Below are 72,089 nucleotides of genomic sequence, written 5' to 3' on the forward strand. Positions count from 1 at the left end.
TGCAGTGAACTTCTTTTAATGTTGTTACTCGTATTTCTCGTATTTCTGGAAATATTTCTGTTTATTTCAATAAATGTTTCAATGTGTATTGAAATAAAAAAAAAAATTTTGTTAAAAACAAAGGAAATAGTTACAAACAAATATTTACTTTACATATCATATACTGCCATCAACTTAAACACAATAATTCAGCACTTGCACGGTCAATTTACCTTCCGGTCAATTTTCATTCCGGTAAGTCTGTTTTCGGTTAGTTTGTTCGCGGTCAATTTACATTACGGTGAGTTTGTTTGCGGTCAATTTACGCCACGTTCAGTTGTCCCCGGTGAGTTTGTTCGCGGTCATTTTCCCGCGGTCATATGTCATGGAACCGTTTTGAACAACTAGTTTAGCATTTAGAAAGATTTTGTTGAAATGTTTTTTGCAAATCAAGTTTAGTTTGTTTTTATTTTTAGCTTGTTACTGAAGTGGTGACTTAACAGAGAATATAAAAGTATATATTAAGAGCTAGTGTACATATCTACTTCACATTGATGACAATGTCTTCTAAGCTGCTCCATCTTGAAGATTGCTTAGAGGATAGCCCTCAGGTATATACTTTACATATACATCTTTAAATTATAAAATTATGATATATTATAAATTCAGCATATTTGAAACTATAATTAAAAATTTATAGTTGGTGTGTTATTGGCATCATATGATTTCTTATTCATTATTGTTTAGTATTTTACGATAACAAAGAGTGTAGAAGAATCACTTGTCATAAAACACTACTTAGTGATGCTCTCTTGGTCTCTCAATGAGTTGCCGTTAAACACATAACTTGTCGGTTATATATGTCCACACCTTAGTTGAGACGAAATTAAAATTACTAGATCTGAAAGAGTCTGGATATTTATCTAAGATTAGGTCGGGGAGTTTAGACTCAGCACGTGATGATGTGAATTGATATGTTGAACATGAAAGGGGTGCCATAAAGCACATTTTATGTAAGAAGTAAGACTCACTTAATTCATTTTTTGCATTATAAATCAATGTGTCGCTCTAGGACTATCAGTTATACTCTCACCTAATAAAATGTAGGTTTACTTAGAAACTGCAACATTTTTGCTATTGAACGTTTGACTTAACACAAGAACGACCAAGCGCATCAATTAATATATTTCAAATATTCGATTTCTTGTATCTCTGCCGGGCATCACCTTTTTCTGCTGAGAATTTTTGACAATTATTTATTTCTTACAATGCTCAGTTGGTCTGACTTTTGAGAGTTTTACGATTAAAACGACAAATTTACTCATATATCTACGTAGAATGACCAAGTACGTCAATTGTCTCTCACAGCTTAAAATTTCACATTGAGTCTACGGAAGGTGTGATTGCAGTCTACAGAATCATTACAACGTGAAAAAATGGAACAACGTAATAATCAGCATTGTCTGAGGTGTAATTGAGCTTTGTGAGGTAATACCAAGATTGGGATAATATCCATCCAGCGTCCTACTTCACTGCGCAACCTTAAAGTGCCGTAACAGAACAATGGATTTGTACAACACCTGCTGACGTACAGCTTGTGGGAAATGCGCGATAAAAACTTGCCCAAACTCTGCTGATTGGATGTAACCAATAACTTGCTTATCTTTGTGAACTGTTGCAGTTATTATTTTGCAAACAACAACATTTTTTATATTTTTTCTCCTTCAAGCTGATGCATGAAATTTGTGGTTTATGCCTGCCAGGTTGCGTTTTTAATTGTGTGCTTTCTTCCGAATAAAGTATAGCATGGTGTGTGGTTGTTTTTAAAGTACAACAAGTGACATTTAATGCCATTTCTACTTCAAGGTAGTTTTTCTCACTAAATAAAATGAACGAATTGTATATTTTGTGTGTTATGCGTCAATTGATACACTTAGTCGTTCTAGGTAGTTGAAAGCCTGGTCGTTCTAGTGTTAATTTATATCATCAATGGTTTACACATGTTCCTTGTGTCATTTACGGGTAGATCCCTTACCTCATGCTACATAGTTGTAAACATCTGCCTCTGGGAAGGGATTAGCAAGAGACCATGTTAGACTTTTGTGAACAAATGCCATGAAGCCATGTTTCCTGTTTAATATTGCCCTAGTTAGTGGGTAAGGCTAAGAACTGGGGAAAGGGGAAAAACTTATCTCTTCGTTATACAGACGTTTTAGAAAATGGGTTTTATGGCATTCTAACGTTGGAATTGAAGCAATTGATTTTAACCAGCAAAACAAATTTAAGCAGTGGCCCCATAAATTATTTTAATTGCCAAGGGTGGTGTTGCAATATCTCAACTGTATAATCATGGGCTGTATTCGCCTCTGTTTGTGGGTTTGCATTGCACAACAAGCAGCTATTATGTGTTTTAAAATAAATCAAAATCCTGAGTTTGTTTGAGTTTCTTCTAAATTTAATAAACGACATAAGCATTTTAAAATACTAATTAATTTGTCAGTCTCGTCAATTTCTCTTTTGCTTTATGCAGGGTAATGTTTGTAGTATTCTGGTCCTGCCTACCATATGAAAATAAAATAAAACACTTTCCATCCGATATGGCTGTTGAAATCATAAGTTTGACCACAGGAATGTTTGTTTTAAACGAATAATTTTGTTTTAAAAAGCAAATGTTTTGCATAACGTATGCTATATGTGTTGCGTTTGTCCTTTGTACAAGCAACGTTGTGGACTCGCGGCAAAGCGAAAAAATACATTGAAAATGAAAGAGAAAAACGTGTCACAAGCACTCTTGAAGCTTGATGAAACAAAGGTGGATGATGAACGTTACCACGTCGGCAATGATAAATGATGAATGTGGCGTTGCCAAAATATAAAATTTGCTTTGTGATTTAACATTTACATGTTATGGTAAAAATATAGGTAAATAAAAATAAACGATCAGATTTGTTGAATTTTTTGTGCTTTATCTGGATTTACTTGTGACAATGGACAAAATTTCAGGGTGGATATTGTTTGTGTTGTCCTTTTGGTTAGCTCCGTCTCTTGTCTTGGTGCTAGAGGCATTGTTTCATCTTGGTGTAATCGGCATTTATTTGCATGCTGTATGCTGACGACATCTAATCAAGGTTTACCAGCTGTTGTTCACTACCAGCTAGTCCATCAGTTTCGTTAGCATACCTTGGATTTGTGATTGTCCTTCCACCAATGCTGATTGTTCCTTGGAATTCCAGGGCGTCTGTTATGGTGTTGCAGAGCATTCTTCTTTGCTTCTTTGCTCCAGATACTGATGTAAGTTATTTCCATCAAAGTAAATTACGTTTGAGACAATTGAATTGTCTAAAAAATTGTGCATTCACTCCATAATTTTTCTGGAATTAAAATTGAGAATAGAGCCAGCCCGTGTAGGTTTAGGGGGTGACTGAGGCCTGGAACTTAGTGTTTGTCCAACTTGCATAATGAACATGGAACAGCATGCAAGCCACGAAAGGTACTACATCTAACCACACTCATTTACAGCCTCATTTGCCATGTATTGAAAATAACAACACTGACTGGCTATTTGGTGATGATGTAAAGTTCCCAAAAAACAATATCTTTTCCGAATTATGAAGGTTTTGTGAGCCTAAATGTTTTTATGTTGTGTAAGGAATACATGAACCTATTGTAATTGTGTGAATGTGTGTGTCCGTTTATTATTACCTGTTTGCATAATTTGGGAGTGTGTCAGAACTTTTTCATTATTATCTAGGAATGTTGATTTAGCGAAATTTTACTGTATTATTGATAAAACCAAAAGAAATGTTGTGGCTAGAATTCCTTAAGAATTCCTGAGAAGTACTAATTGTGACAGCAGCACACTTGGGTGCTTCGTTAGTGGAATGATGAATGCATTAGTGATGCCAATAACATTGTGTGTAAATTGTTTTATGTATTGAATTTACAAAATATAAATAAAAGTAGAGTGATCATGTAGGTCGTGCTGAATCAGTTATGAGCAACATGATGTTTGTTTAATCACTTCGTATATTTTATGCATTTAGACACGTGCTTTGGTTGGTGTTTATGAGCAGGATTTAGATGTTTTTTTGAACTACTTACAAGAATTAAATCAAGCTAGCCAAAATGTCGCAAAAGCACAGGTTGGTCAAACTGGATATACATAAAAAGCTTAAAGTAATTGCAGTAACTTGTGGAAATATATAACGTTTGGCTGTATGAAGCTGCAATGTCATATAAACATCTCTTGATAGAGCTACAGATTGCTTACGTTGAATTAATTTTTTGTTGATATTGACAGAATGAACTTGCTGTTTCAACCCAGTTTCTCATACAGAAAATAAAGGATATTGAAACTACTGTGAGTAACCTTTAATTGTTTTAAAGATTAGATTATATTTCTCTCCTAGATGTCTCTATATCAGAGTTGGCAACGCAAGGGCTGCTTTGAGTGTTGAATTTTAACAGGCGGGCCAGGTTAAAACAATGTATGATGTCATAATTAATTTGAGTTTCTAGTTGATCCGATGCCTGTATTCTTCAAGTTAAAACAAGTATTCATTGGTAAGTATTGCAATGTAGTAACACAACCTGATGACAATCGATTTTTTCTGCTTGTTTTTTTCAAGCGTAGTATTAATGCATCAAATATCATCAAGAATTGTTTTCTTTACAGTAGAACTGGCTTCGTTTAATTCATCAATTTTCCCAATTTGTCATATTCTTGTTGGTTTCACACAGAATTGTGTACTTTAAAAGTAAAGAATATTAAATAAATGAACGTTGGGATCTACTATTCCAGAAGATTCTTAATACTTTACTCGCCTATTAATCATTTGTGGCAGGTGTGACCAAAACAAAACTATTCAACATCGGATTCCATGAAATTTCCTAACACTTTCAACAAATAATGATAAGCAATCAATAAGCTACACTTAGATACATGTTTTACAATGCGAATTTGTTACATATGAATACAATTGGTTTTCGAAAATGCATCTGGAGTAAAAATTATTTTTAATTGCTAAACGTGGCAAAACGAGCTCCATTTTTTTAGACACTCCTTCTTCATTGTTAAGCAAGAGCGTTTACAAGCGACGTTCTTTTCAAAACGAGTGATCTGAAAAGAGCGACTTCCTTGCTCTGCCTATGGCTTTTACTGAGTATGGGCCTAGGCTGAAACTGACATTTTGCTTTGGTTCAAAAATAAGAAAATTGGTAGGAAAAAATCATTCAAAAATTTAAGTGTTTACTGTGAAAGTTATAAATGCAAGTCTTTGCTCAAAATACTGCAGCAGCGTCTTGCAAGAAGAGTGGCTTCCTTGCAAGAAGTTGGGTCCTTGAAGCAGCTTGCAGGAGTCTGTGAGAAAAACGTTATTAAATCTTTTTCAGGCGATGGTATATGAAAGATACTCTTTAAAACTTATGCAGTAAATCCTTATTGCTTGATATTAAAAATCTATTCCAATTTGCTGGATTATGACATATTAAATCCTGCATTTTAGCAGGATTTAATTAATAACATTTTAGCTTGCAGAAAAGTCTTTGCTTTTATAATGAACCGCGAATCATTAAAAACATGAAAAGGGTTTATCATTTTATGTAAAAATTTGGTAACCACTGTGCTAATACTCATGCAAATAACAATATACTTTGGAAACAAACAAGCTAAGCTCATGGTTTGAAAGTATGATGTTGAGAATTCATGTTTTATCGTTATCGCATAGTCAATTTACCAAGCCTTTTTATGCAATTAAACGAATTATGCGTTTATCGGAAAGTGCAAATTCCACTTATTTTCTTAGTTGACGTGTGAAGCTAGTCACGTGTAACGACGTCAACACGCACGCACACGCAATTCACTAACATTTATTGTGTGTTGCAATCATGAATTCATTCAAACAAAACAAAATACTCTGACATTTATTGTTTAATCAAGAAAAATACTGCGGGATTGTTGTTTATTTAATTTTATTTTGCATGCTTTCTTGCATTTGTGTTTCTAAATCTAAACGAACAAATGTGGCTATGTCTGCCCCTTCAAACTGTAGTCGTCGGCGAATTGTATCAAGTGCATGCAGAACTTCTTTATTTTTTGGTGCAGTCGCAGCGATTGCATCAGCAGAGCTTTCTTCGTTGATGTCGTCTTTTTGTCTTTCTCTCGTCTTTTGCTGTGTGCTGCTGTGCTTTTCATTGTTTCGTAACAAAGCGCAGTTCAAGTCACAAAGCTCATTCATTGCGTGTGCGCACAGCGCTCCCAGTGCGCGTTGTTTTCAATTTTACCTTTTAAAAACTTTTGAATAATCGAATAAATCACCTTCATTTTTATTCAATTAAGCGGATTATGCAATAAACCATTATGCGATAAACCGAAGCATTATCTTTACGAATGATAGGCTATGCTTTGGGATTTGCGCTCTTTATGCGATAAAACGGATTATGCGATTATCCAGAATGCAATTAACCGGATTCGACTGTATATGCACTATTACTCAACTATATAAAACAACTTACAGTATTGCAATACATGGAGGAACAATATGTAGTAATGGCAACCATTTAGCATGAACAAAGTGATTTTGGCAAATTTCATCTAAATTTTGGCAAATGTTGGTGTTGGTATAGTGTTGGAAAACCAGTAGTAATAACACCATTCTAGGAAACAAGAGTGTTAGCATCGTTAACATGTAACTAGGAATATGTACATTTTAGAATATCCTTGAGAACCGAATCCAAAACTATTAGATTCTTATTTTTGGAACTGATATTATTCTGACTACAATCATTGCCAACAGAGGTTTGATTTACCTCGTATAATCTTTTCGAAGACAATTGTTATACACCGTTTTACTCAACGTGATGGTTACTACTCTACACAAATGCTTAAATTAATTATTATAAATTTAAAAGTATTTAACCGTGATTAATGCATCAAATTGCTGGGAAGGAAAAAAAGTAACAAGTGTATGTGTGACGGCCTTTGCGCTTGAATAAGTTTGTGATAAGAGTAATGAATGCAAACGCAATGGTCATTGTTGAAAAAAGCAATCAAAGAAGATTTGAACATCTTGAAACGACTTATTTTTAAAAACACACTTGTATAAATTGGCATGAAAGTGCACTTTTAATTACGCCTTGCTATTTGCATGGTGATGCCATGATTCACTGCAATGTTTTGACAAGAAAAAAATTAAAGCCTGTGTAGCTCGGCTTTCAATTACCAAACTACTCGAATTAACATGAAGAACTTGTAAAAGGTTCTTAGCTGACAAAACAAAACCACTCGCCAATACTACAAAGCCGTCATTGTATCAGATTGAGTGATATTGAAATGCAGTAATGATATTAGAAGCCGATCTTTTTCGAAGTTGCTTTATAAGATTCAAAATCATTCTAGAATGGTAAAATATTCTACTTTGCATATCACTACTTGTAACAGAATCTTTTCTTTTTGTTTTTAACGAAGACAATACCATATCATCGCTTAACCGCATGCATATAGGATATAATGAACTTCCTTTGCTGCCAAAGATATGGAGTTTCACCGTACACCGCGGTGTTATAAATGGTAGAAACAAGTGAACTAAACAAATAATAGGAAGTGTGGGCAGCTATTATAATGGATGTTAAATTAAAAAATGCAATCTTATATTCACGGGTGCCAAACTTGGGCGGACAGCGTCGATTTTTCAACCCTGGCATTATAGTTCCTCTCAAATAATATCAGTTTTACTTACTCGTAATCAACATGAATTTCTTAAATTTATTGTTGCTATACGTTTGAAGAAGAGTTTGTACTGTACTGAAGAGTGACAACTCCAGTCTGGTCACTTCGATTAGGATTTCCTCATAGCTTGTTCATCCTGATAGCAGATAGGACAAGCTTTGTGGACTAAATATTTTAATCAATGCAATCCAAAACTAATGGACTTTCTGCACTATCCCATTCACTTGTTACACGTTACTTAATAAACATTATTGCATAACACGCAATACAATACAATATCCATTATTACAACAATGCAATTTATTTTTAAATGAACTCTATATTCAACATGTCATACAATCAGATGACCAGTGGAAAAAAATAAGGAAATAAAATTTTCAACTGTACAATTTTCCAAAACGGAATTTTACTAATCACAAAATTTTGCTACGTCTGCTTCAGTACGGAATTCTACAAGTACAAGTATGCCAAGATAAGGCTAAGTTTTCAAACGCCTTTCAAATAAATTTACAAGTCTTCATTTAAATTTTTTTAGGCATGGACAATGCGATCAAGATGAGCTCTGTTAAACGCAATGAAGTAGAAAGCTCAGGCAGGCAAACGTCTAGTAAGTCAGAACAGGTCTACTTCGCTCAGAATAGACCAGCAGAAAACGACAATGAAGTTAGTTTGTCGCATGAGAAAGAAGACATTTCAAGTATCCAGTTCGGCTGACAGGATAGAAAGATTGGAAGCACATCAAAGGCGCCGCCAAGAAACACAACGAAAGTTACCTTCAAGAGCTCTGTCTTGACGCAAAGCTGAACTATGCCCGAAAAAGTCACGTTGGCGCTTTAGCTAATTAAAAAGCACAATAAAATCTCAAGCGAAATGGGGTAGCACTTGAGACAATATTTGACAGTATAAGATGTCTTGCTTAGGAAAGTCTAACTCTGAGAGGACATGACAATGGCAAGTCGAACTTAGTGCAAACGCTTGTGTCACTCTGGTTTGAAAGATCAGCAAAACCGAAATGGAGAAGCCATGATGTACAAAATAAATTTTGCAAATGACAACAGATGCAGTAATCTGAGGTGTCGTAAGTCGTAACCGATATTAATAAAGCAAAATTTTTTAGTATAATTGCAGATTAATCTACCAATGTTTCAAATCAGGAACAGGTTTCCATTTGTGTTCGATATGTTGATGAGAATTTATGTGTCCAAAAACATATTTTACGGCTTTATACAACCGACAGAACAGATGCTCTCACCTTATTGAACGTTATTAAGAGCTGCATTACGTCAGTTGGACTCGACTTGAAAAATTGTCGAGAGCAAACATATGATGGTGCAGCTAACGTGCATGGTCGTCTCACCGGTGTGCAGCCATGGTTTAAGCAGATTAATCTGGCACTGACATATAATTACTGTGCAGGTCCTCAAATAAATCTTGTTGTACAAGATGCTTTCAACACACAATGTCGTGGCCTGAGTGTTTTTGACCCATTTTCGCAATCTTAGCATAAATCTACGTAGTATCTTGTCTGGTTTTGGCGACGAACAGTGTGCGAAGCAGTTTTTCGAAAAATATGAATCAGAATCAAGAGACTTGGGCCTTGAACTCCCAAGTTTTCCTCGCTGATCAGGTTTGTGAAGCCTTGCGCTTTAGCAGGCAGGAAATGCTTCTGCAAATGACTTAATATGCGTCTCTCTACGTGAAAGTTTTCAAGGAATCTGCACTGAAGAAAAGGTACCCCATGATGATTTGGCATCAGCTTCAGCGGTTGAAAGTGCATTTCTCCAGCCAAGCAAACCTATTTCTACTTCCATTGCAGAGCTGCATGGCAACGATTTGGACACAAATCATCTTAATCTTGAAATGCAACAACTTAGAATAGTTGCTGTGGCAAAGTTATTTGGGCTAGTTTTTGTGAATGACTTTTGTGAGTTTTTTAAGTCCCATGCATGCTATAAAGTTTATTTTCAAATGTTCTGACCTTGCTACACATTTATCTGTCATTACCATGTACTGCCTGTGAAACAGAACGATCTTTCAGTACCTTATGTCGCCTGAAAACTTATTTGCATATGACCATGTCTCAGAAACGGCTTAATCATGGTTGCATTTTAAACATGTTAAAAGAACGAACTGACAACCTTGACTTAAATTTTGTAATGAATGAGTAGATTGATCGCAGTTCCTTTCACCATATACTTTAAAGAAAACGTCCCACGTCTGGTATAATACTCTATTGCCTTCTGCGTCCAAAGTGAAAAGTACATTGACTGTACTTCTGGTCGATCAATATACCAGTAATTTGGTAATTACAAACAAAAATGACTAGTCAAAAGACTAGTTACTAGACTACAAAGAAAAATGACTAGTTACTCCAAGTCTAAAGATATGTGACATTAATCGCTTGCAATTTTACTTGACATTTCTAGATTAAAAAAGATCAACAGTTTGCTAAAATTAGTATTAAGGATTAATTAACATGTATTTTTGAAAACATATTTGTTAAACTTTCGAAATTATCATGTGAGAAGTACCAAATACCGGGACCGATTGAAATTTCTTGAAAAAGGGAATTTGGTACTTTTTGGTACCAGTATTGGTACTGAAAATGTACCGCAGTACAGTAATTCGATACTATAGTACCGCAGTACTGTCCACCTATGCGTATAGTAGAATAAGGAACATGCACACAGCGACCCGCAGGCAGAAAAAATTGGCAAAGTACTGGCTGGCTGTTGTCGCAAATAACACTCATTAGAAGTATATTTTATCTTATTATATGTTTTTACAGCAATCTTTGACAGCCATACAGGGAATTCCCAATCATCTGAACCCATTAACTTTTCAGCCCTACATTTTGTAAACTTCGGCGCCTATGCATATTCTGTAAGTGCACAATAGGCATTCATGCCTATTGCATACATACTTTACAAACAAAATACTATGCATACATACTTTACAAGCAAAAGATTGTGTGAGCACCGTGTTTATTTGGTGCGTTGCCAGCCAACCTGTTGATAGCTGAAAGACACTTGAGATCAGGGGTTCTTAAAGTTTTTGGCACACGCCCCCCTTGACGGTACCTAAAAATTTTGCGCCCCCCTCATTGCAAAATAAAAAAGCATTAAACAAAACAACAATTTATTTTCAATTAACTTTCATTAATGAGAAGGATGTAGTTGTTTTTGGGAAACCAAACGATTAATTCGAGGCTTTGTGGAAGATAATGCACATCTTAGGTCGGCTGCACAGTCAAGTTTGTTCCTAGGTTTTGTCTTTATATTCATGAAGATGACGCTGCAAACGACTTGGTCTCAAAACGTCGTTGCTTAGCTTTTCTAAGCATATCGCGCATTGCGGTACGACTTTTTTGTTCACTGTGGTATCTATATCTATACAGCCATACGTCAGATAATTTTGGTCATACTTTCTCTTTTTTCTACTCAATACAATTAGTTTAATTACTAAAATATCTGTTTATTAAATCAATACTAAATTTAAGTTTTACTTCATTTTACGGTTTTAATATTGGCTGACGTTGGTTTTACCCTATTTAAACCGGGTGCGCGACATTAGTATTTTTGGTTCCACGACAATTAACCGTGGAAAATTTACCGCGAACAAACTCACCGGGGACAACTGACCGTGACGTAAATTTACCTAGAACCAACTGACCTCAAATCATATTATCACTTAAATCATATAATTTGAATAAACAACAATGCTAATTTGCGTAAAAAATAAAAATAAAATGCGTAGCGGTTGATTTGTGTCGCCGGCCAATTTGTTGCCGGTTAGTTGACCACAACCAATTATCGCCGGTGAATTTGTTCACGGTCAATTGACGTGATACAAGTATTTTTATTATGTGTGGCCGACACTGCACACAAATTTTCAATCGTTAATGACTCGAAAATTATACGTCGTAAACTGATCAGATATTTACAGGTTAGTAGCAAAAACATCTGGTTTCCTGTATACATCATAATTGTAAAACTAAAGAAAATGCATTTAATGTAAATTAAGTATTTCTACAAGTGATACATTTGTAAAAGTTTTTCTTGTTACCCCGCCCCCCGTTGTGAGAAAAAAAAGGTCACCGCAAAAAGAGAAGACAAGAGAAAAGTTAGTCGAGCTAGGAGTGCATGAATCAGTAAACGAAAACGATACGCTTCAATGTGGAGAAACACCAAATATTATGACGTAACAATTGACGTATTTTGGAATGCAAATTTCAAAAATACAATTGCCATCGTGACACACTTTAAAATTTTAGTAAAAATGAACCTATAGTGAAAGTCAAGAAAGCATGTTTAGACATAGCTCATATACAGCTTATCATCTCTCGCGTCCCCCTTACGAATATTACACGCCCCCCTGTTTAAGAACCACTGCTTGAGATAGATATGCATTCACACCTTTTTTGTTCCTATTGCAATGTCCTATGTGATAGTTTCTGAAAAATAATTTCATGTTGCCACCTCCTTTTATTACCTATGTCAAGCATTTGCGTAATCTTTTTAGAAATCATCATAAACACAAACAAAAAACTGCTATGCATGACGACTATCACAAGACATATTTTCTTTCAATTGTGATTGTGTTGTAAGATTTGCCTCTTCACTTTATTTCACCACTTTTGCAGGAACATAAAGTGAAACAGTTCGGCCTAGTTAATTGATAAACAAATACTGCTTTATGCATTTCATTGGTTAAAATGAAATTGTGGGTTAACAGTAGAGATGTACTGATGACAATGTTAAACATCGGAAAATTGATGTATCGGCCACTTCACTGATTCATTGATATCGTTTCTTTTTAGCCTTTAAGAACCTTTGCTGTAGGTTTGTTATCGATGCAGTTCATGGACGCTGCATTCTCACATAAGTTTCTTGAATGGTGACAAAACTTTCAAAAGTTTGTCAATGTTTTCCCACTATTGTTGGCTAGGCACTTCGATGCTCACATTGGCAGAGTAAGTACACTCGGTTTAAAGGCTGTATAAAACCTACATCTTCAACAATAGAGTATAGCTGAAGATTGACGGCAATCATCTCTGCAATTTTCTTATGAACTTTATCAGTTCTTGGATCATCAATGGGCCAAGGTTTTTTTCGCAGTTATTTTTTCCAAGTTTAGTTGTTCAAGGCACGAGAGAGCTGGTTGTGAGGGTCCTTTTTTGCATTTGTGTGACTGTGAGTCAGTTTCTTGTACAGAATTTGCTTACACATCTTTATGAAGCGCTTCCAAATGCCCAATCGAGTCTGTAGTGTTGAAGGAATTATTTCCAACTTCACCCCTGAACAACAGTTTTCGCAAAATTTGCACTTTACCATTCTATTATTTTGGGCACAAAAATTCCCAGACTTAACTATTTTCGAGACCATACCTGTTTCACTTGAAAAATTTTCCTCAATACCAACCTCAAGATCATATGACGACTGCAAACAAAAAACTGCTGTCTTGTCATCTACTGAACTGAAAATGGACTGCAAACTGAAAACAGATTGTAGACTCAGAGCAGCCGTCATTCTAAACATGTGTTATTATTCCAGAATACAGTTTTTTTTTTCGGTTCTGCTTTGGCAACCTGTAAGAAATTTTAAAACACAGCAACCTGTTAAAAATTAACCGGTAACCGCTAATTTTTTTCTAAATTTCCAGAAACATAAATTTTTTAGATATGGCTGAAGAATTTTAAAATACTGTTTCAGTCTTCAAAAACAACTTAACAAAGGACTGTGCATATAAACATGGCATAAAACAATGCATATAAACCGGGTTTACAACTGCAAAAGTGGCAACTTACCTGTCAAGGTTTGGAAAAACATAAAAATATATTACATTACCCAGCTTTCAAGGAAAGTACCACATTACCTTAAATGTTGCTTATCAGCCGATGTTGAGAAGGACCAATGTGTTGGCAGCCGTAACATCAATAAAAACCGACATCGGTACATCTCTAGTTAACGGTCGCACAATATTTGATCACCACAAATGTACTACATTAACACTTAAGTTAACACTTATCTACTGAATTAATAATAATATGTTATTAACTATTTTAGTAAATTAACTTTTATTATTCACAAATAGTGCTGTCTGCACATGTACTATTATATTTTGTCCAGGCAATTAAAAATAGGCTTGTTGTCCAACAAAACCACTGCATGTTACCTGCAATGAAGTGGTAGTTAATTAACAGAATTTGTTTGTTGTGACTTAAACTTTAATTCGAAATGTTGTTGAAAGCATTTAAATTATAATTCGTGGAATACACTGACCATCACGCTAGAAGTGTTTTTTTACTATGTGTTTGTTGTATTTTTGTAAGTATTTACATTATAATTTGAAAAGTGGCATTTTGTTGTAGAGATTTGCTGTTGCTTCAGAAGATGACTTGGTGGAGTCAACAATTCAGAAATTTGAATCCACTTTGAATCAAGTGAGATTGTGAATTTTGTGCTAATTCAGCTGATGCTTGTTAAATATCTTATCATCTTGCATTTGAAAGCATGTGTGGTTAGTTTGAGTTATTTTAAATTAAGATTTACAGTAAACCTCACATCTAGTTTGCAAATTGGGTCCAGCTATATTTATCACTGCCCAGCAACGCATTTGAGAAACAAAATCACATGGTTACATATAGGATATGTCATATCAGCCATCACATGTAAACACACAACTGACTTTGCACTAAATTAATCAGGATGCATGTCTGTCCTGATGCCAAATTTGTGATGTTGGAACATAGCTTGTAGACTTTGATGAATTATTAAAATATTGAGTTACAAGTACATAATGTCTACAAGTAATGTCACATATAACAATGTCACATTCTTTTATGTTACACTATAGCTCAAGGCTAGTTATTTTTTACTTCATCATACATTGCTTATACTTACACACTTTGTTATATTAGATTAAATGTGTATTATTTTTGTTTGACCATTAATTACTAGCAATGCTATGGTACCTGGTATCATATTCTTTAACTTCAGACAGAGAGTCTTCGCATGATTTAAATTCAGCTATTATTTCTCATTGCTGAAGTATAGGCAACCTAACTTGTCTTTGTGCAAGTTCTCATTGTACACACATTGTATATTTGTTTAATTGCATCATACTGCCCAAATTTGAAATAGTTCACCAGGGTCACTGAAGAAGACCAACCGTCATTAATGCCTTGTCAAAGGGCATTACAATAGTAGTGTCACTGCGTATCGAACTGGGCCGAAGGATTATTGTGAGTCCAGTGCTACTTCGCTTTAACCGAGGTGTAACACCAGACAAACACTGCCTTCAGAACAACTACTCAGGCATGAAAAATGACATTGTTTGAATGTTTGCCAGGTGCATTATCTGATTCCAGTGGCAAGGAAAATTACTAGTAGCATTATTTCCATAACGGAAAATGAGTATAAACGGTATTGGGAATGACTTGGACGACAGCCAAAAACGTAAGCCACAGAATAGTCAAAAATTCGGTCTTGACCACAACCATAAGATAGCTGGCATAAAACTAATTGAACCTTGCTTAGCACGATCATTAACTTATTATTGTGTTAAAATTAGCACAGATAGGAATTGTTAACTCATAATTAGTTAGATGGATGTAGTAATGTGGCGAGCAAGGAGCACGTTATCATGTAGAACTGTCCTGGAGCCATTATTTGTGTTGTGACGCGGTGCACAGGTTAGCTAATGGCATACAGATACTGCAATTGAATCTGCTGTGACATTTCTTTGTTTTTGTATGTTTCTCACTGTGATTTTGAAGAGCACCATGGCATTACGTAGTACAAAGTTTAAAAGATATTTCAATCAAGAAAAGTATTGAACTTATTAAACAACCAACTTATTAAACACTTATAAAACACTTACTGTGTCAACCGATGCATTAAAACACGTAAAGATGTCGTGTCTGTTGATTTTAACAACCATCCCACTAACCGGGTCATTTGACAACAGCCGCATGGATTGTCGACTTAGTGGGTTCTACGGTATTTGTAAATTGGTAAATGTGCTGTCAGATACATTGGCATCAAGGTAGAAGTTTTGAAATCAGTGCACCTGTAGGCATGTGTAAACCAAGCAGCAATGGCCATAATGTGTGCTGCTTGCATTGAATGATTAAACATATTGATGTACTACTGCAATTTTCGAAAGTTTTTGCACCTAGGCTTAACTTGATATTGTGTGAATGTGAAGTTTTTACAGATTTGTTTTTTACAGATTTCTAGCATCAATACTATTCTTTATACTCAGCTGTCGGAAAATATGGAATATCACTGCTCTAGGTAAGACGATCATATACTACCATTTGTGATATTCTTATGCTGAAAATAAACATTACCTGTTACTAATCACCTATACCCGTGGAGACATTATCCATTTAAAATGCGTTAGTTAGCCTACCATACCCAACACAAACTTCAATCATCAATTGTATTGTTATTACATTGTGACGTCATAAGGATCACTACATATTATTAAAAATTCTTATGCACCAGTATATTTACTGACAACTACTGTGCAATTTAAGGCTCAGCTTGTTATACTTGCTTGTTTTGTATCTCGTAATACAGGAAATTCAGGTAAATTTATGTGTGACATTTTATATGGTTTTAACAGCTTTTTAAGCTTTAATTGTTTGTTTTGACAATTTTAAAATAATAACAAGCCTACCCAGGTTGACCTCACATGCACACCAAGCCGGAACACCAATTTACTTTTCGTATATTGACGTCTTGCATGTGACATTCGTCACAATCGCTGTTTCCGCTTCAAATTTCAATAAATGTTTACAACAGCTTTTTAAACATTGAGTAATGATTGTTTTGAAGTGTCTGTGACTTCAGCTGTTTGGCTCAGAGCTGACTAGGAAGATTTACCATTTCTAGAACATCCGCATTAATATTTCGATCCGTATTGAAGTTGGTTGGCCAACTATCAGTTTTTCTTGGTGGAAGAGGCATTTTCACCAAAAGTTACTGTTTTTAACGAACGTAAAGGATCTTAATATGCAATTCAAAATATCCAGACACTAGTTTCAATGAAAAATCTGTAAATCTAAAAAAGACAAATCAGCTAAGTCTGGTCAAATTTTATTTTAACCCTATCTAAACTGGGTGATCGACATTACTATTTTAAAACTAGAAGGACGGGGCGCGTCAATTGACGCATTTTCAACCTAAGTGCATCTATAACTTTTAAGTAGTGCATCGCACAACCGTGATATTCCCTGACTTTTCCTACATTAGTGTTAGGTAACTAACCCATGAATATGAAGTTTTTATTTTACCGGTAGAGATAATTAACGTGGTCACTACCTAGAAGGACGGGGTGCGTCAATTGACGCATTGTTACTTCACAGTACAAAAATCAGTTCTCGCAATAGAGAGCTTTGTTTTCTTTCTGCTGATAATTAATTACAGGTTGATCGAATTAAATCACAGCTGATAGCACAGTCTAGGCGTGACAAACGTGTCGACAAACTATGCAAGTCGACTTTTCTGCAAAACAGAGTAGTTTCGTCACAAGCGCAGCCTAATATCGGAATTTTTGGAGTTTATCGAAGCGTAAGTGTAGTAAGAGTTTCTTAGTTAGATAAATTAGATGAATTAGATCAATTCGTCGGCTTGGTGGTTGCTCGTGGCGTGATAGGAGGGCGCAACTTCCCTGTGAAGAGTTTGTGGGGTAGGTCGTGGGGATGTCTGATGTTTTCCCAAACCATGGCAAGAGACAGGTTTCTGGAGCTCATACGATTCCTTCGCTTCGATCTGAAGACGGAAAGGTGTAGGAATCTATTGCACGATAAATTTGCACTCGCTTCACAACTTTGGAACAGTTTTATATCAAACTGCCAAAAAGCATTCATTCCACAGTGAAACATAACTGTGGATGAGCAACTATTGCCGTGTAAGGCACGCTGCAAGTTCATCCAATAAATGGCCAATAAACCAGACAAGTTTGGTCTAAAGTTCTGGCTGGCAGTTGACGTTGAAAACAAATATTTATTCAACGGTTTTCCTTACATTGGAAAAGATGACGCAAGGAACCCCCACGTGAGTATGCCCACCGACGTTGTACTGAAACTCATGGCTCCGCTTTTTCAAGGAGGTTACAACGTCACTTGCGATAATTTTTTCACCTCACTTGACCTGGCGTTGCGACTTGCGGAAAAGAAGTGCAGCCTCGTAGGAACAATCTGCCAGAACAGGAGAGAAGTCCCAGGAATGTGCAAGAAGAAAAAGGAGTTTCGTGAAACAGAAGTGTTTAGGCATGACGGCTTGTAATTTCAATGCGATTGCTTTTGTTAATTAAAATGCATAAAGCGGACATGCAATAGAAGTAGTTTTTTCAGAGCAACAGCACAGTTTTCTCAACAAAAAACGTTAGATTTGCGCCGTTTTGACCTTTTGCGTCAATTGACGCACTCCGTCCTTCTAAGTATACGAAAATTGCCGTCTTTCTAGTGTTAAGTTACACTGCACACGAATTTTCAATCGACAATTGCTCAAACTATACATCGTAAACTGATCGGACTTTTACAGTTTAGTAGCAAAAACATCTGGCTTCCTATATACAACATAATTGTAAAACTAAAGAAAATACATTTAGTTTAAATTAAGTATTTCTACAAGTTTCTTCATTTCTAGAAGTTTTTCTTTGTTACGCTGCCCTCCTGCTCTGCTTAATTGCCTAGCAAACCAGCTTACCGCGAGAAGAGAACACAAGAGAACGGTTAGTCGAGTTAGTTGTGCGTGAATGATTAAACGAAGACGATACACTCATGGCTCAATGCGCTCATGGTGACAGCAGAGAGCAGTATCATGAAAATATGACAACATTTCAAAGATTACAAAATCGAACTTTGTAAAACAAACATGGACAGATAGCAGAACATATTTTTGGAAAAGTCTCCAAATTTCAAGTTTTTACTGCAAACAGTGCAACTGTATGCCACGTTTTGTTGTGACTGTGTGCAGGGTCGACCCTACATAGTGTAGATAGGGTTAAGCTAAAAAACTATGATGTTTAATAACCTTCAAAGCATGAAGACCACCTGTTTCAGAATGAAGTTCTGATAAAATAACTAGACACGTGCATGCAAACATGCATGCTAGATAAAATTACGCATGAGCATGCGCGCGAAATGAGACACTTGCATGCAAACATCTATGTGAAACACGGACGTGCATTAGCAAACCTGAACAATAGTTTTGATTATGTTCGCACTCGTGTATAAGTCGCAGCAACAGTTTTGGAGGGAAATTGTCCCAAATTTTTTTCTACTTACACATGAATAAAAACGATAGTATCTTTAGGTACGTTGCCAACCCCTGTGTGATTATTTTATAGTTGTGTCACTGATTGTGTAACCAACGGCTTTGTTATAAATTTAACATATACTAGTGATACAGATTGCACTTTTGTAACATAAAAATATTTATACAGGGCAAAAGATTATGCAAGAAACATGGTACACATTTCCTTATTCTCATTTACCTTTGCATGTGCTTGGTTATTATGAAATTGTTTTATATCACACAGGTATTTTACTGTGAAAGTTAAAGATAGCACTATTGTTGGAATCTCATTTTGCTTATTGTGTTGAAAATAAAACCATTAGTTTTTAAACAATGTTCCATAGCAATTTGGTTAAATTATATTACGTCTAAGAAAGCTGGCCTAAAGTTAGCACATTGTTTGTTATCGGTACCATAAATTAGTATTTTTTCCTGAGTGTGTCTTGCTTATTAAAAATCTAATTTAGACCTATACATTGTAAAACAATCTAATCTTCCATTTTTTTTATTTTACAACTTCCCCCATATTGCTGTTTTGGTCAGAATGTCCTTCAAAAACTTCACAGCACCTCCAAAGGACGGTACCATGAACTTCAGGAAACACCAGTTTATAGCATGGTGTTTCCTGAACACATTCGATAAAATCTGTTTAGTTATGTTTTATATACCAATATTACTTTACATACATTCTACCGGAGCAATGAATTGCGACTTTAAACAACACTCTAATGTGCAGAGTTTCACACTATTGGACCAGGGTCCTCTATTTTAGTTTCAGAATAGTTTTTGCACCCAAAAAGTTCATTATGATTCCAACTCACAAAACCATGTTTTGTTAGAAGAAACTACATAGCTCTTGAAAATCTTGAGTTTATACTGCCAAAATTGCTCCTTAATGCCCTGTGGTAGTCTCTAAAATGTTGCATTGTTTGTGCTTTTTTATCGTCATATGCATCTTGCGATTGAATATTTCATATGACTATACGTCAATGTTATTGGTTTGACATAGTGAAACTGTTTGTATGATGGAACGAATAGACAGTGAAATATGGCTTATTTTACAATTTAATGCTATCGTTAATGTGAAGTGAATGTGTTGAAAATAAAACCATTAGTTTTTAAGTAATGTTCCATAGCAATTTGGTTAAATTCTATTACGTCTAAGAAAGCTGGCCTATTTTACAATATGGCTTATAATAATGCCAATAATGCAATGCATAATGCATAAGCATATGGCCAATAATGCAAATAATGTGGCAAACGATTATAAAAGTTTAAGTAAATAAATAAACAGGGTGGTAAGAAGAGGAAATACTGGTTGCAATGCTGCAAACATGATAAAACTAGTTCCTCAGTTGTTAGAAAAACACTCAGTAACTGTATCGGTTGACATGTTTTTGCATTGAAAAATGAACAAAAATCAACTAAATTTGTAATCAACTAGATCTTCATATCTTTTAACGGAACTTTTTAGTTGAAAGAAAGTTGTTCCCACACATTCCCATGAGTAGCTTTGATAAGTTGTTCGTTTGGCCGCTGGTAAAAATGGGTTTTGTTTTCTGTACACGTGTGGAATGACTGGCTGACGACTTTGACTTCTTTATTTGCTGATGGATGTAAAATTTCTGACTAATAGAAAATTATAGGGCCTGGCATATCCCGGTGTATTCTGAGAGATTTGTAAAAACTGAACAGATCTTGGCCATGGTCATTTGTTGAAGCACATATTCATATTCTTGTTGAAGCCCATTTATGTACAGAATTATGACGGTAACTTTTTTCTCTATTGAAGGGTAATTGTGTTTGCATATATTGAGAGTTCGTGCCATGAACGTGACGTTTAGCTTGACATAGATACTAACAGTAGCTAAATCCCTGGCGTCACAGATTCTGTAGGTCTTTCTGATTCTGACAGTTCAGTGTAAGTTGGGCGAGTTTGACGGTGCAATTCAAGAAAAGGTTCCGGTTCCTTTTTAGCATCATTTTGTGAGATTTGGTATTCAAGTAACTTTTGTGGTTTGAAGATTTAACTTGGACTTCTCTTTGTTAAATGTAAAGCCTGCAAGCTGGGCAGCATTAAGTGAGGCGCTCAGATTTTCATCATGCCCTTAGAGTGTGGCTCCGAAAACAGTCTGGTTGAGATAGGCATAAACTTTCTGAAGTTTATACTGCGAAATGAAGTCGTCCATTACTCTTTGAAATGCAGAAACCTTCTTAGTGAAACTAAATGGCAATCTTTTGTATTGATACAAATCAGCTGAAGTTTCAAATGTGGTAAAAGGCTGTTTTTCGGGGAAAAAGAGGCACTTGGTGATATGCCAATCGAAGGTCAAGAATACTTAAGAACTTGTTTTGTCCAACATTTCTTCACACAATCTCACAATTTCTTCAATCCACGGTAGCAGGCAGTCATTAAGGACAAATAATCATGGTACGGCACAAAATTTTTGTTGGTTTTGAACCACAAGGGATTGGACTCGCCACTGCGATTTTGATGGCTCGATTATATGTCTTCAGACAGCTGTCTTCGGCTTCGGATTCAATGAAAGCTCTGTTTTCTTTCGTTTAATACCTGGAACGGCAAGCCACCAGCTTGTAATTATCATGCAGGAAGTTGAACAAGATTGTACGTTGAATGCAGAAAGTGACAACGCAGGGCTTGATGGCAGAAACAACAAGACGGTTCTCTGATCCTTCAAAATTATAAGTAACTGAGAAATGTCCGTCAACATATCTTTCCCTGAGAATCCGTAAACCTCCACAACAAAAACAGCTTCTTCGAGTTTTAGATAACGAAGTTTTAGAGGACACAATACAACAACTCCGATCACCTTATGGTATTTTAACTTTGACCCCGGAGGTGATTGTGGTCAGCTGGGAGGTCATTCCCGATCCCATTGAACTTGACTGATGTTGCCTACGTCTAATGTTTCAGCCAGTTCGGCAGCTTATCTAAGGTCTATGTCATCTACTTCCAATACACATTACCGGATAGCCGTTACGATTATGTTAAGACATCATTCCATTTATAAATGAGTCTCAAATGAGCTCATAATGGTACTTACTGGCAACAACGTTTTCAAAAGAGCAGCCTTAAGAAAGTTGACAATTGTAGCAAAGTTGTTCATGTCTTCGACATATAGATGTATTTCCGGCGACAAGAAGTTTCTGAAAATTTTGGCTTCGTTTACTGCAAACTTAAAACTCTACGTCCTACAGTACAGAAAATAATGCAAATAATGCTGTAAACAATTAAATAAATAAATAAGCACTATAAAACAAGAGATAATATGTTAGAACTACGTTAAAAGAAAAACTGTTGTCAAAGTAACGAACACTTACAACCTACACATGCACTGAAATGAAGTAAAGCATCAAGACAAAACACAAGAACCAATTTAACAATTAAGAAAATGTGCCTTATTGCGCATACTTGCCGAAGGCACACATAAAGTTTGAGTCCATAACAGTTAATATATAACACATAACACTACAGTTTTATGTCTAACACCATCTGGAAACAGTTGTGCTTTACCATGTTGTTTTGCAGTTTGCAAATTTACAAATTTGCTAATTTTGTGCACCTGCTTCTTCCCAAATCAGTGCAAGGCTTCACAACAGTTGTCTGATCATTTAATTTTTTTCGCATGGTAATATGAGACGCTAGTTCGAAGGAAGCTTTCAAAGGTGCAAGGTTTTGCTCAGGAAAATTTCCACTGTTACCAAGTTGTCATTTCAAAAACCGTTCTCGTTTTTGGGAGTTTTTTGTTCTGCGACTGTTACCATTCCAGACATCGCTTGAGCTTTGATGGCTTCATTTCTGAGAATATCAAAGTATGCTGCACAATTTTGCTTGCTTATCCATGACAAGGACATAAAACCCAGTTTGAGATAGCAATGAATGCTGAATGCTTCCTATTCTTTAGAATACTGGCAGATTGTAAACTAAGTAGGCTACAGTAGGCCTAGAATATGCAAACAAGTACAATAACTTAAAAACTTTTGATTATAGATATTATATTTTAAATCAGGGTTGGGCAACTTACGGCCCGCTGGGCCATTTTACCCGGCCCGTGACAGCATTCAAAACTGCTCCATGTATCCCATGGCCGCATTAAAAATTGTTGTTTTTACTGCTCGGTCGGATGCAATTTATGCGGTATATCCCTGTTATGTACCAACGTATTTTGTTTTTTCAGACTACATGCGAAAAGAGTTTTTAAATTAACCACTGATACAGACGTTGTAGTTAGTACTATGAATAAGCATTGTTACGTACAAAGACAAAATTAGTGTGTGTGTGTTTGCATGTGCATGCATTGGAACTGTGTTATAGTTATTGAAGTGCGCCAGCTTTCAGGAAGGGACGTGATTCCCGAATTGCGCATTGGTTCCGGGAGTCCTTGTCCCTCTTTACTGGATCTGGAGAGTCGAACCCGAACACCGATGGCTCCGAAACGGGGCCATTGTTTAACAATGATTGGATATGTCTGATACGAGAATGGGTTTCATTTCGAACAAATACTTGAAGTTAAGTTCGCTTACTCTTATGTTACTGCAGGAGCATCGTTGCGGCCCGCCTCCACAATATTATTACTTCATTTGGCCCGCGCATGCAAAAAGGTCTCCAAAATACCACCCACCCCTGTTTTAAATCTTCTTAATCTTGGCCTACTGCTGAGAGTAGTGAGAAAACAAATTTATGGTTTTTCCATTATCCTACCCGAGACAGTCTTAATATTTGCATAAAGTAAACTTCTCAGAAATTTGAGCAGACACTACTCTCAAATCCAATTGTATGTCTCGATTTAAAATGGTAAAGGTAACTTTTCATTTACAACTTCTTTTTGTGAGGTAACAATCAAATGTTCCAAGTGCAAAAAGATCTAATGTAAAGAAAGATATCCGCTCACACCCAAAAAGTATGTTGTAGATTTTTGGTGGAGGGCCACTGATCTATAGCCTGTCAAATTTGCATCTTAGGTTGAATGTTTTGACTGAAAAATGTGCTCAGAATTCCACCGAGAGTCAGAAACTAATATTTAGGTTTAACAAAATCATGTGTTTTATTGCAGTGACATTGTTTTTAAAAAATTGTTACAGCTGAATCCTGAAAAAGACTTGCTTTTGTTGTGCAGGTTTTTTGATAAAGAAATGAGTGAATTTCTTCGCCTAAAGTCAAATTTTGAAGCTACTGAAAAAGCACATGAAGAAGCTGCTGCAAGACTTGCTCGTGTTTCAAAGAAAAAAGCTAACGAAAAAGTAAATTTTTAGATGTTATTAATTATTATACATCGGAGTTGTTTATCTATCAAATATATGAAACCAAAACTGAATTTTTTGAAAAAGTAACAGAATTATTTCGACTGAATCCTGCAACCTAGTATTGCAAGTATTTGTATTGCAAAAGTGAACAAAGCACCTATACACCGCGATTTGTAAAATTGCAGAAATTCAATTAGTTGAATCAAAGTGTACTTAGTTGTAACCTGCAACGAGAAGATTTGTAAATGATATAATGATATAATGATACATAGACTTCCTGTTATAGGCAACAACGTTCATATCTGATCTTGCTGTAGTTTTCTTATAACAAAGGAATTTTTGGGCAGGTATTTCGAAGTACGTTAATGTTCGGTTTTCGGCCAAATTTGCTTAAGGTTTGGTCTGTCGAATATTTGGTGCACCTCTAGCATGAATTTTCATCTTGCCAAAGAAAATGGGGTTCACCGCTTGACCCTCATATTTAGGATGTTTTTTGGATGTATTTTGGACTCCTAAAACATTGAAAATGTTTTAATTACATCATATTCTTTGCAGTTGATTTGTACCTCACTTTTCAGCACTTTAAAGAGAGAAGTTGGCGCTTAAACTTGTGAAATTTGTATCAATGATCAGCAAATACTTTTTGGCATGACCACCCAAAGATGGTCCAGAAGCTACACAAGTGTTCTGTGAGCATGGTTTGCATGGCTAACTGAAGGAAAACGAGTTAAATTGGTGTGTAAACTTTAGGGAAGGGAGCATTCTATTACCATCGTGCCACAAGATAGTTTTGTATTTGTGTGAATGTGATACTTTGCGACGCAAATGAACTCTTGAATCTAGATTATCTGTATTAGCAACAACTGATGAAATTTCCTTGCTGTATTGACGAGTTTTGTATGCTATCAAACTCATTATCCTCAGACTGAGGAAACAACATCCTGATTGTTGAAACCTCAGCTATAGTGCTTGTTTTTATGCATGTTCAGATAAACACACTCGTCATATTTTTTTGATTTATTTTTTAAGCTATCAAATTGCCTCAATGGAACTGCTCAGCCTTGAGGGTACTGAACCTGATTTTCAATGTTGCATGCCTGGTGCTCTAGCCATTTCTGCACAGATCGTATGATTAGCATTTTTGCGATTAATACCAATAATTTGGCCTATAATTTTAAATAGCTTATTTCTTTTTAGCTTCTTTGTTACAAAAAATGTGATTAAAGTGCGATAGAAAACCTAAAACCGTTAAGTAAATGACCAACATTATAAATAGATTTTGGTTCCTTTCATTGTTCCTTTCATTTAGTTCCTTTACATTGTTCTAGTTTTTTGAATTGGTGTTATGAGTTTGAATGCATTAATTAACGATAGTCAGTGTAAGTGCTCACCAATGCCAAGCAGGTATTTTTACCTGTTTCCCAGCTTCTGAAGAAGAGCGTGAGTACATCTTTTGTTCTACTGGGCAAGCTATGATTGCCTCTACAAGTGGCCAGAAATGTTTTGTTACGATGTTGGGAGCTTGAATATGTTGAATGCCTGAGGAGAGATCGTGTACGGCTGTCATGACCAAATATGGCAAGGCTGTATTTCCAGCTTGATCTGAACTCTGCTACCAAGAAGTTGGGAAGAGCTGGCAAAAGATTTGGTGAAAGATTGACAATTTTTGGCTGAGATGAACTTTAGTTTTGTAAATTTTCTAACTATTACACCACTGTGTGATGCAGTTGTTTGAACTTTGGCCTCAGACGTGGTGAATCCGAGTTTGATTTCAAGTCATAACAAACGTGTACGAAATGGTATCCGCAGCTACCCTGCTTGACTTCCAGCACGATGGTTTATTGGGAAGAGTTTCAACATGCCGTGTCAATCGCAAGCTTGCCTATCATTTTGTGAGGTTACGGCTGGGCTATTAGGGCTTTTGTTGTTTGATTTAATTAGCGCTTCATATTGCCTGGCCGTTAAAGGCTAGCATTACAGGTTAGTGTAATCTTGTGGGCCAATTGTATATAATTTGGTCTAGATGTGCCTTGTGGGCTGTGAGTTCGACACCTTTAACTTAGAGAAAAACAATTCAATTAGATTTTTAATTGTAAATATTATGAAGGCTAAGTGATAACCATAGATTTTTTAGTTGAATTAGTGCTACCATCATCAGGATAGTATAACAAGCTCAACAATGGTATAGAGAAAAATAAAAAAAATAATAACTGCTGAATTGTCCAAACATTTTTCATAATAACTTAGACAATCTATTTTTAAAGGCTGGTTTATTAAATAATGCGTTGATTGTTTGATTTAAAAGTACGTCAAACATTTCACTTTCACAATTAATTTTGCATTATTTTAGTATGTTAAATTTGTTAAATTATATCATGCTACATCTGAGGAATTTTTTAATGTGTCAGTCTTGGAGTAATCGTAGTCGTTGTTCAATTGTTTTTGCTCTGATACTTACCCTTGTGTAAAATGCCCTGAGATCTTACAAACGTAATTAATGTCTTTGTTATACCTGCATGTGAATGGGTACACCACTTTTAAACCTAGATACAAAAGTGCTTGAGATTTGTTGCAAAAGTAGTTGACAACTTTGAATAAAGTATGTAAATGCTTAAGACGTCAGGATTAAATTGAATGATTTACAGAGTCACATTACTGCATTGTACGATTTTAGAGATAAAGGTAAAAGGTATTATATATATGTCACAAGTTGAATTCACGTATCAATTTTTTAATTGCTTTTGTACAGTTATTTATAGTATATGAAAGTGAGGTAAAGTGCTTTCGTTATAGCTAACTGTTCTTATAGTGTGTATGTAGCTGGATGAAGTGGTTGCAAATTTTGGTATTAACCTTTTTTATCATTCGCTTATGATTTTGTATTAACGATATATTTACATACTATTACACTTATATATTATACATATATTACATATGCCTGCTGAAATAACCTTTTCACTTTTTTGTGATTTCGTAAAATAACTGATTGATTTTTATGTGCAATTCTTTATTTATTTTTATTTTTAATTCATTTCTAGAGTTGGCAAGAAGCTACTGATCATTTGTACGCGACACGAAAAGCATACCATAATGTAAGTCAAAATTCAAGTCATTTTTATTCACTAATTTGATCCATGTATTTGATGAAATTTTTTAAATAGTTAAAAATACCAAGAATAATATATTTTGTATCGTTAGTTACTTTAAGATTTTATTTAAGTGAAAGCTTTTTAAATATTTAAAAGACCTAGTTTATATAATTTTTATTTTAAAATAAAAAGTTTGAATACATTTTCTCCTTATCACTGGAAATAAATATTTGTCAACAGCACACACTCTGTTGACACTTCATTTTGACCTCAGCTTTTCTTATTTATATCTAAATCTCAGTATCATTATAAATGTGACATATAGATTATGTTTGGGACAGAGAACAATTTTGTATCAGTAAAAAAGAGGCAATATACAGCAATATACTTGCTGTTATTCGCCATAACCGTGTATTACCAAGGTTGTGGTTACCTTTTCCCCACTAACATGTTGTATAACTAAATTATGACTGAGCGAGTTCTATAGCTATGCATTAAATAATAAAGTTTCATAGCATATGTGGTTCTCAGTTTGTTTTGCAGCCTGCACCCCCGTTGAAGGAAGCTTGGTTGAGTTTTACAACATGTTTTCATTACATAATTTTCTGCATGCAATGGTGGCTGTAGAAAAATTTTGACCTATTTGGGTATTTACGAAACTTCAAACAACTATGACGCCATATAATGTCATTTGGCTACCAGCCAACCATGCATGATTGGTTTTGTAACTTGTTAAACCTACAGTGATACACTTGTATTTAATACATAAGAAAGAGTAACTGATTAGTTATTTTTTTTCTCACTGAGGAATTTTCCTATTTATTGGAACATATTAGTTGAGTGAAAGTTGCTGCAAAGTTTTCTCATTTTGTGACGGTACGCCGGTAATTATAATGAACCAAAGTGTTTTTTCATTTGACTCACGCATTTTAAATTCGATAAGCTTATGTGCATAGGTGGCAAACAACAGAATGCATTTGAACAAATGTCCATAAAGTGTGCAGCCATGGTCTTGGTTAAGGTGTCCTTGGGTGTCCTTTTCAAAAGTTTTAACCAATCTTTACATGTATGCAATATGGCAAGATCATAAGCGTACCAACTGAAAGTTGTGACTGACATGTCATACCTATAGATGTTGAAAATTAGAACTGAACCATGTGTGACTCTGTTATTCAAACATCAAAGCCTGCTTCTCTACATTTGACTAATGAAGATGGTGAAAGTGCAGTTGTGGATCATGCTTCATGATCATTCTGATCATGTGCCGGGCAGTAGATGGTAAAGTTTGGAAACGGTGCAATTTTATCTGACCGTTACAATTATCTTATCAGAAGAATTCTATATATGCTGAAAAAGACTTAACTATATGTTGCTGTGCAAATATCCGTTCTCTGAGAATTGCCTTGATAGCTAGTAGCTAATGAAACATCACCACAATAATCTCATAATAGCATAATTTATTTAACGTAAAACAAACATAACACATCTTATATTATCACTCCCACAACTTGACTTATTAATTGAAAAGATAGGCACACCGAGTTCGTACATCAGCATATAGTTTAAACATCATCCAAAAGATCATCTGGATAATATCAAATTTGCTAACTTACATCCAATGAGGTATGACGGAATTACGTTAGCTTTTTTCTCCAAATTCCTTCCACTATTATATTGACTACTATTCACACTATAGTAACACAACATATTGCACGGTACACAGTTGGCCAAATGATGTTCCCAGAGTGCAGTTGGGGTAGCATTCTATGTTCAAGGCAGATAACACCATGGTGCCATATTATGTCATCGACAAGCAAGTCACCAGCCTACTTTTTGCTCTTGCTGCAGCAATGTTTCGGCTCATCTGGGTGACTTTGCCATTAATTGATCGATTGCATTGAAAACAGCCTGTCCACGGAGACCTTCAGAGTCTATGGTAGGTTAGACAAGTGAGTAGATGAAGCTCTCTTTGGTTTAAATTCGACACAGGGGAGTGATGGGGTAGTAGCTCCTTATGTGATATGCGAGTTTTTGGGATTTGGAATGTCAATGATGTTAACATTTCCAGATCCTGGACATTTTGAGGTGTTGCAAGCAGCAAGTCATGAAATGACGCAGTCAGGACTTAGTGTTCTTATTGTATGGAGAATAAATTCTAAAATATTCAAGAATAGTCGAGTAATCTGTGTTGTACATCCCTACTCTTATCATTGCTCACGACTGTTCCTAGGGTTGCATGGAGCTTACAATAATTACGAAACTTACGTATCATAATTCTGTAACCAACCTTTTGTTATGAATATTTGGCACAATTACAAGTTATGTTATTACTTAGCCTACTTTTTGGGAATGAGTACCAGTATATCTTATCCACACAAAACATCGCTGACTAGGTTCTTGACCTGGCTGCACTCACTATGTCAACACAATTGAAATGCTTGTGATATCTGCGCTTGGCCCTCAGCCCACAGCCCACGGCCCACATTACCGTTTTTTGAAAGCGGAAAATAGCAGAAAAAAACCTTTGTAATTTGACATAATAATTGTCTGTTGATGAAAACTGTTTCTCGATAAAATAGGCCAGGGTTTTCAATTGGGGTAGGTCTTTTCATGAACTACCGCACAAGGGAATTTGTTTTTCTTTACTTTCTTTTCGCATTATTACACAAGTTTGTCTATTTATTTGCCTTCTAATTATTATCAGTCGTAAATGTTTGTTATTATTGTTATGTATGTTTCTAAGTACAGTCGAAATCGGTTAATTGCATATCAGTTAAAGGCATAAATTGCTTTATAGCATAGCATTGCATAATCCCAATACATTCCCATTCACTTGTGAAGAAAATTCAACGGTTAATCGCATAACGGTTATTAGTATAAATCGGTTAATCGAATAGGAATTCTTGATTGATTTGTAGACTTGTATCACTTAACCGCATATTTCCTTTGGTGAAGTGTTGAGTTACTTAAGATTATCCTCACCAATAAACAAAAATCATTGCAAGATCTCCCATAACCCGCAGCGATTAAATACACGACAAGACACTGAAGACAGCAGTTGTGAATTAAAGACAGCTGTGATTAAATTCACCGCAAAGGCTGAAGGCTATAGAGACAGTAGCACGTAAATGATTTAAACAATAAAGTAAAACTTCACGAAAAAAGGCCTTCTCACAGTGATTATGAACCACAAAACTACGTTTCATTCAAGGATTGTTACATCACAATAGAACAACAAGACAAAGCGCAACCTTCCGTTTTTGTTTCGTGTTTTTTCTGGGTCGAAATCGAAAAGACGGAAGCTCACTTGTTGCGTCATAATTAGGGCCCGCAAAAGTCAATAAAGTCAAAAAATTTTAAGGACCTCGTCTGACCACGAATCAAAGAATAAAGTTGTTTTCAGCACCTAGGGGGGTGTTTCTAAGAAGTTAATAGGTCAAAATAAAGTCAAAATTTACAATAAAGTCAAAATTTTCAATAAAGTCAAAATTTGTCAAATTATGGGTTTTGACAAAGTTTTTGTGTTTCTTGAGAGTTATTTTTGTAAAAATCCTCGTGGAAGCATTGTAAATCAGGAACTGCGACACAATTAAACCATATTAACCCATAAAAGCAGGAAATAAGTCACAATGCCCACTTGGATCAGCAGTAACTTTTATCGCAAATTGTCCATTGTTTATTCATTGTTACGTATTTAAATAATCCTCATGCCGCGTGAAGGGGGTTACATTACTTCTTCCCTGTTTAATTTGCTGTTTATTAGAATTTACCATGCGCAGAAAATCAACGCAAAGTGCCCTTTTCACAAGGACAAAATAACACAAGCTATACCTAAATCTATCGCCAAAAAACACGACGCACTTTTTATAATCCATAAAACACCTTGACTTTTCGACAAAATATTACGTTTGGGTCTGAAATCGACAAAATATTATGTTTGGGGTAACTGGAGGAAGAACTGTGGCCTCTACAAATAAGCAATTTTGTTAGGTCAAAATAAAGTCAAAATTTGATAAAAATAAAGTCAAAAAAATTTTTTTTTAGGTCAAAATAAAAATGGCCCTAGTCATAATGCTTTATGTCATTCCAAAAATCGGCGGAGGAGCAAGAATGCGTGCGCCGGTGTTTAAAAGAGAATAGCTGAGAAAATGTAGGTAAAAAACGCATACATTGGTTAGTCGCATACATCGGTTAATCGCATAAAAAAGCTTGGCAAATTGACTATGCGATTAACCGATTTCGACTGTAATTGTATAAATCTGCCACATTTGCAGGTGCCTACATAAGCCGCATGATAAGCCTACTCACATTTTTTTCTTACTGTGAGAATGAACGATACGCAATTAAGGGTTATAGCATCAACTTTATTTATTGAATCATTTTAAAAACAATTGCTTAGATGGCTTCACAGGTGGTTTTAGTTGTAGGTAGTTTTTTGTTCATTATTTCAAAACATTCTGTTATTTCTTACTTGGTATTGTTATTTTTAGACATACATGCTATATTGCTGCTGCTTGAATGATATGCAGAGAAAGAAAAAAATTGGAGTTTTGAAACCAGTGCTAAATTATTTGCAGTCTCAGGTAATTGTATATATAATTGCCTCAATCACGAAATGTTTCACTTAGTACTATCAATTAACTGCTATAACAAGCAGCATTTAAATGGTAAAATCTGCTACCCACCATTCAGAAGGAGCATAGAGAGTGCTAATTGGATTGCTAAATAATCAAAATTTCGAAAACCAGTTTTCACCGGGCCCAATTAAACAAAAAAAGGTTTAACAACTATGAGGAAACTATTGCTTTACTGGAAGCAATAACGACACTTAAACGAAAAGAAAAAGTGAGCATTTAATTTTTAAAACCGTCATCTGCAAATCCTACCGGAGAGATTTTATTATGTTGGAGCAAAATGAATTATGTAAGTTATATTTCTAAAATTAGGAGGATGTTATTGGATTTTGTAGTCAGTATGTTAGTAATGATACCTCATCTATTTTCCCAGCTTTTCCTTGATTACTTAAATTTACCCGGGACAATCGAGTAACAAAATTGTGCGATTGAGCACTCAGATAATTAATTATCAGTGAGGTTTAGAAAAAGAGAAAAAGCTGGACAAAACCACTATCGGTTACCAGTACTAGATTAGGCTAGAGCCTGCAGCACTGTACTGCAGGTTAGCATTTGTATTAACCAGTGCAATTACACCAACGGTAAGCTAGTGAAGGCTTATTTCACCAAAACGTTCCTGTTATACACTTAAGTAGACTTTAATTATACCTACTACTATTTATTGTCGCCCACACAAAACGGTCTATTTATACTTGATCTAAATACCCGAGTCAGCCCTATTGTTTTATTGTGACGTAACAAGAGTTGTTATCTACATCATAGTTAAGCGATGAATTTGTGTTTTCCCCACTTATTTATGGCAATAACTGCTTAACTAGTGCATGTTAGAGTTAGTACAAATCCTTTTCCAGTATGTTTATTGATCACTACTCTTTGATTTAAGGCCAACTTGTTTATCGACTTGCCCCTTACTTTAAAGCACGCAAATGAGCTCATGTAAAAAGGCTTAAAAAAAGGCTAAGTTGGGAACTGTAGGTGGAATTGTCATACTGCTGGCTGCTTGTTTTATGGTACTACTATTCTAGTATTGAAAGCGCACAATAAAACGTTAATGTAATAATATGAACAAAAAAGCGTACCAAGTCATTAGTATATAAACAACGTTTTTGATGAAAACCTGCTTTGAGGAGCATAATCTTTGAAAGTTGAAATCAGGTTTTTGTATTTTGATTAATTATTGGTTATCTATGAAAACTGAAACCAGCCAAGAACGATTTTGCAACAATGTGCTTACTTTCGAATGGTGGTAAAAGACTTTGCCTCCAAAGTTTAAAAACATTGCACAATAGCATGATATAGGCACTCTCTCTCTCTCGTCTACTGAATAAAAGACTACTTAGTTAAACAGCATCCTCTATTTAAAATTATACTTTTCTGTTGGAAGAAAACTGTCATTTAGGGATGTATTTAATATACTGTACCATTTCTACTTCAGAGCTTTTTTGCACTAAAAATCTTCTAAATCTGTCTTTGTGATGTTGCCCTATGCATTGACTAATTTTAAGTTGGCTACCATATTGTTAACTTGACGTAAGTATAATAATTGAAATACTGCATGTTGCAACAGATCAGTTTTTTCGAAATGGGTTCTGAATTGGAAAAAAGACAGCTACAAGGTGTATTAGAACAACTGTCTCCAACATTGAAGCAGTAAGTGTCATCTTATCATGCATTGGTTAATGGCAGCAGATTTCCAGAACACAAAGTACAGTATTCTGATGCCACAGATTGAAATACAGATAAAGCTTGTGTTGTAGTTTATATTGTTTGTTTTCGCATTTTAACTTTAATCTGGTTTGATAAATTCACTGGAGTTCTAAATCCTAAAATCCAAGTTATATTTCAAATTTATATCATATCATTTATTTTGCACCATTAAGTGCACATGAAAAAAATGTACAATGGAATTTGTATTAACACAAAGAAGTGATATGATGAATGGCAATAATGAAATTGTGCGATTAAGATGGCCACCAAACACGCAACTTAGTTAATTACACTGAAAAAATTGTTAATAGCAACAAATTAATTACCAAAAAATTACTAACAACAAAAAATGTGAAGGAAAAGTGAAGGGCATGCTCAGAAGTATTGTTAATAACAACCACAAGTGCATCAAAACATGAAGTGTCATAGGCACGAAATAATTCCAATGGTATTATTTAAAAATCATGCCTCTAGAATTTCATACAATAATATAGGGTTATTTTTTGTTTAAAGTTCATAAGTATGCTAACTATATACCCTAGCATTAAAGGATTGTTGAATTATGCAACTATAATGTACTAAGATACGATACAAAATGAAAGACAGTGATTGTTGTACATCTTGCGAAAAGAACAGTTTGTCCAGGTTATTTTATTTGGAATAATTTGCACTCAAAAAGACAGTTTCTTACCTGTATAAATTTTTGATCAATAATTATTGGTGATGATCAGGGGCGCTGAGTCCGAAAATGTCATTACTTTTGCTGAATTGGCTGAGATATTGCTTCTTCCTACATATGCCATGAAAAGTTAGAAATGTATGCTAGTGAGTAACAAAGGTTAACAAAAACTGAAGCCATGTGAAGCAGCTATTTGGTTTTGCCCAAATGTTGAGTTGTCTGGCACAAATTTCTCGCTTGGGAGGTAAATAAGACCTTAAATTAGTTTATATCATCTCCCATCAAGTACTAACATATGCCTTAACATCTACACACAGCATAACATTCTTGATTTGGCAACAAAAATAATGTTTTACCGGGACAGAGAAGAAATGTTAATGCAATTTTTCTCTCAAGAAGATAATTTTGTATACTGTAAAAACATCGAAGGATTTCTTTCATCTATGGGTCTACTTGAATATAAACCAGAAGAATGGAGGTTATTTATTGACAGCTCCAAAAAAAGGTTGAAATGTGTGCTACTTCACAACAGAAACAAGTTTGCCTGTGTTCCAATTGGCCACTCAGTCGTTTTAAAAGAACACTACCAACGTGTAAAGATGGTCTTGAAGAAACTGTCTTATACTGAGCATAACTGGGAGATATGTGTTATTTGAAAATGACTTTCTCTTAGGACAACAAGGTGGCTACAACAAGTATCCCTGCTTTATTTGTTACTGGGATAGTCGGGCCACTGATCAACACTGGATTAAAAAGGAGTGGCCCATACGTGAACAGCTTGTGCACAGAGATAAAAACGTTGTCAATGAACCTTTGGTCAATCGTAATATCATTATTTTACCCACATTGCGCATCTTATTGGGTTTGGTAAAACAATTTGTCAAGGCCTTAGAAAAAGATGGTGCTCGTTTTGATTACCTGTGCAAAGTATTTCCTGGTCTTAGTCTAAGCTGAAAGCAGGGATTTTTGATGGGCCACAAATACGAAAAATTAATTCAAGATCAGTTATTCCATCACATATGACTGAAGTTGAGAAGGCAGCCTGGCACTCTTTCATTGCAGTTGTAAAAGCAAGCAACTATGTGCATCTCGTAGAAGTGAAGCTTACGAACTTTCAAGCTCTTGGATCAAGGATGAGCATAAAACTTAACTATCTATTCAGTCACTTGGATAGCTTCCCTGCAAACCTCGAAAATATGAATGAGTGAGGAACAAAGTGAAAGGTTTCACCAAGATATCAAATTAATAGAAGAGAGATATGTAGGTAGATGACTCACATAATGGCAGATTACTGCTGGTGCCTAATGCGAAGCTGTCCACGAGAAGACTAAAGAGAAAGTGAAAGTCGTACAAGAGGACTTTCCTGCAGATGACTTTAAGCTAAATTGAGTAATTAACTAGAGTGCATCTAAGAACTTCACTAATGCATATCCTGAGATGGATATATTTATTCGTAAAGTGTTTTGCTTTGAATACTTCGTGTTAAATGAAAAAAATTGATTGCCTGTTCATTTCGTCTGTTTTTACAAATTGTTGTCTTTCTTGTGTAGGCTTAGACATACTTGGTTTGTCATTACCAAACCACTGCTATTTATTGTTCACTTCAAGCAAGTTTTAATGTGGTATTGGAAGCTTAGTCTCACGAATTGTAATATGTTAGGAGAATCTGATGAAAATACGAATAAATGGGGCATTTTTTGTGTTGAATATATGGAAACGAATAGATTTATGCAGCAATTTTTCATTTAACTAATTTCCTTCTGTCTTTAGCTTTTGCTCATTCTTGTGGTTTTAGTGCAAATAGACTTACAACAACATTTAATATAGGCTGTTCCTTATAATAAAATGCAACCTATCTTCAAATTTAAAAGGTACCAAAAATATCGAAATTCGCTAATATCTTAAAAACTAGAGCCAATTTGCAAAAAACTAATGGCATTTTTGAGTTCAGAGCCCCTGATATACTCTAAAATCGTTCTTACCTTCCACGCCAAAACTTTTTTGTTGGCCAGTGTAATTAATTAATCAATGTACAGTGGAATCCCGGTTACCGATCACCCTGATAACACACATAGTGTTTAAATTCGCTAACCAACCACACTAAAGTTGGCAAGAAATAGCTTATTGAATTCCACCTAACATGGCCACTAATCCATTATAACCGAAAAATTCGCATCATGTATCATCAGGTAACTGTATTGTACACTGCATTTAACTGGAGTTATTGAAAAGTACACAGGCAGTGTTGGGAAATATTTCCCTGTTGGTCACACATATAACAGCTCCTGATTCAATCTTCATAGAAGCCAACTCTGCAAGAAGCTCTCTTACCTCTCAACATTGTACACCTACTAATTTTCATATTTTACCAGTCTCTGAAAAGTGATGTACCGAGAACACACGGCTCAGTTAATCCCACGTCTTTGCTTCAGTTGAAGGATTTTCAGCCAACAACGCTTTATTAACAGCAGTTTTAAACTTTCTGAAGTTTTATTCCACACCTTCTCATTGGTTTCTACTAGCCCAGTCATGATTTCTTAACCCTTTAATTAGAGCAGTGTAAGGAGTTTCATTCTTAAACTTAAACTAACTAAACTAAACAAACTAATCTTAACTTAACATCAAAGTCTGAGATATTTGGAAAAGACTGGAAAGGGAGTTAAAAAAATTCCTTACCGTATCACCATAGCCCTATATCGGCTAAAAATTTCTTGCCACACAACATCGTGAGACATTGATCATGCAGCCATTTCTTTTCCCTTAGATATAAGTTTGTTAGAAGCCAGAACATATAATGAATCTTTTCTGTCTTCTATGTCAAGGAAAATAGCTCACGACAAGCTTGATAGAAGTGCGTGTTTCTTTGTCACATCACAGGCATCCACGCTAGAACAAAATGGTTCAAACTCTTTTAAAAACCAGTTAAAATCGTAACCAACCTGGTACTTTTGCGACCAGAACATAAAATTCATCTGGAGGGATCACAACAAAGGACAAAACTCCATGCTTATAACATTCCTCTTTCGGTAGACTGGGTTTTGTTGTGCTCGCCAATTTGTTGCATTTTCGTTGGCTCTTTAAACCCTGCCTTTTGCTGAACAATTAATGACTTGGATAAAATAAGTAACCAATATATTAAAACAAACCGATAAAGCAAGTTGCCGCTTTACACAACATTTTAAGTGGAATGAATGACACACGCAGTTTCAACACTTAGTCATGCTTTGAGCGATGTTCTCACAATTCCGAAGATAAACGGACCACGTAATTACATCACTATGTACAGCCCAGACAGAAAATAATTTTGCCCATGGGGCAGACATAGACACTTGTAGGCATGTTTTAATTAAACAGATATTTCAATACTGCTATGTGTGTGAACTATTTTGCAGGATTGAAACAGATGTAGTTGAAAACCGAGGTCTCCTTGTGGAAAAAATGGATAGATTAGATGCTCAAAGCACAAGGGCTTACATACCAGATCCCCCACTTTCTTTGGACTTTCCAGATCTTCCAGTGGATTGTGCACGTACCCAAATCAGTGGTTATCTTTTCTGTCGCAGGTTAATTAACATATAGTTTTGTTAGTCTTCGGTCCAATTAATTTTGTGTGCTTGCAATCAGCTGTTACATTCTTTTTTTACAGCAAAAGCACAATTTTGACCCAATGGAACCGAGCTTATTTTTTTACGCAAGGAGGAAACTTGATGTACCAAACCAAGAAAGATCTGGCAGGACGGCTTTTCATGGATTTAGATAGCAGCATTGTCTCTGCAGTTGATAAGGATGACCGCAGAAATGTTTTTCAGGTATGTGAAAGATCATTTAGAATTGGGAGAAATGCGTCTTGCCAATTTTTGATCGTGCGTTTTTTCCATTGTTGAAAAATCTTGTAGGTTTCGGTATATATCTGTTCTTTTGAATAATTCACATAAGCCATTGTGAATTTTGTTTTTGAATTTGAATTTGAAGTTTGTTAAAATCTTTTTTCCTGCTAAAAAATTTGCTTCGCTTTTATTTGCTTCTGCTCAAATTTTTAAGATCTATAAGTACAGGGTGGGGCAGAAAAACCTACCACATTTCAAACTAGGAAAAAGAGACAAAATTTATAAGCAATCAAAAAATTTGATGTATTTATGTTTTAAAGATTACATCCTGTAGGTGGCGCCCTCGAGATGTAATACATTGTTGCAGGCGATTTCTGAAGGCGATTTAGTGCTGAACCCGTAGCTCTGTAATTTTTTACCCGGAGCATTACAGATTTTCGATTGGGACCAGGATCGTTACGGTTTAGTTTGAAATGAGTCTTAAAATTTCTTAGCGTTCGAGTCACAGAATCCCCGTTTCTAATGAAATCTTCCACAATAAATGCACGGTGTTCGCCAGTCCAGGCCATTTTACATACAGATACAACATTTACAAGATTTGCACAAAACATTAACTAAAACCTGAAACAGAAATGGAAAGTCCTTTGCTGCAAAATTTCAATTCAACCTCCTGTCATACTGCTACAGCTTTGGTACAGTAACAATTTGAAATGTGGTAAGTGTTTCTGCCCCACCCTGTATGTTAAAACGAATGTCTTCAATTGAAATTTGGTTCTTTTTTTTCATAACAAAAAAGGCATTGTAGTGACTGGTGTTTTAGTTTTATTTAATGGCATGAAGATTAGAGTTTGTGATCATAGTTTGTTAGGAGAGTAAAAAAGCTGGAAACCTTGAAATACATGGTAGGTAATGAGCTTTCTTGTTAATTGCAGTTTGAAGTGGACTAAAGTTTAATTTGATCCTGAAAAATAGAAAAATATATGCTGATTTCAAAAATGTTTTTAATTTTTTTTGCTAGTTTTGTTAAACAGTTACACAAGTTGTTTTTTTATTACTGGTTAGTGAAGTCACTGATATTGGTCATTATTTTTTTGACTATGCTGTAGTTCTAGTTCACTAGTCGGAGAAAGCAAGGTTTGATGGATGGTTAATTTTTTTATGGAAATGGCTTGGAGAGAAGTCTACATGAGCTGGCTGAAAGCCATTTGTGGAGCTTGCATAGCTCTGTGAATATGAACAATAAAAGCAAAGACGGTCTAAACTACTCTTCGAATTCATAGTCAGCTGCCAGGTTCTTCTTTAATGCTTTCACGGTCCACTCATAACCAGATATTCTTCATTAAAGACATGTATTGTACTATAAAAGTGTAAAAAAACTTGCTCATCAATTAAAACCATATTAGTCGCCAACATCTAGTTTGAGAGTATATTGTGTATATTGTGATAAAAAGAGACTAAAAGCTTCAAAATAGCACCCATGGAGAGCAAAATGAAGAAAGGTTCTCGAAAATCCATCACCAATCGCAAAAAGATGCGTTAAAATTATACGGTCAACTGTATCTTTCCACTGAAAATCACACAAGAATCAATAAAATAACAACACCGTGCATAAAAGATATCTGTGTGCGATAAAAACGTAAGAAATAACAAAAAACAATCAAAGTCTGAGAGAAAGAAAACCCAGATAACATAAATAAATGCTAAGATAACATAAACAAAGCCGTTTGCAGCTTTGAATACAGCATCATCAATGCCAGACTTTACAAATAGCAAGTTATAAATTTCACTAACTTGGCTGTGGATTTTCGAATTGATGGTGTTGCTTTAGCGATGTAAACAAACTTGTAAGTAAATTACAATAGTCTTGGAACACTCTTTTGATCGCTTTTTGCCGCAACACTTTCTTTGGAAAAGGTAGTTCTTGCTTATTGGCTCAGAACTGTGATATACTGACAGGATCTACCGCTGTAAAGTAATTTCTGCGAATGGCCAAAACCTAATTGCAGTTACTGTTCATGTCGTCAACAGAATACTCCATGCAGTTTTACTTAACACGTTATACTACTTTGTTAGCGCTTCCTCAAAGTTGTTTCTATCAAAAATAATTTCCCATCCATGAATACTTGATTTTTGTAACTTGTAGTCTGCTAGTAACATAGTAAACAAAACAATAGACAGTACCATTAACATCAGTCCTTGTGTGGTTTTGAAACTGAACCACATATGACTTATTTCGTAAAAAAAAAGAAATATTTTATATGAATTTTTTAAACGTGAACCAATCAGCTTCCAAGCAGACTAAATATTATTTGCTGTAGGTTTTTTCTCAGATAGCCCAAAAACAGTTTTAATTTTAGCAGTACATATATGTAAAATTGACCTGTAGAACTCGTAAGAACTGTCTGTTGGTCACATTTTGCTTGTGAGTGTTGCTTTTGAGTAGCTTGCAGCGGATTTGCTCTTTGTAAGGTGTGTTCAAAATGTTTCCTCTGACTATGAATTGGACAGCCAAATTTAGCTGCACTACAGTATGCACAGGACCACATCTGCTTTTTGTCAAACCTATATTTCTTTGCTTGGCTGCTTGATGTTAGTTTTTGTTGTCATTTTTGGTGATTTTGAATAAAGACGAGAGATATATTACTTATGCTTGCTCAAAACCATGTTAGTTTTCTTGTTACGTTATCGTTGAAGCATCTACTTTAGTGGTTCGTGGCTTGAACATTAATTTGGTGAAATACGCCATTTGTCCCTTTTCATAAACTAGAGTCAGATTAGCTCATGGTTTGACCGCATTTAAGTCATGAACCTTACAATAACATTTCAACGGTAACAGATAATAGAATATTTTTACTGGTTCAAGGCAGTGTCATAACACACCAATGCAATAGACATTGTAGATATTTCTTTTATGGACGTAGGTTTGCAACCCAACATACGGGGTGATGGTGTATGCAGTATAATTGCTAACAACCTGAACATTGAAGGTTTGTAACGTTCTCTGACTCAAATAATACAATTGAAGTAGAAAATTGGTCAGCAGAGGGGATTTACCACCCAACAGTTTGTGAGCCCTTTAGTTCGTTATATACAGAGCTTTTTAAACAGTGCATGGAATCCATTAAATAGGTTTGCTGTTTGGTTTACTTTATCAGTACTGTATTTAGTTAATTTGATGGTCCCGTATTAATATCTTTTGATAGTTAAAATTTGTTAATTTTTGTCTGTTGGTTATCATTACTATTTTTTGCAACAACATTTCACTATAGATTACATCAGCTGACAAGAAGAAAATAGTTTTCTTACAAGGTGAAAGCAAACAACAGTGTGAAGAATGGGTTGCAACAGTAAAGAATATATCGTCTGGTCTATATTTAGCTGATGACCCAAGGAAAGCTTTAAAGGACAGCCAAGCAGCACAACATATTTCCAACTATGAGGTTGTTGAGAAAACTTCTGTGCAAGTACTTGCATCTGAAAATGGTATGTTTCTAATGTACGGGTACTATACTTTGGCTCCAGCTTGTTAAAACATCCGTTTGCGGATAGGTATTGATAAGTATGAATGCTCTTAATGGGCCTAGAACACTTTCTCAAAATCCTATTTTGCATGACACTCCACATAAACACATACCACACTAACACCATGACATAATAAATTACCCTACCTGAGGCAAAAGATTGAACAAGCACATGGCACACCAAATAAGTTTAATTAAAGTTTCCACAAAATAAAATTATTTGTCTGCCAATCCACATAGATTCAAATTAAAAAAAATAATATATTCTATTCGTTGAATCAAAAATTTTAAAAGTAGAAAGTGCAAGCTCTTAGATTTCATTAGGGAACAAACCACGTTCCACAAGTAGAGTACAGTGCATGTTGCGTATTGAGTTTTTATACCATAAATAAAATACAAACTTGGCTACAGACCAAGTAAATAAATACAAGGCAATAGATTCCTTTGTATGAAATATTTTACAAAAACATATTCTTTCAAACCACAATGCTTTGCAGGCCAGCTAATGGTAGATACACTGATTATACAAGTAGGCTATGTAAAACCAAAGAGGTTGGATTTTATTTTTGTAGTCAGTCTTGGTTTTCTCGCTGGTATGCTTGATTTGATCACAAACTCTTTAACTGAGTTGACAGCATATGACATGTTTACTATCAAATAAGATTTTTGCCCTGTTTTAGGGGAGGTTGAAACAGGCCAAAATATTAGTAGCAAAAAGCCATTCCAAAACAAAGATAGAAAGTTTTTTCACAGAATTAAACATTTAAGTGGTCTATGATAACTTCATAAAGCGATTTCGAAAGCGAAAGTTTTTTTGAGGCAGTAGTTGCATTAGTCACAGCTGTCAATTTAGTCAGATTCAAAAAATTCTGTTTATTATAACGTTTATATATTCTTTTTATCTGCTTGTTTAATTGCAATGATGATTTTTAATGTAACAATTTTCTTATTTGCAGTGAAAGGTGTATCAAGCAATGTTCCATCCAAAAAAGGAAGTGCATCTCAAAACCGTTTAGAAACAGGACATGATTCTTTTTTTCCATCTGTACTTGGACGGTTGAAGCAAGCTGCATCTTTAATTACTCTTGAAACTCATAGTACATCAAGAAAAAAAGAAACTAATGAACCATGTGTTAGTTCTGGAGCTAATAACGTAGTAGAACAATCTTTGGATGAAAACCTAGACATGATTTTGAACACCGAAGAACCTGTATTATTTGAATTGCCATCTCATAATCTTACTGAAGACTCCGAACAAAAGGTGTTTTGTAGATTTAATGTGGTGTTAATATTTTATGAATATTTTAATATTATTTTGTGAAACTGTGATGTCAGATAAGGTCAACAGCATAGAGGGCCTTGAAATAATCAACACCAAGCTTTAGACTAGGGCCGGGGTAATCCTAATCGATTGTCATTGATTAGCGCTTTACTGGTAATCAAATTACATTCAAGTAAATTCAGGATTCACATTTAGTAATCAATTGCTTATTGAATTGTTTCACCACCAAAGGTATAATAATCAAAAGAATGTTCATTTTTTAAAGTACTGAAGTAAAAAAGAATCAATTTATTGATAAGTCATTAATCAGTTTTCTGTTAGAGTTAAATCAAATTATAACCGAGTTTGCAGTCATCTGTAGTGGTTAACTTTTATCCGTAATCGTTGAATACTTGGCAGTCATAACTGGCCAATAATAAGTGTTCCCAACACCAAACTGCCGAGTCGATTAAGCATTATTTATTGTTGCAAATAATTCCATTAATGCATCATAATAACATAATTGTACAACAACATGCTCTGCATAAATATGAATTAAAACAGCAAAACTGCCAGGAAGGCGCAATTCACCGATGTTTATCTATAACATTTTGAATATGCTGCAAAGAGTTTTCTTTGTGTGAAATATTTAAAACCTGCCATATTCAAAGATAAAGTTACAATTTTATGAGTTGTTTTGAAATTAAAAATACCGCTTTATTCGATCACTCTGGAAGATGTACGAAAAATACTCCATTTATTTGTGGAAAGCACACAGTTTAGTAGAATTAATTGACCAAAATCTTATAGAAATTGATTAATTGTTTAATAGACTATGTCGTGGTTTTGGCATAATTATTTGATTTATTTCTTACGATAGTCAAAACTGCTCGTTAAAAATCGAATAAAAGCAATCAAGTTAATGTTTACTTCATCATTTATTTGATCATTTGATCAGTGTAATTACTCCAACCTTGCTTTGGACACTTGTTGATAAAAGTTATAAATACTTAAACAACTTTGGTTATAAAATTTACATCTATTTCCTACTCTGAAGTGCATATGTTCATGCACGAAACATGTTAGTTCTACATTGTTAATAAATTATCTTTCCAGTGTTAGTTACTTTGTCTGCAACTTTATTTGGTAACTTTTGATTTGATCAGTGTCTTACCCGCTTAAACTGCTTACTGTATAACATCATGATGATTGCTAAGGAATAAATCGTAATGGAAAACGACAAAATATGTTATATCGTCTTAAGGTGGTTATATTGCTGTTTATTTTGACAACAAGTAGATTCTCTTTCCTGTTTCTTGGTTGAAAATGCTAAAATGATAAACATCAATATATTTATAAAACCCATTAACTTCAAAAAGCATTTGTACCAATCTTATGAAGGGAAACGAACATAACTTAGCTTCATAATCAAAAGCTTGTTACACTAATCTCTAAAACAAACATTTTCACATTATAAGATTGTAGATTGGCTGTGAGACTAAGATAGTTTTTAAGTAATCATACTAATTTATTAAGTGCATTTAATACTTTTTAGAGGGATGGAAATGAAAACTCTCCAAATGCAGATGAAAATGACAAGCAAAGCAATGGCGACACTTCAATGTTTGAAGCCACATTTGTTGTGAGATTTTTGGGTTGCAAGCATGTAAGTTTGCAATTATTACCTCGTTAATCCGGACCCCGAACAACCGGAATCCCCGCTATCCGACACAAAATTGCCGGGAACGGATTTCTTCCTATGCATTTTACCCCTTTAATCCGGAAACCCCGCTGTCCGACTCCGACGCAAAAGTTTTGGAACAAATGTGCTAAATCAATAGCAATAAAATTCGATAAACCGGATTATTAACAGTTAAGTGAAAATGATTCACGATTGTCCTAATACACTATGTACACTGGGTAGTTAGTTGACGAAACAATTGCTGATTAACTATCTACGCATAATAACGTTGCGGTCTTTATTGATTCAAAAGTACAGTACAGTACAGAGCAATGCGCTTTGTAAAAAATTTTAGCCGCACAGCTTTTTAGTCATACTATGAAATACTGTACAGTATTTTAGAAACGAAAAAATAAATTGTTCATCAACAGTAACAAACAACGCTTCCGCGGTCGCAAAATACGTACAGTACATCGATTGAGTGCGGCAATCTATTGAAGACATACTACTGCAACTCAATCGTGCTATCAGCTTTTGATATCGCATTGCGCAAAGATTGGAAACAGGTCAAAGAAAGTTCAAGACTGCTGGTCCCGCCGGAATGCTTTGCCATGCAAGAGCGGTTGTCGAACCGATTTGCGGCCGATTGTTCGTCACTTGGAGAGCATTCGCCTTTAATACGGTGGTTCTGGGGTTCGACACTGGGTCGGATCATACAAAAAATATAATTTTATTTTAGTTGCTGTCCAGCCATAAAGTCGGTACTTAGAATAGGAGTAAGGTGTATACTGCGTTTTGTACACGGTGCTGCATTTGCAAGATTGATTGATTTTTTACTTTCCGATAATGCGGATACCCCGCTAAACCGACATTTTTGGACGAAATGAAGTGGTCCGGATTAACGAGGTCTCACTGTATACAAATACAAAAAATCTTTCTGATGTTTTCTGTAACTGTATCCTTAAAAACACACTTATGATTATTACAAAAGGCAGATACAGATGAAATCATTTAATCGCATAACACTGAAATGCATATATTGTATTACTGCATACAAATTTGAAGTCTCCAACCAAATCTTATTCAACATTAAGTACAAAAATTGATTAGAAACATACTGCTTAAAGCAGAAGTTCCATAATGGGAAGAATGACCACCCATGGGGGTGGTCATTGTACCTTCTAGCTTCTGTAAACCTAGACGTGGTAGATAACTGTGCACTACTAATTACACTATAGCTTTTGTCCTAACAGTAGCAATAGCACTAAAATCTGAAACAAAAACCTGTGTCTGAGACAAATAGCTGCAGAATGTCTGTGGAACATAACGCTTAACTATGAAATTACAGATACTCGCTGGCTAGGCCTACCGTAAAATTATTGGTAGTCTACAAGTAACTTCCTAAACACCGCAATCAACTAGATAATTTCTTGCTGCATCCTATCAATAACATTTTTTTTGTCTTCCGCAAAGTTTGTGGTGTCCAAAATTTATGATATTGTTATAAAGCGAAACGATATAAGCAGTGTGACGTCACTATAGGCAAAGGTCACACTGTCCAAATTACTTTCTAAGAAAGAAATATGAGAAAAATGGTGTTGTTTCCGAAAAATGCAGTCATATTAAACGGAAGGGTCGATTGACCTTTTGGTAATTCTCGTAGAAAAAAATTGTGGTAGTTCTAGGGTTAAGTGGTTGAAATAAAAACAAACACTATCCTTGGGCAGAAGTGCTCTTATAAAAATACTACAATTCTGCAACCACTTTTTTCATAAGAGTTTTGTTTTCTAATTCTACTCTTTTCTAATTCTATTTTTTTGGCTCAATTTGAGTTAACTTTGAGTTAATTTTTGACCTCTCATGGTAGAGATAAAAGGAATGCTATATTTGTATTTGTGTGAAGGTTTTGTTGATAGATATTGCTTGACATAATTGCAATGTTTTATACTGTTTGTTGTAATAACATTAATTAACTTTTCATTTCTTATATGTTTAGCATATTTGTAGGATGGTTCACCTTCCTCATATTGTTTGTTAGGCATATATCATTTTACTTCAAAAACAATAATTGTTGTTAGCTATAAATTGTCTAATATCCTGTTTCTTGTGTACAAGGGAATTATGTGGCAAATCTTTTCTTTACTTGTTGATACATTTTAAATTTCTATTTTTGGTATGTATAGAGTTGTATGTTTGTTATGCTCAAATTAAGACCGGTGAACAACAAAACACTCATTTATAATGACAGTTATGATGAAGGTGGAATTTAGATTGAAAGTGCACAGATGGTATTAATTTAGTAGACCTACCTTTTTTGTATTAAATAACTTACATAAATAAACTTAAATAAATAGCTAAAATCATAGTTATGTGCCATGTTTTATATTGCCATATGCTAAGGTTCGCAAATACAAAAAATCATCGCATTTTGCAAGTGTTTATTTCAACAACCTTGAAATTATTAACAACAATTTTTTAATGTCCATGGATTTATATTCGCCACAGTATTACATGCAAAAGACATTTTAGATCAGTCTGAGAACATTTTCAATGCTAATAGTTTACACTTTCCTAAACCTCAAATGTAGCAATTTTTAACATTTCATTAATTTTAATGCAGGTTGGTGGTGATTACGATTGGGACAGCAAAATATTAGATACAATATGGGAGGTGATGGCTGCACGTGCACTGCACAAATTCTTCCGAATGAATGAATTTCACTTGGTTATTTCAAATGCTTCACTACGTCTAGTTGATCCGACTAGTCAGGTATTTTTGTGTTGAAATATGCCATAACCATAGGTGGACAGTAGTGCACTACATTCCAGTTAATTTCTAGAACAAGGAAATTATCTTTTTTTAAGAAACTTTTCATAAAAAAATCTTATGTGCCTCGCACATTATCACGCCACCTTAATTGGTATCATGACCTCTTGACAAACTTCCATCGAAATCCCCTCGGGAACTTAAAAGAATTTGTGGCATGTTTGCATACTATTCCAAATGGATCTAGAATTTTTCTAGAAAAGCTGGCCCCCTTTTTAAGGCCATCGATTTTTCTTTGAACACTAAGGCATCAAATGCTTTTGCCGGGTTAAAAGAAAAAATTGTTAGAACTAGTCCTAGTAGTGTCTGTGAAGATCTGTTGATCTTCTTGGGTTGAGTGAGATGCGTCTGATTATGCTGCTGCAGCCAATTTGTCACAAGGAGGATGCTCAATGGCATTCATGTCTCGGACACTCAGTAAATGTGAATGACATTATCCTTCTATTGAGAAGGAAGCTACTGCTATCATAGAAGCGGTCCGTAATGGTATCACTACCTTAAAGGGAGAACTTTCACATTAGTAACAGACCAACGATCAGTTTCCTTTATGTTCAGTAAAATCAACAAAGGAAAAATCAAAAACAACAAAATACTGATGTGGTGTCTAGAAATGAGTCCTTTCCACTATGAAATTCGCCACAGACCAGGGAAGGAAAATGTTGTCCCAACGCCGTTTCACGAGTTTGTGTCATGGTGGATTGCCTGAAAGACTTGTCATCGCTTCATGATTCCCTCGGACATCTAGGCTATGCTCGACTCTATCATTTCATCCGTGTTCGAAACCTTCCATACACCAGCGAGGAAGCAAGAACCGCTTGTAAGTCCTGTCGTGTTTGCGCCGAGATTAAACCTCGCTTTTTTAAAAGACAGTCTTAAACACCCGTGAAAGCTACTCACCCATGGGAACATTTGACTACGGACTACACAAGACCCGTTAAGGGGACGAGACCTTATCTATTGGTAATTCTTGATGAATTTAGTTGTTATCTATTTGCTTATCTTATTCTAGTTGCAAGAAGATGTCTTCAGACACAGTTATCAATTGTCTCTGCAACCTTTTCTGCTAGTTTGGTTTTCCGGCATACATAAATAGTGATCGAGGATCCAGCTTCATGAGTCGGGAACTTAAAGATTTCTTCATGGCTCGGGTAATTGCAACGAGTTATTCTACTCTGTATCATCCTCAAGGGAACTCGCAATGTGAAAGAGCAAATCGAACAATTTAGAAAACCATAAAACTACTTTTATCCCCCTACAAAGTATCAGAAGAACATTGGGAACGTGTTATCCCTAAAGCCCTACATGGAATTAGGTCATTGTTGTATACGGCCACTAACGAAACTCCTCATGAAAAAATGTTTTCTTTTCCAAGACGAGCAACTCTGGGAAGCTAAATGCCTACGTGGTTACTGAATCAAGGAACCATACTGCTATATCAATTTGTGCAAAACAAAAGCACTCCTCTTTCGCTCAAGTTAAATATCCAAATGGAAGGGAGAATACGGTATCATATTCCGACCTTGCACCTTACCCAGTAGTAAACCCTGCTAACGATGAAATCGAGCAAGCCATTACGAATGTCCCACGTAGTGTTTTATTTTGTTTGTTTAACAATAGGCGCTGTATTATATTCTGGTCATGTTTAGTATACGCGATCCGGTTTTGATTACTTGCAAATTATGTAATTCGTAATTCAAAATATTCCTCTGAAGCTACTCCTTTTTTGCATTACATTGATAACGTATTCATGATCTGGCTACGATAAATAATTTTTGTCCAATTTTTGAAGGGACTTAACTGTAATCAATTTAGTAATCAATAGTTATTAGAATAGTCTAATACAGAAGTCCACTTCCTAGACATGCAGAATGAAAGAAAAAATTCATTACATCGTTATCCCACAGATTCTTATGCCTACCAACACACATTTCAATGCAACAACACTAACAACATTTATGTCATCTGCTGTTAACACCTGTTGCATGTTGCATGGCATGTTTGTTTTACATGACCGCAATTTTTGGGGTCTGCTCATCAGTAATATTTGTCATCAATTTTCAGTGGACATAGAAAACTCACATTAGAAAACTCACTCACACAACTCACTCAAGCAATCATCATGCTCGTGTCAATCATCAAAGTGCTTCCAAAGTAGTTGTCATTTGCCGTTGTAAGTGCTCCAGAGCAGAAGATATTCCTGAAGGAAGTCTGTTAAAACAAAAATCGTTCATAGGATGTCATAAATTTTGTCAGTATTTTGAAATCTTCCACAAGAAGTATCTGCCAAAACCCTGAGTTCATCAAGCTTAGTGAAGAATTTGGATACCACTAACTTTCGTGATAACACTCTGACGTTCCATCTTCTGGAGTTCTTTCTTCACCGCATGCTGTAAGGGGATCGGATCAGATTGCAGTATAGATTGGATTATGCGGCCATCTTGTTACTAGGAAAAGCTTGTAGTTCAAGAAACAAAGGACCACCTTTGACAAACCACCACCACCGCAGCTTTTTGATTTGTGGAGTGACTTCAATAATATGCTGTGTTTAACTGTGGCTGTTTTCAGGTCTTCATTTTGCATATATAACACCAAACATGTATATGTTTAGTACTTTAGTATCTATTATCAAAAGTGGAACTAGTCTAGAAATTTTATGGTACCTACCAAAACAAAAACCTTTACAAGTTTCCACACATTAAAGTGCGAACAGCCACATACCTACTTGTTGTTTGGTGACTTACCAGTACTGCCACCCTTTTACTGTGGTATATTTCTTTTGAAAATACATCCTTCTCCTGGCTTTATTCATAAATCATTACTGATGTAATTGCTAATGAATTGTAAAGATACATTGCCGAGGAAAGATCATCTGAAGAAGTTTTGGGCAACTACCAGTACCTCCCTTCCATCATGGCGCCATCCCTGCTTGTAACAAATTTATTCACTCAATGTTTGTATTTCTGCAATTATCATGTTATTTCTGATGATATGGTAACAAATTAATTCAATTTACGTTTTCCTTTGGAACTCAATCAAAACTTTTAAAAATCCATAAAATTTTGAAATTCGATTTAAGTTTGAATTTTGAAGTATGAAGGTATTTTAATCCAATTACAATTAGCTACAGAGTTCATGGTAAACGTTTGTCACAATTGTATTTGACTTGAACAAAACTTTTTTGGCAAATATTTGTAACAACAAGACCTCAAGACACTTAAGTTTATTTATTCTGAGCTTCATTGCACAAATTAAGCACCATGACTGATTCATATGCATATCGGTATACAACTGTGAATTCCGTGTTATGATGCATTGAATAATTTTTTGAATAATTTCGAGAGTACCTGATCTGTAATTGATTCACTCGTAGATTTGGTTTTTTGTGCTTAATGAATTCCATCATAAAAAAGTTGTATTATGAAATTTCATTTTGTTTCTGTATTCTCTTGTAGATGACAAAAGTAACATTTCCAATAAGCTGTGTCCTATGTACTAAAACACATGCCGACAACTGTCATTTGCTTGGCTTTATCGGGTCCGGTGGCAATGACCTTATGTGTTATGTTTTTGAAAGCAATGCAGATGGAAATGATGTGTGTTGTGCCATCAACACAGCTAATGCTATGGAGCAAAGCAAGGTTTGTTGATCAATTGCTAAAAGGCTATTTTCCACTTATATACCGTTTTGCCACATATTATTATACCACATACTTTCCACATATATACATATTTACGTTTTTTGCTGAAATGATCATTTTAATAATAGTAAACTTTTTTAATGCAAATTTGGTTTTGATTTGGGTTACTCGCACAATACATCTAAATTCCTTGGTTGTTCCAGTTTGCGAATCTATCCCTGTAAAGAAGCCCTATATGTCCTTGTAGGTTTATTTCACTTGTTTAATACTTAAGAGACAGAAGGAATGATAGCAAGTAGCGTGTATCGAATAAAGCTTAATAAATAAAATTGATGTAGTTTTTTACTGGTGTTTGTCTCTATTTTCTTACGGGTGTAATTGCGAACAGTATTACTGGGCTTTGCAAAGCGTTATGTAACAACTGCGGTTGTAGTTAATCTCCAGAAAAATCAAACAATTAAAAACCAAAGAAAGCATTTCTCAGGAGATTCACACAAAAAGCGTTGACATCAAGCTTTTAATACATAAAAATGATTGACATGTTTAACTGTGTAAAAACTTTTCTCTAGTCCAAGGTCAAACTATATAATATACCTAAAAATGTTTATGTTTTATTTTGGGTTGTGATTCCAACAATACAAAAGATAAACAATAGTTGGCCAATGGCTAGCTTTGCAAAAGTCAAAAAGAAAGCAAAGTTTACTTTTGTTAAATTAAATGAACTTAATTAATAATTACATTAAATTATTTTAAAATTAAATTAAGAATTGGACAAGTCCAATTAATTTAATACTTTCATTTCATTGTCTAAGGTTGAATATAAGGAAACTGAAAAACAACAACAGATCGAAACTGACCTAAAGGAGCAAAGCAGAATAATCGCAACAATGGCTGTCCAAGCTCAAGAACCGGAGACTCAGTATTTAGAAAATGATACAAGTGGACATGAAGCGAATGAAAACAAAAAGACTTAATCCTTTTTACAAAATATCAGTTGTATTCTAGCGTTTCATCTCTGCAAGCCTCTCATGTTTGTCAACTCAAATTTTTTTATTGCAGTTAAGCACTTAAATACAGTTGAAACATATGATTGGTTTCACTTCATTGGTTTCACGCATTTTAATATCAATAAAAGAAGATATATCGTCACCGGCAATAACTCCAAATTGGTTATAAAAAAAATTCTATCAAAGGAAGAAACGCTTGTATCTTTCTACTCAACTGATCTTAACTAAAGAAATAAAGGTTCTTTAAACATTAAAAGGGTTTAACAACTTAGAAACAACGGTGCAAACGAAGACTAGGTTAGGAACTTTGAAACAACGTAAATACAACCTGTGCACTTCGAAACAAAAGAATAGCCAAGAAAAAACAACTTGTCAATTAGCTAGTGCATTCTGTCCAAACGAGATTCATTAAGGAGGCGTGAAACACCAAAAAATGCTTCATTAAGAATAAACACCGCAGCAAGTCGTGGCGGGTGCATCGAGCGAAACAATGTTTTGATATATATGTAGCTAAAGCTTACACATTGACACATAGACAAATATCATCAGAGTTAAGGTTAAGAAGCGGGCATTTCCAATAAAGACTTATCAGCATAGATGTTGGAAAACAACCTGTGAGCTGTGACGGCTACGTCACGAACCATGGGTTGTTTTATGAATGCTGAACTAAGATTTTCGGGTCTTGTGACACAATTGCTGATCAAACTGAAATTCTTGTTAATGACTTTCAGATAAATTACACAACCTTGAGCCGGTGTAACTGCTATATATAGTTGTATACTGATTTAATGTTTGCAATCTTTCTTTTCCCCCACTTTCACTTGTTACTACCAGGGCTTCGGAGCAGGCGTAAATTTTAAATTGCTCCGGCTCCAGCTCCGGAGCTCTCTTTTATCATAAATTAGCTCCAGCTCCGGAGCTCATTGATACCACTGCTCCGGCTCCAGCTCCGGCTCCATTACGTCACAAACTGAGGTTTAAGGATGAAGGCTCAATTTGAAATATCTATCTCAATCGGTCAGTCAGTAGTCAGTACCATCGGTTGCAGATATGAACATGTGACTGCTCTGCTGTCAAATCCCCAGTAATTCTTAATTTTGTGAAGGGTTGCTCTTAAATTATGTGAATTCAGCCAATAATACTAGACTAGTAGCATAGCATCTTATGAAATACATCGGAGCCGGAGCTATGCTTCAAACAACTGGCTCCAGCTCCTGCTCCGGCTCCATTTGAATTTCACGAAGAGCTCCAGCTCCAGCTCCGGTGAAAATGCACGGCTCCGGGGCTCCGGCTCCAAAGCCCTGGTTACTACTGCAAAATGTAACATGCAGTAAGCTTTGCCCAAAAGTGTAAGCTTTTGCACCTGAGAATAAATAAATAAAAATTGGAATTTTATCATTTAATAATATGCATAGATAGAATTTAAGCTTCAAACAGCAATAGTCACGCCGTTTGAGGAATGGGAACTCATACCATCGTAGCAGAAGCAAAACAAATTATTATATCAATCAGATCATCAATTGTACCTCGCTGATATTGTAACAACAGCCGCCAGTGAAGCTTGTGTTCGTGAAAAAGGTGTTTGTAGTGTAATACTTCACATAAGTAATGCAACAACGAGCCCTTATTTATCACAGAACGTACTAAAAGGAGTGTTTATACGAAGTTATCAAGCTTCCAATTATCAATCGGCTGTTGAAATATTTATCAAAAACTAATTTCATGAACTTCAATGAAAAACTAGAAAACACATTTGCAAGAAATAATGCATTGGTATTAAAAAATACCACCCAGACCGCTGCAGAATAAAGAGGTAAAGCTTCTCTAAACGATTAGAAAAGTTTAACATGTAAAGAAACAAGTGTACAACTGATAAACTGTAGCATTTGCAGTGATATACCAAATTACAAGTTGTGCATATTATTGAGAAGTTTGTAGGCTACTGTGTTTGGTTAGTCGCCTCATTTTAATATTTAATTCCTAAAAACGTAAATAATTGCCGGATTTCAATCAGTAGGCCTAGATGGCTTTGAGAAGTGCTTTTCAAATTCTTGTAGTACAATTAGAATGTTACGTTCTTGTTTGTGATATCTGATTGTTGGTGGTTACAAAGGAGACGTTTAACGTGTGGCCCACTCCGGTTGCGTATAGCATATGGTTACGGGAAAAGGACTTCATGAAGGTTATGCTGGCTGAAAGAGATAGCAAGTGATAGCATAAGCAAAGAAGTCGAAAGTAAAATAGGCAAAAGGAGCTCAAAAAGAACGATTACAGCCTTAGGGTTGCGGAGGTCGCTGCTTGATTTAACTTGCTATTCGGTCTTAATTTACCTGCCGAATTAATGATCTGACTCCGTGGTTGCGTGCGGTTAGAAATCTCTAACCTTAACGTGTTACTACTGTTATTAACCGAAAGCTTATTCAAATAGAAACAGTTTATTAGAAAACAATCCTTTATTGTAGGAACTGTAAAGGTTCTGATTATGATACGTTTACAACTTAACATTCATCGTTTAGCACAAGTCCAACAAATTACATTTTAACACGACTGACGTAGTACGTTCGTACGATTCAATATCTCTGACTGAGCGCTTACATGCACAAAAGTTTAAGCTTATAACAGCGTAGAGCGCTTGTGAACGGAAATATTCAACACCAAAATACACGAACATTTCAACGCGCAAACGATAAGCACAAAGCGTTGGTAAATGGGAATTATTTACAGTTGCAACTCGGATGCTATGAAATCACCTGGTAACGTACTAAACGGCGCTTTCACATAAAGTTATTTAGTGCAAGTTTCCAATGTTGCATAATGATTGCAGTTTGTAAATGATGCGATTGCAGACGAATTGCATCTGCATTGCAAATATTAAAAGCTAGCTGTTGGTTTATCAATGAACAATGTTTAACTGGCGTATATGTTTCCACAATTGATATAATGGCACTGGGTGTGGCCCCAAGCCACCACATTCCTCCCCCGCTACGGAAGGCAAAAAATTGGCAATTAAAAATAACATCCTGGTTACGTGGGTAGCACAAAACTAACACAATGATTATGTACAGGTAACAGCGTAATTACAGTTTTGCAGTTTGCCGATTTGCAACCACCTGCTACCAGTTGGTGGGTGTCTCACACATCAATCGGTGTTTCAGAAAACTTTTGAACTGTTCGTAAGCCTGGGGTCCAAGTGGCGTTGTGTTTCTCAGGTGGAGGAAAAACCGCAGCAAGTCGGTTGCCTGGACAGCAGCTGTGGCTCCTATCATTGTGAAGATTTTGGTCTCACAACTAATCTGTGGAACGAGGTCGAACATTGCTTCCAGTCGCTGGAACCATATCTCCAGGTCCTCTGCCGAAGTGGTTGGTGGTGATGAAAATGCTAGGACCTTTGCTGTAATGTCGGTTAATTGTGAAGTGTCTGGTGCCAATATCTCATAATATTTGTAAATCGGATGAAGTACTGTTTGTTTCAAAAACGCCATCTCCCGCCGCCCGGGCAGGGGGTAATCCGAGCCTTGTTCTCCCGGTCTGCTGTTCGACGGTTGTGGAGCGGAAGCCTGCTGTTCATCCGGTGAGTCTGGTGAATCAGGAATCGGTGGGTCTGGCATTGCGAGGTTGAAAAACGCACGCGCCGGCCAAGGAGAAACCGGCGCATCCGACGTTGTACTGTCCATTAGTACGTCAGGTATTGGTTCCGGAAACTTCGACATGTTGGAATTTGTTTGTCAGCAGTGGTAATGACGGCAAAATCTGTATAGAAACTAGAGGGTTGAGCGTAATTATTTGAACAACTCAGGTCATGCGTAGGAAGGAGGGCATGCTATCCGACAAAAATGGTAAAGATACACTTGCAAGACAAGGCGACGTTATTAAGGAAAATGTTAGTAATTAGTTGGCATGCGATACGCAAGATATACACAAGAAATTTGTCGGTCGACAACGACAAAGGGGAAATGGCAAAAGGTTACATGCATACGACATTCGGGGCCCCGAAAAAAAACGCGTTGATACAGGTAATGCAACTTAAAGTGTGTTTGTGTCCGCGAACTCATCACGGGACGACGCAGCGGGCGGCGCGTCATCGGAAGATCGAGAAGAGGACGGTTGGTTACGAGAACGTCGAAGCAAGGGCAACGGATGAGTTTGTTGTGGAGGTGCATCTCGATGGCTGCGTCCAGCGCGAATCCGGGATACAAGAGATCTGGCATACCGCAAATGCTGCGGAGATGATCGGATAAACCCGATGGTATGACAGAAGGCCCACCTCATGGCAAGTAGCTGGAGGATGAAGATAAGGGCTGAGAGGAATGGATTCGTAATCTGTGACAATGCAAGCAGTAGTGTTTGTTTTGCGGCGTGCGCGAACGTGTCTGCGACGTAGGATCCGTTGATCATCGTTTCATCAGTAGTAGTAAGACTTGTTATGACATTTCGCATTTTCTCCTTAAGCAGGTTGGCTTCAGACATAGAGCTGAGCAGCGATTGAAAGTCAGTGAACGAGTAGGAGTCAGGTAGCTCGTTGAGAATCTCCTCGTAGTCGGGAGCATTGTAGTTGATGTGTATAGTCGACAAAGGTAAGTTGAGTTGGTGCACCTGCACATGTTCGTGGGATAAGGTGTAGTTGTGATAAAGGACAGTGTCCCCATGAACTCGGAAGACAAAACTTCTAGCTGGTCGATACGATTCCAGCAGATGAACTCCCGGTAAGACAATGTTGTCTGAAATGAGTTGGCCGTATTGACTGTGGCCGTTTTGATCGCGATAGAGGATGAGAGGGCGTTGACTGAACGCGTTGCGGTACGCAAGTGACGGTAAGACAGTACCGTTGATAGAGTGACATGTTGCTCTGGACATAAAATCTCCAAGGTTGGAACCCATGGCTTGATGTCCAAGAGTGGAAGACAGTATCTCAGTAGGGAAAATCTTCCCAACTGCTTTGTAGAGTGTGCCAATCAGCTTCGTGAGTTGACAATGTAGGAACTTGTTGTCTTCGTTGAAAGTAGTGGGAACTTCGGAAATGAGATCGTCCTGTTGCCCGTCAAAGGTTGCCAGAAGTCTCGAGAATTCCGAGTGTGGCGTATGATCCGATACACGCCTTGTCAGACTAGGGCGAAAAAGAGCGAGTCTGTCGAGCTCTGTACATTGTTGGTAGCGAAAGATAAAGTTGTTGTTGTCGCAGTGAATATTTCTTCCATTGCAGCTTTTCGCACGTGCGGAACACTTTCTCCAGTGATGTACGGAGATTCCCAGGTCAGGTAAGGAAACTCTATACAAGGACGTGGAGTTGTAATGAAGTAGCATCTTATGTGATCCAAGCGGCTTGGTAGGTGGGCAGTTGATACGCGCGGGTACTCGCCATATAAACATACGATTGCCCGTTAGGCAATATCCACGCTCAATTGAGCACGAAGCAAGCGATCCCAGCGACGACGTCATTGTGTCTGTGACGTAGTCGCAGGAGATTGTTATTTGATACAGGAAGTCGTTGGTTACAGTCCCTGACTCTGAAGTCGGCCAGACATACTTGTAATGAACGGCATTCCGTGTTGAGTACGCTGCAGGATCAGATTGAATGAGTGGGCCATTCGATGAGACCTTGGTTTCATTCCAAGACGTACACTTCTGATTGTAAGGTGGGTGAGCGTCAATGGTATTGGCCGATTTTTGGTAACTCCCAAAAAAGAAGTACATGGTGCTCCAGGCCGTAATCTGTGAAGTACAAACTGTTGCCGGAATCTTCTGGAGATGCAGATCTGGAGCAAACACTGTAGCCGAGCAGTTGTGTATGGTGAAGGGTGTCTGCTTTTGGCAATGCATGTCGTCATCGAAGGTATACAACCCAAGTGAGTGCGAACGTTGGCATAATAGAAATTCCTGGTCCGCTTGTTGGAAGTTCCTCTGTTCGGCTGATGAGAACATGCAGAGGCACGAAAGCATTAAGCAAATGAACATGTTGCTTTTATAATTCGCAAAACGTTTCGGTGGAATGATTTTACGACCAGTTCGAGACGTCTTTATAACCGCAGGAGGTTTTATTGGAGGAGGTTTCGTTGGCTCCGGGGCGGTGACAGTTGGTGGTACCGTTTCTTGTCTCGCAGAGGTGGAGGGCAATGGCTGCGGAGCAGGATCTTGTGTCTGCAAGGAAAAATTCCGTTGTTGATGCGAAGTTGTTGGTGCTAAAGGGGCCTCAATCTCGATAGTGTAGCTAGGCTTTAAACGGTCGAGGGAGACGCGGTCCGGTTTCCCTTGTCGAGAAATAACAAAATACTTTTCGTATCTTTCCAATACTGGAAAGGGGCCAACGTAAGGGCGTTCCAACGCTCTTTTGACATGGTCACAGCGCACATATACGCGGTCACAATGTTTCAAATCCGGATGAACATAGGACTGCGTGAATTTCGTATGCGGGGTTGTTGGCGTAAACTGCAGGTCGTTGATGAAGTCTCGATATGCACCAAGGTAGCTGGATGTAGGAACTGCAGAGGCAAGCTTAGAGTCTGAAAAGAAACCACCTGGAAGACGTAAGGTGTGTCCAAAAGTTAACTCAGCTGGTGTACATTTCAGGTCCTGCAGATAGCGATTTCGCAGAGCCAGAACAATAAAACCCAGTTTGTGAAACCAACGCTCTGGTTCGTCGGAACACTTGATGGCGCGCTTGATCTCCGCATTTGCACGTTCCGTGATTCCATTGGACTGGGGATGGTAAGAAGTTGTTAGATTGTGTTGAATACCTAGAGATCGCATAATTTCCGCCCAAGCGGAACTTGTGAAACATTGTCCACGGTCACTTGTGAGGATGACTGGAACGCCGACCAAGGAACACCAGTGATTTACAAAGTACGCGGCGACGGTTTCTGTGGTGGCATCCGGGATTGGTATGGCTTGAACGAAACGAGTATATCTGTCAATACACGTAAGGATGTATTTATAGCCGTGTGAGGTTGGAAGTGGTCCAATCAAGTCAATTGCTACATCCGAAAATCGACCATCCGGAATCTTAAATGTCCCTGGTGCGGTTTTGGTGTGATGGAAAATTTTTCCTTCTTGACAGTTTGGGCATTGTTGGACCCAGGTCGCGATCTGTTTACACATTCCTGTCCAGATAAATCGTTCCTTGATGAGCTTGATGGTGGCTTTCTTTCCAGGGTGCGATAAATTGTGTAGGTGCAAAAATACTTGGCGCTGGAAGGACGACGGGACTAGTACCCGCTCTGCATCGGCGGATACGTCACAAAGAATCGTTACGTCGTTATTGGGCAGCTTGCAGTCTTGAAGCTTGAGTGCTGTTGTCGCGGCGCGTAGTTTTTGAATGGCAGGATCTGTGGTTTGGGCTTCCGCTATTTTCTCATATTCCAAAGGCGGCGGAAAACTGGAAATAGCATTAATGTTGGGTGTTCCATTATGAGACCTTGACAAAAGATCCGCCACCACGTTATCAGAACCTTTTATGTGCTCCACGGTTGTCGTATATTCTGTAATGAACAGCAATTGTCGGAATTGTCTTGGTGAGTAATGTTCGGAGTGCTTTCCGAGACTCGAAACCAGCGGTAGATGGTCAGTACGTAAGGTGAATTGACGGCCTGTCAAGAAGTAACGAAAATGTCGAATTGACTTGTAAGCGGCCAACAGTTCTCGGTCGAAACAACTGTATTTCCGTTGAGTTGCAGTCAGCTGTCTTGAAAAGAATGCTAACGGGACGAGTTGGTTTCCTTGTTGTTGCTCCAATGTTGCTCCAATACCGGTCAATGAAGCGTCCACTGTTAAATAAGTTGGGGCGTGAAGTTTTGGAAAAGCCGATGTGCTAGCATTTGCGATAGCTTGTTTGCTGTCGGCGAACGCGCGTTCTACTTCCGCATTCCATTGTAAAGGGGCGCGTTTGTTTCGATTGCCTGGAACTAGCTTGTACAACGGCTGTAGCATGGTGGAGCAATGCTTCAGGAAACGAAAATAGTAGCAATAAACGCCCAAGTAACTTTTCAGCTGTTTGCAGGTTTTCGGCTGAGGGTAGTCGATGATGGCTTGCACTTTTGCTTGAGTGGGTCGTATACCCTCAGCGCTTATGTGATGTCCTAGGTATTCCAGAGCCTGGAGGTTGAATTCACATTTGCCGAAATTCAACGTTAAGCCGAATTCATCAAGCCGTTGAAAAAGCATCTTAAGGTGTTCAAGATGTTCTGACAAATTACTACTTCCAATGATGATATCATCGAGGTAAGCAAAGATTCCCAGGTGCTGAAGAGGACGTACTACTTCCCCTATGAGTCTGGAAAACGTCCGTGGCGCGCCCGATAATCCAAACGGAAGTCTTGTATATTCAAATTGTCCAAGGGGGCAAACGAATGCCGTCTTATGAACGTCTTCAGGAGCCACCGGGACTTGGTGATAGGCTTGTTGGAGATCTAACTTGGAGAAGACAGTCTTACCATATAAGACGTCTGCAAAGCTGTGTAGGAACGGAAGAGGGTAACAGCTGTCGGTTGTTTGTTTATTGACCGATTTGTAATCAATTACAAGACGATACTTGTTGCCTGACGAGCCTTTAGGAACTAGTAACGCTGGGCTCCCGTAAGGTGAATCACTGTAGCGGATGATTTCCCGTTCTAGCAAGCTGTCAATTTCTTTCTTCAAGATTTCCATTGTTTCTGGACTATAACGACGCGGGCGTGAACGTACAGGGGGACCTGTGGTATGGATATGGTGAACGATAGAATGTTTCACCGGTTTAACAGCAGCTGACAGGGGTTGTAGCAGGTCCGGAAATTGATGTAACAGATGTCCCACCGGATCTATCTGACTGAGAATGGATATTTGATGAATGTCATACGCCTCTGGCTCTAGCGTATATTGTTGTTGGTTGGGAACATCTATGAGCTGCTTCGCTTTAAGGTCCAAGACAAAGTTGTAACTGGTGAGAAAATCCAACCCCAGGATGCAAAACGGTGTGTCCGCCAGTACAAACTCAAAGGGATAAGAAAAGCGAGGATGCAGAGAAACATTAAGCTGTTTAATGCCATACGTAGTAATGAGCGTTTTGTTGGCTGCAAACAGCGGCTCTTTTGCTTCTCGATTAATTTTGTCAGCTGCGCTGGCCGATAGCAGCGAATTCGAAGCCGCGCTATCAACATAAAAATGAATGTCATTGCAGTAATCATATAGAGTCAACAAAGGGCAGCCTCTTGTAGTAGCTATTGCGGTCGACGGGGCTGGGCGTTCTATTGTTGATGCGTCGGCCGCCAAGCGTTTTTTGACGCTTGTGATTGTTTTTTCCACATATAGCATGACGGGTGACAGCAGCGCGCATCTCTTCCAAAGCGCGCGTGATAATAACATAAGCCGTCAGAGTCACGGGAAGCACCAGGGTAATTACCCGGGGAAGCACCATCGTAACTGTTGCGTTGGTATTCTCGTTTCGGAAAGGTGGCAGGCGAATTTGCAAACCTGCCGTTGCGTCTGTTGGTGAAAGCAGGACCGCGTTGTCGTTGGTCCTCTCTATCACAGACATTGTAGTTGTCTGATTTGTGAGACCGTCCATTGTGTGCGTGTGCCGATCGTTGTTGCCACGTTGCGTTTGATGTTTTGCGATGGTTTGCTGCATTTTCGTTGGCGTAGTAAGGATCCCTTGGTCCGTGGTTCTTTGCTGCCTGTTGTTGTCCATCTGTATTAGTGATAGCAAGCGAAAGGTTGTTCCGTGACGTTTGTGGTTGTTTAAGCAACAATACCTCGTGCTCTTTATTCGCGAGACTTTGTAGACTTTCATGTTCCACGCTGGCTAGCGCAATTGCGACATCTGGCGGTAACGCTTTGAGAAATTTAGCACGAATCAGTTTAACAACGGGCGGAGTGAGATTCTCTTGACCGACTACACTCATCAATTCCCGCATTAAATGCTTGGGTGACTGACCATGCAGCGTGAGGTCAGCCAACAAAAAATCCAAATGATCCTCACGTTTATCAAAGTTCCACAAAATTTCGTTGATCAAGGTGTCGTAACAGTCCTGGGCCGACGCAGAAGGCAAACGAAGTAACGCTAGGTCTGTAGCCGGTATTGCTTCTACTGCTAGCAAGTAACGGTTTGTTTGCGAAGCGATGCGATACAGCGAAAATTTGTGCTCCAAGTGGGAGATCCATGCTTCAGGATTGAATTTCCAAAAGGTAGGAAGCTTGACGTGGGAAAACAAATCGTTCCTCGAAGTAGTGTCCTGCGTCCGCGCAATTATTCCTTCTTTCTTGTCAGCCCCAAGACCAGAGGATCCGGCTTCCCCGTTGCTGGAGGGTTCTGCCGATGGTTCATCGTTTTCGCCTGACATGGTCGTTCCCTGAAATGACTGTTCGGGCCGTGGGGTTGCTCGTGTGCTAATTTGGTACTCTGGCTTAGCTTTGCCTGGTACCGAAGTCACTTTCCGTGATGTCGGCAGCGGTTTTGGCATTTATCAGAACCGATAAAAATTCGCCGACCCCCCGCAAAAACGTTGGGCACAAAAGATCCCGAAAAAAATTTTTTACGACAAAACTTTTATTGCATATTATAGCGCGGTGTAAACGATAACCTAAGCGAAGTGAGCATGCATTACAAACTGTTGTGCATGCATTGTAATTAGGGTTGCAGCTATTTTTTAAAAGGAACATGCAAAATCCACTTACCAGTGAAGAACGGGGCTGTAGGGATTGAGACACGTCGTGATCACGTCGGTGGTCACCAAAATGCGGAGGTCGCTGCTTGATTTAACTTGCTATTCGGTCTTAATTTACCTGCCGAATTAATGATCTGACTCCGTGGTTGCGTGCGGTTAGAAATCTCTAACCTTAACGTGTTACTACTGTTATTAACCGAAAGCTTATTCAAATAGAAACAGTTTATTAGAAAACAATCCTTTATTGTAGGAACTGTACAGGTTCTGATTATGATACGTTTACAACTTAACATTCATCGTTTAGCACAAGTCCAACAAATTACATTTTAACACGACTGACGTAGTACGTTCGTACGATTCAATATCTCTGACTGAGCGCTTACATGCACAAAAGTTTAAGCTTATAACAGCGTAGAGCGCTTGTGAACGGAAATATTCAACACCAAAATACACGAACATTTCAACGCGCAAACGATAAGCACAAAGCGTTGGTAAATGGGAATTATTTACAGTTGCAACTCGGATACTATGAAATCACCTGGTAACGTACTAAACGGCGCTTTCACATAAAGTTATTTAGTGCAAGTTTCCAATGTTGCATAATGATTGCAGTTTGTAAATGATGCGATTGCAGACGAATTGCATCTGCATTGCAAATATTAAAAGCTAGCTGTTGGTTTATCAATGAACAATGTTTAACTGGCGTATATGTTTCCACAATTGATATAATGGCACTGGGTGTGGCCCCAAGTCACCACAGGGTCTTTTGTCACCCACAAAAATTAATATAGCTTACGCTAGCGAAGAATTGGCAACAAAAGGCAAGTCAACTTAAACAAAACTTAAACACTTTTGAAAAGTTATAAAGCTACAAAGAAACAACTTGTAAATTGTTTGATGCATTCTGTTCACTTTACGGTCATTAATGAAGTAAGGATCCGTTCGTAAAACGTTCAAAAGGTATGACAAGGTAGAAACAAGTGTACCCCTGCTTACCAATCAAAGTATTGTCCATGGAACTTCAAAACAACTTAAACGATTTTGAATAGTTAAAAAGCTACATTCAAGCAACTTTTGACCTATCAACTTCATCCTGTTCAACTGACGTTCATAAAAAAGGCAAGCATCTCAAAAATATTAGGAAAGTTTATCAAGTATGGAACAAGAATATCACTACCAAAAAATCAAAAGTTTTGCTACGAACTTGAAATAAACATCATAGGGCGCTTTAAAAGAGTTAAAAAAATAGCAACAAAGTTCTTGTGAATTATTTGATGGATTCTGTTCAAGTGACTCTCATTAAAAAAGAAAACCCCCTTAAAACGTAAAGAAATGTCTAGAAAGAAAGAAAAAAAGAAAACAATTGGTAAAAAAAGAAAGAAATTGCTTGGAACTGCAAAACAACATAAAGATAATTTTGAAAATTACAAAAGTTAAATAGCCACAAGAAAGACACTTGTAGACCAATCAGTACATTCTCTTCACCAAACATTTATTCAAGAAACAAACATTCTGTAATGGATTACAAAAGTTAAAAAAATAAGCCGAAGTCAAACCGTTAATCAATATCATGTTAGTCTGTTAACGTTAAAAGAACTTAATTACAGCATAACCACATTACAACAGACAAAAAGATAAAAAAAGAAACTTGATTAAAAAAAAGAGCACAACACTTAAATAATCAAAGGTTTGTCTTTTATCATTAAAAGAACTTAACTACAACATATGCTCTATACAACACTTATATAGGTACTAAAACAACCCTTCTAAACTAAGTTGTGCGAAATGTTTAATTCAGAGTCCCAAAACTTTTAAAATTTTTTTTTTAAAACGTTAGGACTTTTTGCAATGTGAATTAAACATTTTGTACCATATAGTTCACAAGGCACTTTTTAGGACCAATACATCTAATGTATAGTGCAAATTTTCTAGTTAAGTTCTTTTAACGATAACAGACAAACCTTTTATTGGTTAACTGTTATACTTTTATTATTTACTTTTTACACTCTAATAAACATTTTGAGACTCGTTAGAAATTTTTGCAATGTGAATTAAACATTTTGCACCATTTAGTTCACAAGGCACTTTTTAGGATCTATGTAACTAATGTATAGTGCAAATGTTTTAGTTAAGTTCTGTTAACGATAGCAGACAAAACTTTTATTGGTTAACTGTTATACTTCTATTATTTACTTATTAGACTCTAATAAACATTTTGAGACATGTTAGAAATTTTTGCAATGAGAATTAAACATTTTGCATCATATAGTTCACAAGGCACTTTTTAGGATCTGTATAACTAATGTATAGTGCAAATGTTTTAGTTAAGTTCTTTTAACGATAATAGACAAAAAGTTTATTGGTTAACTGTTATAATTTTATTATTAACTTATTAGACTCTAATAAAAATTTTGAGACCCGTTAGAAACTTTTGCAATGTGAATTAAACATTTTGTACCATATAGTTCACAAGGCACTTTTTAGGACCAATACATCTAATGTATAGTGCAAATTTTCTAGTTAAGTTCTTTTAACGATAACAGACAAACCTTTTATTGGTTAACTGTTATACTTTTATTATTTACTTTTTACACTCTAATAAAAATTTTGAGACTCGTTAGAACGTTTTGCAATGTGAATTAAACATTTTGCACCATTTAGTTCACAAGGCACTTTTTAGGATCTATATAACTAATGTATAGTTGCAAATGATTTCGTTAAGTTCTTTTAACGATAACCGACAAACCTTTTATTAGTTAACTGTTATACTTTTATTATTTACTTAATAGACTCTAATAAACATTTTGAGAACCGTTAGAACTTTTTGCAATGCGAATTAAACATTTTGCACCATATTGTTCACAAGGAACTTTTTAGGATCTATGTAACTAATGTATAGTGCAAATGTTTTAGTTAAGTTCTGTTAACGGTAGCAGACAAAAAGTTTATTGGTTAACTGTTATACTTTTATTATTTACTTATTAGACTCTAATAAACATTTTGAGACTCGTTAGAAAATTTTGCAATGTGAATTAAACATTTTGCACCATATAGTTCACAAGGCACTTTTTAGGACCTATATAACTAATGTATAGTGCAAATGTTTTTGTTAAGTTCTTTTAACGAGAACAGACAAACCTTTTATTGGTTAAATGGTATACTTTTTTTATTTACTTATTAGACTCTAATAAACATTTTGAGACCCGTTACAACTTTTTGCCATGTGAATTAAACATTTGGCACCGTATAGTTGACATGGCACTTTTTAGGACCTATATAACTAATGTATAGTGCAAATGTTTTAGTTAAGTTGTTTTAACGAGAACAGACAAACCTTTCATTGGTTAACTGTTATACTTTTATTTTTTACTTATTAGACTCTAATAACCATTTTGAGACCCGTTAGGACTTTTTTCAATGCGAATTAAACATTTTGCACCATATAGTTCACAAGGCACTTTTTTGGACCAATATATTTCATGTATAGTGCAAATGTTTTAGTGAAGTTCTTTTAACGATAACAGACAAACCTTTTATTGGTTAACTGTTATACTTCTATTATTTACTTATTAGACTCTAATCAACATCTTGAGACCCGTTAAAACTTTTTGCAACGCGAATTAAACATTTTGCACCATATAGTTCAAAAGGCACTTTTTAGGACTTATATAACTAATGTATAGTGCAAATGTTTTAGTTAAGTTCTGTTAACGGTAACAGACAAACCTTTTATTGGTTAACTGTTATACTTTTATTATTTACTTATTAGACTCTAATAAACATTTTCAGACTCGTTAGAAATTTTTGCAATGTGAATTAAACATTTTGCACCATATAGTTCACAAGGCACTTTTTAGGACCTATATAACTAATGTATGGTGCAAATGTTGTAGTTAAGTTCTGTTATCGGTAACAGACAAACCTTTTATTGGTTAACTGTTATACTTTTATTATTTACTTATTAGACTCTAATAAACATTTTCAGACTCGTTAGAAATTTTTGCAATGTGAATTAAACATTTTGCACCATATAGTTCACAAGGCACTTTTTAGGACCTATATAACTAATGTATAGTGCAAATGTTGTAGTTAAGTTCTGTTAACGGTAACAGACAAACCTTTTATTGGTTAACTGTTATACTTTTATTATTTACTTATTAGACTCTAATAAATATTTTGAGACCCGTTAGAAATTTTTGCAATGTGAATTAAACATTTTGCACCATATAGTTCACAAGGCACTTTTTGGGACCTATATAACTAATGTATAGTGCAAATGTTGTAGTTAAGTTCTTTTAACGATAACAGATAAACCTTTTATTGGTTAACTGTTATACTTTTGTTATTTACTTATTAGACTCTATTAAACATTTTGAGACCGGTCAGAAATTTTTGCAATGTGAATTATCTCTTTTGCACCATATAGTTCACAAGGCACTTTTTAGGACCTATATAACTAATGTATAGTGCAAATGTTCTAGTTAAGTTCTTTTAACGATAACAGACAAACCTTTTATTGGTTAACTGTTATACTTTTATTATTTACTTATTAGACTCTAATAAACATTTTAAAAACCGTTATACCTTTTTGCAATGTGAATTAAAAATTTGGCACCGTATAATTGACAAGGCACTTTTTAGGATCTATATAACTAATGTATAGTGCAAATGTTTTAGTTAAGTTCTTTTAACGATAACAGACAAAATTTTTATTGTTTAACTGTTATACTTTCATTATTTACTTATTAGACTCTATTAAACATTTTGAGAGCAGTTAGGACATTTTGCAATGTGAATTAAACATTTTGCACCATATAGTTCACAAGGCACTTTTTAGGACCTATATAACTATTGTAAAGTCCAAATGTTTTAGTTAAGTTCTGTTAACCATACAGACAAACATTTTATTGGTTAACTGTTATACTTTTAATATTTACTTATTAGACTCTATTAAACATTTTGAGACCCGTTATAACTTTTTGCAATGTGAATTATCTTTTTTGCACCATATAGTTCACAAGGCACTTTTTAGGAACAATATAACTAATGTATAGTGCAAATGTTTTAGTTAAGTTCTTTTAACGAGAACAGACCAACCTTTTATTGGTTAACTGTTATACTTTTGTTATTTACTTATTAGACTCTATTAAACATTTTGAGACCGGTCTGAAATTTTTGCAATGTGAATTATCTCTTTTGCACCATATAGTTCACAAGGCACTTTTTAGGACCTATATAACTAATGTATACTGCAAATGTTTTAGTTAAGTTCTTTTAACGAGAACAGACCAACCTTTTATTGGTTAACTGTTATACTTTTATTATTTACTTATTAGACTCTATTAAACATTTTGAGACTCGTTAGAACGTTTTGCAATGTGAATTATCTCTTTTGCACCATATAGTTCACAAGGCACTTTTTAGGACCTATACAACTAATGTATAGTGCAAATGTTTTCGTTAAGTTCTTTTAACGAGAACAGACAAACTTTTTATTGGTTAACTGTTGTACTTTTATTATTTACTTTTTACACTCTATTAAACATTTTGAGACTTGTTAGAACTTTTTGCAATGTGACTTAAACATTTGGCACCGTATAGTTGACATGGCACTTTTTAGGACCTATATAACTAATGTATAGTGCAAATGTTGTAGTTAAGTTCTTTGAACGATAAGAGACAAAACTTTTATTGGTTAACTGTTATACTTCTATTATTTACTTATTAGACTCTATTAAACGTTTTGAGACCCGTTACAACTTTTTGCAATGTGAATTAACCATTTTGCACCATATGGTTCACAAGGCACTTTTTAGGACCAATATATCTAATGTATAGTGCAAATGTTTTAGTTAAGTTGTTTTAACAAGAACCGACAAACCTTTCAGTGGTTAACTGTTATACTTTTATTTTTTACTTATTAGACTCTAATAAACATTTTGAGACCCGTTAGGACTTTTTGCAATGCGAATTAAACATTTTGCACCATATAGTTCACAAGGCACTTTTTAGGACCAATATATCTAATGTATAGTGCAAATGTTTTAGTGAAGTTCTTTTAACGATAACAACAAAACGTTTATTGGTTAACTGTAATACTTTTACAATTTACGTACTAGACTCTAATAAACATTTTGAGACCAGTTAGAACTTTTAGCAATGTGAATTGCACATTTGGCACCATATTGTTCACAAAGTACTTTTTAGGACCTATATAACTAATGTATAGTGCAAATTTTTTAGTTAAGTTCTTTTAACGATAACAGACAAACCTTTCATTGGTTAACTTTTATACTTTTATTATTTACTTATTAGACTCTAATAAACATTTTGAGACCAGTTAGAACTTTTTGCAATGTGAATTGCACATTTGGCACCATATTGTTCACAAGGTACTTTTTAGGACCTATATAACTAATGTATAGTGCAAATTTTTTGGTTAAGTTATTTTAACGATAACAGACAAACCTCTCATTGGTTAACTGTTATACTTTTATTATTTACTTATTAGACTCTAATAAACATTTTGAGACCAGTTAGAACGTCTTGCAATGTGAATTGCACATTTGGCACCATATTGTTCACAAGGTACTTTTTAGGACCTATGTAACTAATGTATAGTGCAAATTTTTTAGTTAAATTCTTTTAACGATAACAGACAAACCTTTCATTGGTTAACTGTTATACTTTTATTATTTACTTATTAGACTCTAATAAACATTTTGAGACCAGTTAGAACGTTTTGCAATGTGAATTGCACATTTGGCACCATATTGTTCACAATGTACTTTTTAGGACCTATGTAACTAAAGTATAGTGCAATTTTTTTAGTTAAGTTCTTTTAACGATAACAGACAAACCTCTCGTTGGTTAACTGTTATACTTTTATTATTTACTTATTAGACTCTAATAAACATTTTGAGACCAGTTAGAACTTTTAGCAATGTGAATTGCACATTTTGCACCATATTGTTCACAATGTACTTTTTAGGACCTATATAACTAATGTATAGTGCAAATTTTTTAGTTAAGTTCTTTTAACGATAACAGACAAACCTTTCATTGGTTAACTTTTATACTTTTATTATTTACTTATTAGACTCTAATAAACATTTTGAGACCATTTAGAACTTTTAGCAATGTGAATTGCAGATTTGGCACCATATTGTTCACAAGGTACTTTTTAGGACCAATATAACTAATGTATAGTGCAAATTTTTTAGTTAAGTTCTTTTAACGATAACAGATAAATATCTAGTTGGTTAACTGTTATACTTTTATTATTTACTTATTAGACTCTAATAAACATTTTGAGACCAGTTAGAACGTTTTGCAATGTGAATTGCACATTTGGCACCATATTGTTCAGAAGGTACTTTTTAGGACCTATGTAACTAATGTATAGTGCAAATTTTTTAGTTAAATTCTTTTAACGATAACAGACAAACCTTTTGTTGGTTAACTGTTATACTTTTATTATTTACTTATTAGACTCTAATAAACATTTTGAGACCAGTTAGAACGTTTTGCAATGTGAATTGCACATTTGGCACCATATTGTTCACAATGTACTTTTTAGGACCTATGTAACTAATGTATAGTGCAAATTTTTTAGTTAAGTTTTTTTAACGATAACAGACAAACCTCTCATTGGTTAACTGTTATACTTTTATTATTTACTTATTAGACTCTAATAAACATTTTGAGACCAGTTAGAACGTTTAGCAATATGATTTGCAATTTGGCACCATATTGTTCACAATGTACTTTTTAGGACCTATATAACTAATGTATAGTGCAATTTTTTTAGTTAAGTTCTTTTAACGATAACAGACAAACCTTTCATTGGTTAACTTTTATACTTTTATTATTTACTTATTAGACTCTAATAAACATTTTGAGACCAGTTAGAACTTTTAGCAATGTGAATTGCACATTTGGCACCATATTGTTCACAAGGTACTTTTTTAGTGCCTATGTAACTAATGTATAGTGCAAATTTTTTAGTTAAGTTCTTTTAACGATAACAGACAAACCTCTCATTGGTTAACTGTTATACTTTTATTATTTACTTATTAGACTCTATTAAACATTTTGAGACTCGTTAGAACGTTTTGCAATGTGAATTATTTCTTTTGCACCATATAGTTCACAAGGCACTTTTTAGGACCTATACAACTAATGTATACTGCAAATGTTTTCGTTAAGTTCTTTTAACGAGAACAGACAAACTTTTTATTGGTTAACTGTTGTACTTTTATTATTTACTTTTTACACTCTATTAAACATTTTGAGACTTGTTAGAACTTTTTGCAATGTGAATTAAACATTTGGCACCGTATAGTTGATATGGCACTTTTTAGGACCTATATAACTAATGTATAGTGCAAATGTTGTAGTTAAGTTCTTTGAACGATAAGAGACAAAACTTTTATTGGTTAACTGTTATACTTCTATTATTTACTTATTAGACTCTATTAAACGTTTTGAGACCCGTTACAACTTTTTGCAATGTGAATTAACCATTTTGCACCATATGGTTCACAAGGCACTTTTTAGGACCAATATATCTAATGTATAGTGCAAATGTTTTAGTTAAGTTGTTTTAACAAGAACCGACAAACCTTTCAGTGGTTAACTGTTATACTTTTATTTTTTACTTATTAGACTCTAATAAACATTTTGAGACCCGTTAGGACATTTTGCAATGCGAATTAAACATTTTGCACCATATAGTTCACAAGGCACTTTTTAGGACCAATATATCTAATGTATAGTGCAAATGTTTTAGTGAAGTTCTTTTAACGATAACAACAAAACGTTTATTGGTTAACTGTTATACTTTTACAATTTACGTACTAGACTCTAATAAACATTTTGAGACCAGTTAGAACTTTTAGCAATGTGAATTGCACATTTGGCACCATATTGTTCACAAAGTACTTTTTAGGACCTATATAACTACTGTATAGTGCAAATTTTTTAGTTAAGTTCTTTTAACGATAACAGACAAACCTTTCATTGGTTAACTGTTATACTTTTATTATTTACTTATTAGACTCTAATAAACATTTTGAGACCAGTTAGAACTTTTTGCAATGTGAATTGCACATTTGGCACCATATTGTTCACAAGGTACTTTTTAGGACCTACATAACTAATGTATAGTGCAAATTTTTTGGTTAAGTTATTTTAACGATTACAGACAAACCTCTCATTGGTTAACTGTTATACTTTTATTATTTACTTATTAGACTCTAATAAACATTTTGAGACCAGTTAGAACGTTTTGCAATGTGAATTGCACA

At 35.7% G+C, this 72,089-nt stretch overlaps 1 protein-coding gene across 1 annotated transcript; it reads left to right on the forward strand.

The window, feature by feature from the left end:
* The first annotated feature begins 434 nt into the window (after positions 1-434).
* LOC143464527 (DCC-interacting protein 13-alpha-like) lies at positions 435-52,292 on the forward strand. Its single transcript, XM_076962332.1, has 17 exons — positions 435-590; positions 4,023-4,121; positions 4,280-4,339; positions 14,076-14,147; positions 15,938-16,002; positions 24,153-24,276; positions 27,318-27,371; positions 31,859-31,951; positions 33,570-33,652; positions 37,781-37,951; positions 38,035-38,197; positions 41,485-41,698; positions 42,693-42,997; positions 44,553-44,663; positions 47,299-47,448; positions 50,958-51,143; positions 51,956-52,292. The coding sequence occupies exons 1-17, from the start codon at positions 534-536 to the stop codon at positions 52,115-52,117; spliced, it is 2,169 nt and encodes a 722-aa protein (XP_076818447.1). The 5' UTR covers positions 435-533; the 3' UTR covers positions 52,118-52,292.
* Positions 52,293-72,089: the final 19,797 nt, after the last annotated feature.

This window comes from Clavelina lepadiformis, chromosome 7 (genome assembly GCF_947623445.1).
Source record: "Clavelina lepadiformis chromosome 7, kaClaLepa1.1, whole genome shotgun sequence".
Classification (NCBI taxonomy): domain Eukaryota; kingdom Metazoa; phylum Chordata; class Ascidiacea; order Aplousobranchia; family Clavelinidae; genus Clavelina; species Clavelina lepadiformis.

Coding starts and splice junctions, on each gene's coding strand:
- LOC143464527 (XM_076962332.1), top strand. CDS start 534: ATGACAATGTCTTCTAAGCTGCTCCATCTTGAAGATTGCTTAGAGGAT. Junction 4,122..4,279: donor AAAATGTCGCAAAAGCACAG/GTTGGTCAAACT, acceptor TGATATTGACAG/AATGAACTTGCTGTTTCAAC. Junction 14,148..15,937: donor TTGAATCCACTTTGAATCAA/GTGAGATTGTGA, acceptor TGTTTTTTACAG/ATTTCTAGCATCAATACTAT.